This window comes from Physcomitrium patens, chromosome 1 (assembly GCF_059467195.1).
Source record: "Physcomitrium patens ecotype Gransden chromosome 1, ASM5946719v1, whole genome shotgun sequence".
Lineage (NCBI taxonomy): Eukaryota > Viridiplantae > Streptophyta > Bryopsida > Funariales > Funariaceae > Physcomitrium > Physcomitrium patens.
In genome coordinates, this window is record NC_143410.1 from 28,325,385 (window position 1) to 28,396,395 (window position 71,011).

General features: G+C 33.1%; 5 protein-coding genes and 4 long non-coding RNA genes across 23 annotated transcripts; 8 read left to right on the forward strand and 1 right to left on the reverse strand.

The window, feature by feature from the left end:
• The first annotated feature begins 15,989 nt into the window (after positions 1-15,989).
• On the forward strand, positions 15,990-17,122 carry LOC149989979 (uncharacterized). 2 transcript variants are annotated; one of them, XR_016506146.1, is made up of 2 exons: positions 15,990-16,123; positions 16,410-17,122. It is a non-coding gene; the product is annotated as an uncharacterized LOC149989979 (long non-coding RNA). The 2 variants fall into 2 exon arrangements; XR_016506147.1 differs by having other exon boundaries at positions 16,001-16,137.
• LOC112281052 (uncharacterized) lies at positions 16,015-21,116 on the forward strand. 3 transcript variants are annotated; one of them, XM_024517223.3, is made up of 9 exons: positions 16,021-16,643; positions 17,354-17,405; positions 17,753-17,827; positions 18,101-18,181; positions 18,328-18,408; positions 18,526-18,642; positions 18,932-20,035; positions 20,219-20,666; positions 20,769-21,116. In XM_024517223.3, exons 4-8 carry the CDS (start codon positions 18,122-18,124, stop codon positions 20,663-20,665), a joined length of 1,809 nt encoding a protein of 602 aa, XP_024372991.1. In that variant the 5' UTR covers positions 16,021-16,643; positions 17,354-17,405; positions 17,753-17,827; positions 18,101-18,121; the 3' UTR covers position 20,666; positions 20,769-21,116. The 3 variants fall into 3 exon arrangements, with proteins under 3 accessions (XP_073394599.1, XP_073394600.1, XP_024372991.1); XM_073538498.2 differs by having other exon boundaries at positions 16,015-17,405; positions 18,541-18,642; XM_073538499.2 differs by lacking the exon at positions 18,328-18,408 and having other exon boundaries at positions 16,015-17,405.
• A 1,336-nt stretch (positions 21,117-22,452) lies between these two features.
• On the forward strand, positions 22,453-24,782 carry LOC141046272 (uncharacterized). Of its 3 annotated transcripts, none has more exons than XR_016506144.1 (4): positions 22,453-22,932; positions 23,165-23,915; positions 24,044-24,121; positions 24,328-24,782. XR_016506144.1 is itself a non-coding variant. In XM_073539186.2 (4 exons), the coding sequence occupies exons 2-3, from the start codon at positions 23,217-23,219 to the stop codon at positions 24,111-24,113; spliced, it is 426 nt and encodes a 141-aa protein (XP_073395287.1). In that variant the 5' UTR covers positions 22,461-22,932; positions 23,165-23,216; the 3' UTR covers positions 24,114-24,121; positions 24,328-24,782. The 3 variants fall into 3 exon arrangements, 2 of the variants coding, with proteins under 2 accessions (XP_073395287.1, XP_073395289.1); XM_073539186.2 differs by having other exon boundaries at positions 22,461-22,932; positions 23,165-23,572; XM_073539188.2 differs by having other exon boundaries at positions 22,461-23,572.
• A 499-nt stretch (positions 24,783-25,281) lies between these two features.
• Positions 25,282-28,628, forward strand: LOC141046144 (uncharacterized). 2 transcript variants are annotated; one of them, XR_016506148.1, is made up of 3 exons: positions 25,783-27,343; positions 27,497-27,601; positions 27,829-28,628. It is a non-coding gene; the product is annotated as an uncharacterized LOC141046144 (long non-coding RNA). The 2 variants fall into 2 exon arrangements; XR_012218856.2 differs by having other exon boundaries at positions 25,282-27,343; positions 27,497-28,628.
• Positions 28,629-34,473: 5,845 nt separating this feature from the next.
• LOC112287203 (putative WRKY transcription factor 11) lies at positions 34,474-37,316 on the forward strand. Of its 2 annotated transcripts, none has more exons than XM_024529975.3 (5): positions 34,474-34,951; positions 35,406-35,990; positions 36,133-36,599; positions 36,758-36,883; positions 37,000-37,316. In XM_024529975.3, the coding sequence occupies exons 2-5, from the start codon at positions 35,550-35,552 to the stop codon at positions 37,154-37,156; spliced, it is 1,191 nt and encodes a 396-aa protein (XP_024385743.1). In that variant the 5' UTR covers positions 34,474-34,951; positions 35,406-35,549; the 3' UTR covers positions 37,157-37,316. The 2 variants fall into 2 exon arrangements, with proteins under 2 accessions (XP_024385743.1, XP_090111587.1); XM_090255461.1 differs by having other exon boundaries at positions 34,474-34,943.
• Positions 37,317-37,750: 434 nt separating this feature from the next.
• On the reverse strand, positions 37,751-39,283 carry LOC112287209 (uncharacterized). The gene has a single exon (XM_024529989.3). The coding sequence runs from the start codon at positions 39,028-39,030 to the stop codon at positions 38,002-38,004; it is 1,029 nt and encodes a 342-aa protein (XP_024385757.1). The 5' UTR covers positions 39,031-39,283; the 3' UTR covers positions 37,751-38,001.
• Positions 39,284-40,213: 930 nt separating this feature from the next.
• LOC149989980 (uncharacterized) lies at positions 40,214-42,006 on the forward strand. Its single transcript, XR_016506152.1, has 2 exons — positions 40,214-40,350; positions 40,729-42,006. It is a non-coding gene; the product is annotated as an uncharacterized LOC149989980 (long non-coding RNA).
• Positions 42,007-46,084: 4,078 nt separating this feature from the next.
• LOC112287218 (auxin response factor 6) lies at positions 46,085-54,333 on the forward strand. Of its 8 annotated transcripts, none has more exons than XM_073538517.2 (17): positions 46,085-46,156; positions 46,304-46,375; positions 46,547-46,638; positions 48,605-48,717; positions 48,842-48,940; positions 49,185-49,244; positions 49,495-49,647; positions 49,770-49,854; positions 50,025-50,115; positions 50,299-50,463; positions 50,601-50,723; positions 50,848-50,923; positions 51,170-51,305; positions 51,445-52,052; positions 52,196-52,681; positions 52,921-53,111; positions 53,335-54,333. In XM_073538517.2, the coding sequence occupies exons 2-17, from the start codon at positions 46,329-46,331 to the stop codon at positions 53,537-53,539; spliced, it is 2,730 nt and encodes a 909-aa protein (XP_073394618.1). In that variant the 5' UTR covers positions 46,085-46,156; positions 46,304-46,328; the 3' UTR covers positions 53,540-54,333. The 8 variants fall into 8 exon arrangements, with proteins under 8 accessions (XP_073394618.1, XP_090111596.1, XP_073394625.1 ...); XM_090255470.1 differs by adding an exon at positions 48,054-48,313 and having other exon boundaries at positions 46,141-46,156; positions 46,304-46,638; XM_073538524.2 differs by lacking the exon at positions 46,085-46,156 and having other exon boundaries at positions 46,264-46,375; positions 52,265-52,681.
• LOC149989981 (uncharacterized) lies at positions 54,303-55,730 on the forward strand. Its single transcript, XR_016506161.1, has 4 exons — positions 54,303-54,421; positions 54,740-54,756; positions 55,067-55,163; positions 55,501-55,730. It is a non-coding gene; the product is annotated as an uncharacterized LOC149989981 (long non-coding RNA).
• The last annotated feature ends 15,281 nt before the right edge of the window (positions 55,731-71,011 follow it).

Below are 71,011 nucleotides of genomic sequence, written 5' to 3' on the forward strand. Positions count from 1 at the left end.
ATCCTTTGCTTCTCTATAAGAACCTTGACTCTAAATCTTATAGTAAATCTTTTCCATTCCACATTATCTTATTCAATAATCCATCCAATTACTATGGAACTTGTATCCACTGTTATAGCCGTATGGTCTTCCACATTGATAATCTACTTGTCTAAGCACAAAAGGTGAACTCAACATCTTTTTTAGTTTTTCATAGTTATCTCTTATTTTTCTTTTCAAACAAATTTTTTATCATTTTTTAATAATTTATATAGTAGCTGTGAAATATGGACAAAGTGAAGCATCCAAATGTGATAGAATACATATTCTCCTAAAAACCTTCTAGCTTTTGTAACACTTTTACAAGCCTTCATTTTAGATATAGTATCAAGTTTTTCAAAATTTGATTTCTTGTCATATCTGCCACATATGTGTCCCACCATTAGAATCTCAACAATTTCAAAACTTAATTTCTCCAAAGATAATAGAAGATTAATTGACTTCAATTTCTTTAATATCCTAGTCACATCTTTAATATGCTTCTTGACAAATTTTCTACAATCTTCAACTTCCATAGTCTCATTTTTATCTTCTTTCCTATCTCTTTTAATAGATATGTCATCAAAAAATAGAATAATTTTTTCAAGTACAAATTCTTTTAATATTTGGTTCATAATATTTTATATGTGAACCACTGAGTTGATTGCACCTTGAAGTAAGGTACACATCTTCATTAAACTCAAAATAGTCTTCATGGTAATTAAATTCCTATTCTCTTTAGCCAATTGAAATTGTTCATATCTAGAATATAAGTCTCTAATAGAATAAATAGCATAACTTACAAATTATTCAGCTATTTCATTTATTATAAGACTTGATCTCATATTTCAAATATTTACTTTATTTGTTGGTTGGATATCTTAAATGAAACTTAATGCCTCTAATTTCTTAAATATTATGAATTATCTACTAAAATAGATAATAATTTAAGGTTCAAAAATATCAATCTTCACCTTTTCTTTTAATAATTCTATCAATTTTGGAAGCAAAGCTTTAGACATAGATACAGGCTTTAAATCCCATGGAATATGTAGTACTATAAAGATTATCATACATACTATAATACAAAGATCGATACATCCAATCTCATTAGGAGTTAAGGCAAATACCTTACTATATTTAATAAGCATTTTTTGAAATATATTTTCTTCCATAGATATCAAGAAATTACCTCCTTCAATTTTCAGCTTAGATAATGATTCTTAAATAAACTAATGTTCAATTTTGTATTTTTTCACTTAAACTTGGCTTTTTAATTACTTATTTGATATGTTCTATAGTATCAATTGGTAATTGGATAGCTATAAGTTTTATCTTTTTTGCCATAGTTTTATATTTAGTTTGAACTCTAGCCTCATGTTTCAATCCATAGCTTGTAGCAAATCTACCATTTTCTACCATCTCTTTTAACTCTTCATAAGTCTTTCTTGAGAGCATTTCTACTATTATATTTCTATCCTTGTTTATAGCTAAATTCTCTAGAATATTTATCAAATCGTCTTCTAAACTTACTTCTTCTAATATTCCAACTATAGCTTCATCATTTGAAACTAAACTCACTCTTTTTAAGTTTTTCTCTTATTTCTTCATCTTTCTTCTATTTATAGAAATTAAATCTTTGATTATACTAAGACCATTATAATATGTTAAAGAAAGTATATTGAAGAGATATTGAAATTATTCAAGATGAAAGATTTTAATTCCATTAGAATACCTCTAAAAGTGAATTTGAAGTTGATGAAGTCCATAGATGAAAAGTTTATTGAAGTTGAAGGTCAAATATAAAGTATTCTATATAAGACAATAATAAGCTTATTTATGTATGTAATAGTTAGTAGAAAAATAGATCTTGTATATGTGATGAGTCTTGTAAGCCGATATATATCAAAGGCTAGATCAATCTATTAGGCAACTATCAAAAAGATCATGAAGTACTTAAAAGATACTTTGCACTTCAAATTATATTTTGGAGGTGATAATATACTTTTATATGGTTATTGTGATGTAGATTGGAATAAAGATGTAAATGATAGAAGGTCAAGAACCATGTATGTATTCTTTATTGGAATGGAAACTTTTTCATGGAATTTCAAGAAACAAACAATAATTACAAGGTCCATAATAGAAGCAAAGTACATGGCAACAAGCCATGATATAATGGAAGTAATATGGCTAAAGAAATTTGTAGAAGACATTGAATTAGTACAATTGGAAGCAACTCCAATGAAATGTAATAATCAAGGATGTTTTGATTTTGCAAAGAATCCAAAGTATTATTCAATGGCCAAATACATTGACATTCAATATTACTTTATAAGAAAGAACATTAAAATGGAAGTAATTGATTTACCTAGTCTTTAGATATTTTCTAGTTGAACTTTTATCTTCTTGACTCTTAGTCCTTGACCATGTCACTTATTTATAAGATGCCTTTCTACAAATTGAGAATCAATTCTTTGACCATTAATAATTAATCTAATTTAAAGATTTATGCTATAAGATATCTTTAAAGTAGATGAATTGACAAAGAATCTTAAGAGCATAAAAGATATACCAAAGGCATATCTTTGTAAATAATAAGATGACAAAAAATATACTTGATATATCTTTAAATAGATGTAAAAGTCAAAAAATGAAAATTGTCATTAAAAACAACAACCACCACCTATAAATAATGGATGCTGGAAGTAAGAGTTATCTTACCCCATACTTTCTTTATATCCAACTTTGTTGATGTGATAAATTGTGTCTTTGAAGTTATCTTTTTTAATATATTTAATCAATTTTTATAAATAAATCATTAAACAAAAATTAAAAATATTCTTATAACAAAAAAAATCTATAAAATAGTTATAATTTTTTCCAATTCTATTATATTCACTATCAATCTTTTTTGGACTTTTTATTTTTAGACCATTTAATATAAATTGAATTAATTATAATATAAGCCAATAATTAAATTTTATTTTTAAGGATTTCTTTTTGAAAAAAAACTATATCTATATGTATATATATATATATATATATATATATATATATATATATATATATATATATTTAATAGTATATATGATAATTATTTTAAAATTTTAAAATTTTATTATTAAAAAAAATATTAATTATAATTCATAAAAAATATAAAAAGTTATAATAATTTAAGAAACATTAAGCAATCGTATTATTATTTTTATTTTATTTTTTATTATAAATATGCTCATTTTTAATATACATAAAAAAATTTCATTAAATAATCATATATTTCAGCAATCATCTTATTTGAATTAGTATACACTTATAAAAAAACATTAATATATATATATGTGTGTGTATGTGTGTGTGTGTGTGTGTGTGATTATTTTAAAAATATATTTTAAAATATTTAATATATATTTATTTATGAAAATTTTTAATATATTATTTAAATAAATATATATATTTATTTATTTGTCTATTTATTTTTATTATATAGTCATATATATAATTTAGTTTTATACTTTAGAAATAATTAAAATATAGTTATTATTTCTAAGCAATCTTCTTATTTAATTAAATGTATCTTAAGAATTAAATTTTAAATCAATTCTTTATTTCAAAAGTGTATTATCTAAAAATAATATTTTAGAATACATTGTTTTCATGTATGTTAAAATTGAATACAAAAAATTTAAGAATTAACTGAATATACATTAATTTAATCAAACTATGTCAATATATTATTATATACAAATACACTATATAAATATCACAGTATGCAATCAAGTGAGAGTTGAAAATTTGAAAATCAATAAAAAAAAAATCTTTATATGTACCATATCAATTTTCCTATCATTTGCATGGTTGAAAACAAGTAATAATGGATATATATATATATATATATATATATATCACATCAAGTAAATTGTAGTAATTATTGTATTACAATTACATCTTTGTGGCTTATGACAACAAGCTATAATAACTTTATATATTATATAGCTTAAGCAATATATCTCAACCACACATACTTACAACATGTAGTTAGAATCTACAACTAAAATATTAATATTTAATCACTAAATATATAAGATACTATTATTATACTAATATTAAAATAAAAAAGATATATTAAAAGAAATATAATATCCAAAACTTCAATTATATTCAAAATATAGAAAATAGGTTAAGAATTCTCCCTTTACTTGCTTCTTTTGCCTATATTGAAGCTCTTTTTTTACTTATAAAAATTTTGAATATTTAATTCACAAGATTAAAAGATAATTTAAAGAAAATCCATCACAAGTCTTTTGAAAGTTCACCATTCTTGAGACATTTTGAATATGACTAATATTTAATTAAAATTTCTTATAATGGTTGATATAAATATTTTATATGCCACCTTGTAGAACAAACATTATACAAAATCATTACAAGAGTGTTGTGAGTACTTCTATACAAAATACATTCCAACCTAGCTAAAATATATGTTAATTTAGTGTTGATTCTATCATTAATGTGTAATAAATGATATGGTCCATATTTATATATATAATTCTTTTAAGTCTTTTTATTAAGGCTATTTAATAATATTATTTCTAATTTTAGAATATTTCTCATAAAAATTCCTAATATAAGAAATTATTAAATAAAAATAACTAAATTATCTTTTTATAGCATAGACAATTTTTTTACCAAAGTTGGATTTAATTTAGAATTGGCTATTAGAGATTTTTTATTCATTAGTCAAAATATATTTTTTTAATTTATAAAAACTTTTATTTAATTGACAATCCTATATGTAAAGTTCTATGTCTTATTATTACATTCAAAATAATTGATGTAGTTTTCTACAAGTAAAAATAATCTCTTAAAGAGAATTATTGTTTTTGTGTCCTATAGCCTTCTCTTCAAATTATAGCATATTTCAAAGTATTTCTATATTATGCAATATTTTAGTTTCCTATAGCCATTGATATATTCCATTTCTATAAGTTTACTTGTTGATTATAAATTTTTACACATACTTTTAGATCATTCATATCAACTACAAGGGTCTTAGAATCTCTTTCTATAACCAAAAGTAATATTAGATTATTGCTATATAATAAGAAATAAGATAAAAATAAAACTAATGAGGCATAAGGCACATAATGTATCAAAATATAATTGATAATATTCCTATAAAGTCTAAATTCTATCTTTGATATAGATCTATAATTAATAGTAGTTGTAGTTGAAGCATTGAAGTATTAAATAAAATTCTTATTTAATCATATATTGCACATGTAGCTACTAACTTTTGGATTTATAATTTCATGCTCCTTAACCAATAATAATATTATAATTACTTATTTGTCTCAAATTCTAAAATGACAGTTCTTTATAGACATGCTTAATCAATTTTTATATATTTTATAGTCTTAATACCATTTTTTGTTGCTATCTAACCATATCTAAAATAAATGTGCTACTTCTTATACAAATCTTGTAGCTTGTTATAGGATCCAATTCTTTTCTTTTACAATAAAGATATTAATTAATTTTCATCTTTTAAATTATTCTAATACCAAATTATCCTTAAAAATATTTTTGACATTTCTAACTTCTTTACAAACTTCTTCATCTAGTGTTTCTTTAATAATTTATTTTTAAATAATTGATTTTTAAATAATTTCTCTGATTATTACCAATATACTAAGATATATAAAACAATACCATCATTGCAAATTCTCTTTATTTTTTTATATGTCATCTAGTCTCTATAGAGTTTTTTTTATTTGAATATAATTGTAACTTAAACCATTTTTATATATTTTAATTAAATCAGCTCTATGTAAGATGTTGTTGTATTATGTGAAGTCTTGCTTGAGAATGCACGAGACACTTGATTGTGGAAGATAGAATAGAAATTGCTACAACAAAATCTTAACTCTAATAGAATACTAAATAAACTCTAATTAAACCTTAATAATGCTAAATAAGCTTTAATCAAATTCAAAGGAAACCTTAAAGAAATTACAAGAAAAATAATAAAAAAATCTTTAAAGAGTTGAAAAAAAAGCCACAATAAATCTTAAAAGAATCCTTAAGAAATTCTAAAAAATATTAAAATAATCACAAATATATCTTGAATAAATCTCAATCAAGTTTTAATTTAATCTTCATTGAAATCCTAATGGATTTCAATCAAATCTTAGAAAAATTCTAAATCCTAAACCAAATCCTAGACAAATTTTAAATCCTAGACCAAATTCTAGACAAACCTCTAAATCTTAAACCAAATCTTAGATAAATCTTAAATCCTAAACCAAATCCTACACAAATTCTAAATCTTAAATCAAATCTTGGACAAATCCTAAATCCTAAATCAAATCCTAGACAAATCCTAAGCTCTAAATCAAACCCTAATCCTGAATCAAATCCTAATCAAATCTTAACCAAATCAATCTAATCCTAGTACTGTTTAGAACGTCAATATCTATCAATCAAACCATTGATCTTCTTTAAAATTTTATACTTTTTTCAAAAACTAAGTTAAGCAATAAGTACATAAAATTTGAAGATAATTACATTTACCAAATGAAAGAAAATCCCTAAAATCTGCTCATGTGTTGGCTAGCCTCTTACTACAATCTAAATATTGAACTTCTAGTGCCAATATTTCTTTTTCAAACTATTTAATTTTTCTCAAATTTCACATATGTGTAGAAAATCAAGTCTATTATCTTTAAATACAAATTTCACTTCAATCCAACAAGTATATTGCTGAAAATCTTAGAAATCCTGACTATCTCTCAAAGTCCAATTTTTGAGACCTCATCCTACTTGAATTTCAATAACCTTCAATTCAATTGTTTGATCAAGCTTAAACTTATAGCATACATTTTAAACAACTACTCTCATAAGTCCTCAAAATTTAAACTACAAATCTACTATCAAACTTTCAAAATTCTCCAAAACGTAATATCTTTTTTACTTTATAAATTCTAAAGTCACCCAAAACAACTGTGACTTTGTAAAGCTCTTGCAAAGTCGTTACATACTCAAATCACTTAAAATAAATACTTAAAAAAAATCTTTTAAATTTTGCTCTCTAATCCTACTCTCCAATTTGTAAAATAACCCATAAGTTTCTATACATGACTAGTTTTATATTTGAAGGTCTAATTTCGATCCAGGTTGATAACTAATCCTCTCTGGGTATCAAATTTTACCTTTTTGAATTAATTTTTGCTAAAATCAACTCCTAACTTCCTTCTACATATATTTATATTCTTTATTTTTCTAATCTATCTTGTTTTGTCTTATTTATGGCCTTACAAAGTAAAGGGAAGCCTATTTTGTAAAAAAGTAGCATTTATATCTTTAATTTTACCTTCTTTTGGACTATTTTCTATTTTTTAAGAAAAATTGCTATAATATTTGAAGTAAGATCTTATATAATATAATAATTTCTTCATTCTTTTCACCTATTAGTTGTCTTATATCATGGCAATATTAAAGTCATATTCTTCTCACCTCAAAATCAACCTTGCAAGCTTTCTAGTAAGCTTATCTAACTCCATAAGTCATTTGAATAGTTGGAAACTTATGACAAATAAAAATGCATTTCTATAGAAATAAAAAAAGAAGTGAAGAATTACCTATATTGTAACTAAACATTCTTTCTTATTAAAATTTTAATATACTTCAACTTTGTTATTTGATCTTTTAACATAGAAAATTATAAATTCTTTACCATCATTATTTACTTAAATTAATATTTTTTAATTTCAAAACTATTTCAATTAGTATGTAATTAATAAGATTATCTTATATAATATCTTTATGAAATATTTAATTCTATAAAAATAACTTTTTGCTCTTCATTTCATATCTAATATTAATTATTTTTTATTATTATGATTTGACCTTTTGTAATTGCACTAAAAGTCTTTACAAATTTTTATAGTAATTATAAAAGTTCTATAAATACATGCAACTAATTTATATCATATAGTCTTAGCATAAATATTATAACTTCTATCTTTTTATTCATTATATTTAATCTTCTTAGGTATATCATGTCTTTGAGATATTCCACTTTATTTTAGTAGAACTTACACTTTTAAGATATAACATCAATCATTATTTTTCAAGTTTCTTAAAAATTTCTTCGAAATATTTTTGATGTTCTTTTTAATCTTTTTTAAATATAATTTCATTATCTATTTAGCATTTTGCTAAGTCCAAACCAACAAAATCTTTATCTATCATAAATTAAAACTTTGAAAGAATATTTTTAAGTCAAATTAGTAAAAACTTCTATTAATATTATACTTTTTTATGCTCATCTATGCCTCAAAATAAATTTGGTAGTACCTTGATTAAAGATCTAAAGTGCTAAATACTTTAGCTTAATAAGTAACCTTAAAGATCTCTTTAAAGATAGAGCATGGCTTATCTATTTGATTTAATGTGCCTACTCATCTTTCTATAGTCTTCAAAAAAAAAATTTCAATCTAATTGCCATAAATATTCTTTTTAGTTAGTATAATTGTAACAAATACATACTTACAACTAATTAGTAAAAATTCTACTAATTTCGTTCTAAAAAATTTAAGTATGTGATATTGAATCATCTTTTTTTTTATTATGTTATTATTATAAGGATTTGTAATAGATAGGAGCTCCATTTGTCAATAAATTTTTATTATTTTATCTTTAAGTATATCCAAATTATATAAATCAAATTCAAAATAATTTGTATATCTTTTAAAAAACTTTTGCCCTTCAAATATTTTTGCTTCATTTTTTAGGCTTCCATTGAACACACATGTCTTTCAAGTCAATGCTACCTTTATTTTATCCTTGAAGAAAATTATTTTATTATTTTATTATTAAATTTGGCTTAAATTAATATTTTCTTATTCATAATTAATTATATTATACTTCTTTTCTACATAAAAAAAATCTTATAATTATTCTAAGTGATAGGCGACTTCTATTTTATAAAATAATTTATCTACTTTATTCTTCAAATTCTAAATTTACTGTACTTAATTCATAAGATATTCATGTATTTTTATATTTTATTTCTATATAATATTAATCTTGTAAATAATTAAATTATTTTTTAATACCTCAATTTTATTATATTATTCCATAATTCCTTTAGATGAGTAAACATTGCTATTTTGCTTCTAACTACTATATAAAATAATCTAATTATAAGTAGTTTTATTTTTGGAATGCTTATCTTGTGTATATCAATATATTTGACAAAACTAGAAGCCAACATCTTTTGCTCTATTATAACCAATATATTATCTATGTGAGACAATTTAGATCCATAGCTTGATTAATCAATGTTCTTTTTTGAGGCTCAAAAATATCTCGCAAATATGTAGTGCATGTTTAAAAATCCATATGTCTTTTTTTTCTTATTAGCATCAGATCCACCATTTATTCAAAGTTTTAATTCCATACTAAGCTTGGTCCATTTTTCTTGGAATACAAAAGACTTAGTATAGCTCATATGTATAGATAAATACTCTATGTGAGTCATTCTTATAGTTGACTACTATCAAATGTAATTGATCATTATAATATATCTTTCTTGGTGACCTATGTGAATCTAAAATATCCTTTATATAGCAATCATCATGTCTTTGAATATTACTATAAGTTGTATTAACTAATTTTATTAGTATTAAATCAATCTACTATAATCTTAGACAATAAGCTCTTAATCCTATTATAGTTCTATCTAATAATACATATATGTTTAACATAGTGTGAATGTAATGTAGACTCTCCAAATTTCTATATCCTTAGTTATATCAATGTCTTTTTCTTCTTTATTTTGTAATAGCATAGCTTATTTTTACACTTCTTTAATTGCTTTTACATCAAGAAGTTATAAATCTTTAATAGTTTTATTTATAATTTATTTTTATTAATAAAAATTTCTATTAATATCATTATTTTTTAATTCTTCATCTTCTTCTAATGTGCTAGATAAAAAATATTATGTCAATAATAAATCATATTCATGAAAAAAATTCTTAAATCAAAGGTTTTTATTATTTATAAGCCATGCAAAGAAATAAAAAAAAAAAAAAAAAAAAAAAAAAAAAAAAAAAAAAACTATTTGATTGTTATCAATAAAAAAAACTTTTTAAAAAATAAGTTGCTAAACTAGTCTTTTTTCTATCTCTTATTTGCTATCTTTGCATATAAAAGCTTATTTCTATTCAAATTTTTAAGGTGAAATCCATTGGATAAAATACCATAGTTCTTATTTAGATATCATATGATTTGGTCTTTGTATCTATTGCTTTTGCTTTCATGAAATTAGTATGTTTTTACAAAATCAAGTATATTTTACTACATTTACATACTTATATGAAGTAGGATTCTTTTTCAAGTAAATAATTGAAAAAGGCATGTATTTTTATAAATACAAAAATTTTCTAAAATATCATAATTTAGTCAAACTTAATACAACTCTTAAAAATTAAATTTATTTTACAATAAAATTAGAAGTATTCTATTTCTAACAATTCTATATTGAAAATATTAATTTAAAAAAATAAGCTTTCAATACTCACAAAGACATTAAGATACAAAAAAAATACCAACTTGAAGTATCAAAAGACACTACTATGTCCAAAACCATGACACTTGATTTTAATCATTGATATCTTATTAACATGCCTAATCTTCTACTAATAAATATTTGACAACCTACTTAATGACATTGTTGTGTTGTAACATGGCTATTAAGTGAAAGTAAAAAAGAAAAATTCTATTATAAAAGAGATTAATTTAAAATGTTTTAGCAAATAATTCTAAAAATATAGATAATATTCAAGGAGGTAATAAAATTAATAAGTTTTAATATTTTCTTTTTGTAAAAAATACTTCTACTAATCTTGTAAGATTATAAAAAAATTAAAAAATGTGAATTAAAAAAATAATACTATAGACATATTTAGGTGATAATAAAGAATATTTTTTGTCAAATATCTCTTAAAAAAACCTTGGATTGATTCTCAATAAAGCCTAGTTGCAAATCAAAGTCAAACCCAAACTCTAGGACACAAAATTCCACACATATGGCAAATGAAGTATTTTTTTTATTGATTGAAGAATATAATTTGAAAGTAAGAAAGAAAAAAATTCTTTAGACATTAGATAGGAATTATTTGAATTTATAATAACTTTACAAGAGCTTTGCAAAGTCATGCTTGTTTTGAAGCGACTCTAGTTTTTGAGAAATAAAAAAGGTATATACTTTGGAAAATTTTGTAAGATTTACAGTGGATCTATGATTAAATGTTTGTAGGTTTGTGATCATAATTGTATTAAATGTGTGTTATAAATTTGAGTTCAATCAGACAATTAATTTTAGGATTATTAAAACTCAAGTTGGTTGAAACCTTAGAAATTTGACTTTAGAAGACCAATGAGGATTTCTAAGATTTTTAATAATATATAATTTGGATTAAGAAATAATTTTTTAAACTAGTAGAAAATTTTTTTTTTTAAATTATAAATTTTTTGAGTGCAATTGAACATTACAATTAAGTGATATTGGCATTGGGAGATTTACATCAAGGTTAGAAATTGAGGCCAACCAATATCCAAGTAGATTATGAGGTTTATCTCCTATTTTTTTAGTTTGATCCTCTTCAAATTGTTTGTACGTATTTTTAACTAAGTAATTGAGAGATGTAAATAATTTGAATAAAAATCAATTATAAAATTATTAATTAATGAGGCTTTAATCTACTGTAGAATTTGGTTAAGATTTGATTAGGATTTGGTTAAGATTAATGTTTAGATTTAAGGATTTGACTATAATTTAGAATTTAGAATTTAAGGTTCATCTAAGATTTAAGATTTTGATTTTGATAAGGATTATATTAAATTTTGATTAGAACTTGATTGATAATTTTTTAGTATTTAAATATAGTTTGATTAAGATTTATTTAGGATTTGATTGGAGTTTGATTGGAATTTAATTAATATTTATTAAAGATTATTCATGGATTATTTTGAAATCAATTAGAATGTGATAAGATTTATTTAAGATTTTTGTAAGTTTGATATGATGTATTTAAGATAATTTCGAGCTTATTTAGATTTTTTAAGGAGGCCAAAGGGTGTTTCTAAATACCTTATGCATGGATTGTAAATCAAACTTCAAGATAAATTTAAACTTTTCCATAGCCAAATGCCTAGTACATTTCCAAATTAGCTTTCACTCAACATGAAAATACCAAAATATTCTTCCAACTACCATTTAAGCCTGATAATATTTTATTATTAAATATGAAAATTTAAGTTTTAAATTGTGATTTCAATGTAAATTAATTTTATTCTTAAATCATTGTACTCCAAAACTATTTTCTTATATATACTCACACACATACATACACACACATACACACACACACACACATATATATATATATATATATACATTTTATTCTAATTTTTTAATCAATATTTTTTTGTTACAAAAAATAAAAATAAATATCATCAAAATTATAGGTTTTTTACCTAAAAAATTTAAATATTTATAATACATATTTCTAAGTTTTGACTTGATTATATATTAGCCATGTATTTCAGTACAACTAATTTTCTGTTATTATTTTAATATTTCAAGATTTTAAAAATTGCAAATTTTTAAAACAAATATGTGTAAAAACATTTAAACAAGATACTGTTTGTTTTTTTCTTTTTCTTCTTCTTGTAATATTTAAATTTATAAAATTTGTATTTTTCATTGATGTAAAACAAAAACTTGATAGAAGTTCAAATATAGGATCTTACCTTTGTCAAAGTATAATTTGTATTGAACAATGAGTTAAATTATATTAACATGTATTATAGCCATGCAAACTTCTTTTAAAATTTGCATATATATGAAAAATTTATGTAAAAGTGTCCTAAAACTTAGATACTTGTTTTGTGAATCTTGAGGTTTTTAAAAAGGTTTTGCATGGCATTTTTGTTACTTTGTATGTATTGAGATAAGTCCAAAATCATCTTTTTATCATGTCAATAACTTTCTTGTATTCCATTCTTAATTCTAGACTCTCTTGTCTTTTTGAATGTGACAATACACATTCTATTACCTTATTATTTTAAAAAATATACTTTTCAAAAAAGTCATATATATAAATATATACATAAATATATTAATTATTATTATGTTTTTTTTATTATCTTAGTGGTGACAATTGATAACAATAAATAATAATAAAAATCATAAATACTTCACACATTCTAATTGATTCAATGCACACTATAGGTAGATCCCTAACTAAAACTAACTTCTCATATTAAATTTATTTATGTAAGAATCTAAATATCCTTGGTAGCATTTTTTTATCATTTAAAAAAAAACATGGAATTTCAAATATGAATTAATAATACTATAAAATAAAATGAATAAGTCACAAAAAAGAGTAATTCATATTATTATACAACATATTAAAAAAAAATATTGGCAAAGTATAAAATTAAAAATAGCTTATAAAGATGACAAACTTATGCGTGTATACAATTTATTGTTATAGTTATTTATGAATTTATTTGCTAATTTTTTATTTTATTTATAAGCTAGAAAAATCAATATATATATATATATATATATATATATGATGATCTTAAAGTTGCTCCTACATATAATGTCTACATGGCTAAAATGTTTGCCATCCAAGTTTTCAGCATATTTCTGTTAATTTATCTGTATAATCTAACGATATTTGAGAAACAAATAACACACATTTGTCTTCTTTTACAAATTTATAATTATCAAACATGAACCAAAGATGGCAAATTCTTATTTACAGAACAAAGTCACTATGATTTGAAAACCAAAATACTCACATGACTCATTATCATTTGAAAACCAAAATACACACATGACTCATACTCAATCTTCTTAAGCTATTTTAAATTTTAAATATATTTGAAAACCAAAATGATTAAATTTTATAAGCTATTTTTAATTTTAAATATATTAAATTTTAAGCATATTTGAAAACAAAAATACACTTATGACTCAATATGGTTTTTTGTACAAGAATAGAATAATCCTAAAATCTTGCACAAGGGTTTGAATAGTGAATATGACCTCATGTGCTACAAAGGGCATTTTGGCTTGTGTCCCATGGCATTGTCTCAGGGATCCCATGAATGAGAACACAAGGCACATGATATTTTGTCCCTAATCATAACTAGTGCGGTAAATTATGTAATGGCTACAAATAATAATAATAATAATAATAATAAAACTTTACCCTTGGTAGATAATACAGCTTATGCAACATGTGAGAGAGGGGAGGGGTTATGGCTAATGCCAGCTAAGGTGAGATTGTGCGGGCAAGGGCAGGCACAATAAAATAAAATAAAATCATAATTATTATAAGTTAGTTACAACAGTATGCATGTTGCAGTACTGTATGGACTTCTTCTGCATTAAGAGCCAAAGCTGGGCCATATTTATTTACTTTTTTTTGCCATTTATTTTTGTTGGGTTTTATTAGTTGGCCCTTTGAAAGTTCATGGTTGAATGGAACATGTTTTTGTGGTTATATTTCTTCTTTTTTTTTTTTTTTTTATTATTGTTGTTGTTGTACCCTATTTGTTTCCTCTTGCTCCTCTGAGTCTGTTTATGAGTTCAATGAATAGATCATACAGCAAGTATAAGGTTGGTATGTAGACATTCTTATCACTATCAAAAGCACATGTGGTGCACTAAGGGAAAAAAGCTTAACTCTTTGTTCATGCCATTCCTGTGAACCAATCAACCAAATCATTCATCACACCATGTTGATAGCTACATGTATATATTTAGGGGTAAGACCAAAGCAATTTCACACTGCTAATCCTAATTTAAAACTTAAATTTAAGGGTTCTTTATTAAAATAGAAGATATCACCCCTAACTGTGGAATTTATATCTATCAGTATTTATGATTATATATATATATATATGTACATATTTATGTCAGTGTTTTTCTTTTCTTATCTTATCATTTTTTTTGTTTGTTTTGTTTTTTCTCTCTAACACAAGTGACAGCCAAAAGTCATGGCCAACTGGAGAGAAAAAATTTAAATGAATTAAGAAAATAAGAAGAAAAAAAATACATTTCCACATAATACTCTGCCCACCTTCATGCCCCTCACATTGGTACCATGCCATTTTCAAGCAGTAACAGTACCATTGCCCTCAAGTCAGCCATGTTCTAGGCAGTTAAAAGTAAGAATTCACTTCCTATTACCCTAAAGCCCAACTACTTATTTTGACCCTAAAATTTAGATAAGGTCCCTAAAAACCAACCTCAATATTCCTATGAGAACACCTGGAAATAGTGAGGCTACACACACAGGGGCATGATGATACAAGTGCATTAAATGGTGATAAAAAAGTACTCTCCCCTTTTTCACCCTTCATTCACCTTCAAGAACAAAGTACCCCAGCAGTCTTCTTCCCAATTCAATGATAACATGTGCCCACATTTGGTTGTAGATACATGTTGGTTTAGAAGGTGGGATCGAGCCTCTGGCAGGTTTCTTGATATCACGAATCCTACACATCCCTTGGGACCAAAGGATGCTCAAATGAATAAGTTGGATGGATAATAGTGATAAATGAACAAGGGAGACCCTATACCACAATAACTTGGGCATGAGCACATCAAGGTGCATCTCTAAGTACCTTATGCATATTTATGCTATTTATTCATTTTTTATTTTTTTTATTTTTTCTTACTCCCTCTCTAGTTTCCTCTTTAGAAGGGCCCAAGCTACCAAATATTTGTAGGATTCAAGACCAATGCAAGGGTGACAATAAAATCTTTAGAGTTGCATTCTACCATGGTTTGTGTTGCTATGGGATAGAGGTTATTGAAGGGGGGGGGGGGGCGACAGCGGGAGCGGGTGACGGAGGCAGGCGCCCGGCCAGAAGGGCTGCAGCCCGCGCTGGTTTGCCATCAATCCAGACGTTGTCATGGAGAGTTGGTTTCGCGTCCTCGTCAAGCTTGATCGGTGGAAGCAATGCCCCGCAGTTTTTGCGACCTTTCCAGGACGACGGAAGGAGCAGCTCCGTATGTAGCTAGAGGTGGCCTGGAGGCTGTGGTTATTTGCGCGATCATTTAGAGGCGATTTGTTCTTTTCTTAGCTTCAATTCAAGCTCGAGTTCATCTTTGATGGTTCTGTGAGCCTGCGGAGGGGCATCTGTGTGTGTTGATTGATTGTTTCGGGAGAGGTGCATTTGAGAATACGGCATTACCAGTGCGTGCAGCGGAGGAGTGATATGGCGCTTTTGTGACGCGTTCTGTTTTTTTTTCTTTCGCCCTTTCGCTGATGCAAGTTTGTTCGATTGGCATGAAGGAGAACTACCGGGATTCCGTGAAACCTATTTCGTCGAGGAGTCGTGTGCTGGTCTCCTTTGCATTGTGATTTGCGTTATAGAATTGCTGCCCTGGCCTGAGGGCTCTAATGCGTGCACGTCCATGGCAGAAGCTGTCTTGCGGGGCTCAGGTAGTATCTGTTGATTTCCTTGATCATTCATTGAAAAGGCTTCCATGATTGATGAGACTCCAGCTGCTGAATTGTGACGACAAGGTGCAGTAGACATTGACGTTGTTGTCTCTTGAGTTGGATTTCTTGGAGTCGAGTAGGTGACATTTCAAGTTGTTTGCATATACTCTTTTTATTTTTGTAAATAATTCCTTTCTGGAAGCAGGTACATGGCTCCAGATAGCCTCATTTCTGGTGACCACTTTCCTGTATAATTGTGTAAACAGATGCGATCCGAAGGGATCGTCTCGGTTTAATGTAGCTTCTTTTCTCGAAATTTAGAGATTGGTGCAGACTTAAATTCGATGAGATGGAAAACGTCAGCTCTAGACTCAGAACTCTATGACATTATTTAGCTGAGTGTGCGTCATTGATTTCACTGCTGCTGCGCAAAGTCATAGCCACAGATCAAATTCAATTCATACCATTGCCGAACAAAGGCTTCCCCTGCAAATCAATGCTATGAATGTGGAGTAAATCCAGAATATGTTGATGAACCAGCTCAAAGGCTCTTTTAATCGGTTTCCCTGTGTCCAACGCCTCAGTTGTTGACGACGTTTAGTTTAGTGTCAAAAACAATATTTTCCTTTGATGTATCAGGAGAAGCCAGTCTTGAGCGGCATGAATTGAATGCTTGCTAGATAGGATGGGCCGGAAAAGGCGTGTGCAAGCAGAAAAGACGCATCAAGTGGTAGACAACTTAACAGTCGAACCTAGTTCTGATCTTCTGTCATTTGGTTGCTTTCGCCCCGCAGATTAGCGTGGCTTGGTGATCTTTGCTGTATAATTTGAAGCAAAACACAAGAGGTGTTGCTCCATCCCAATCTCATAGCTGCTCAAGCTGCTGAATTAATTAAGATTAATTCACCAAACATAACAGTAAAGTAAAATGCAATACATTTCCAAGTGCGGATCCGCACATATTAACTAGTCATCCAACGTTATTTTTGTGGGAGAATATGTTCATTTACGCAGAGACGAGCTTGTGCTCAATAAGTAAGACTGTAAGCTCCAGTCACCGTGTAGGTTGATAGAGCGGTATAAACTTTTGAATGTTCAGAAATCCTATGAAAGAGGATAGAAAATATTAACACAGAAGTTACACTATAGATTTTCCACTCAGAATTACTAACAAGCTTCCATTCATGTAGCAGTTGGATTGGAGGACAGGATTACTCGTGATTCGGGTCGCCTGTTCCTTGAAGTGAAGTCATACTGCCTGATACCGGGTACTAAGTCTGAATAATCTCAATCTATTTCTTCTTTAGGGATATGATTCACGTGATGAAAGACTTTCAAGTGATGCAATTTTTTTTATCTCTGATTCTTTGAGTTGATGATTGCTGATGCAACATCTAAGATGTAAGGAATCTTTACGCTATTCTATACTTAACGCATCACAATGTCTAAAGACGCAACATGAAACTTATGAAGCAGGACAAATAAGAGTTTGTGGTGCAAGTATGCTGATTAACAGTTCTTGAGTGTTTGAAATTTTGCAGGATCTATGCGAGGAGAGCTCAATGCAGGAAATACCTTATGATGTATCACATACTCCTATTGACTATGACGGTCCTGTCATCGTAAGCTTGTCAATTCCTTCCTGCACCGAACTTTTGCGCAGTGAGATATTGAACGATTTAGAATGGATCTCTAGTTTGATTGTGGATCAGAGTTTTTACATGGAGCTATATCATCTTACTCATGCTCAGGTATCTCATGAGCACAGGTCAATGAATCAAGGGCTAAGATTTCAGAAAAAGATCGTAGGGGGGAGAGAAGAGAACAACGGGTTGCTCTAGAGAAGGATGTGAGTGTCTACTTCAAGCTTGAATTTAAGAAGTGTCTTTTAATGGTATGTTTAGAAATTGTCTGAAACTTACACATAACTTTTTTGATGTTTTCCTCGGCTGTTCATAATGAACAGATCGTCCGGCTGCAGAAAAAGCTGATGTTTGAGGTTAACATGCGCAATGCACTTAATCGTGGACTCAGCAGGCCCCTGGGCTCCCTCCCTCGAATATACGCCAGCTTGCCTTTGGAGGTGTGTTAATCATAATACTGTTCTTAGGACTTGACGTCAAGATGCAGTTTGTCAGATTATGTTGCAATTCAGCTAGAAATCTGCTACCAACCTTGAAAATGCTACTTAGCACTGGCCTTAGGCTCGTACCCGACGTGATTCAGGTTCAAATGCACCTAAGTTGAGGTTCACATCCCGACCACAAGATTAGGACCTGGTGAAAGGGGTAGTATTCAAATTCGAATCAAAACATATTGTCTGCAAGATATTTAATTGTGAAGTGAAATATCAGACGTGTTGGTATCTGCAGACAAGAGAATTGCTGCTTGAAGTGGCGGTACTTGAGGAAGAAATCATGTCTCTTGAGAAGCAGGCTGTCTACCTTGAAAAGGAAATTTTAAGCGACGCTTCAATAATGGAGAAGGAGCTAATCTACCAGGATCCGCATCAAATGCTATCTCCGGAGAAATTAGAGATTCTGGTCTCCACTTTGGTGTCTTCGAAAGACTCTGCTAGGATATTCTCAAAACCTTCACTGTCTCCACGGAAGTCGATCGACCAGGAGAATAACATCTCAAAGCCTTTGCTTTGTGTTGGTAGAAGTGCAGAAAACAAAAGTAGTCCCAAGTCGATGTCAATCCATTCTAGAAACTCTGTTAACAATGGAAGCCCCATTAAGTCCCCAGCATCTCCTTGTAACTCCTCTGACCCAAGGCGAATCACCACTACGAAACATCAAAGTCAGAGGAATAGCCTATTTGAAAAGACACCGCCAGGGGACTCGAGGGACCTCAAAAGCAGAAAGATCTCTCCCATTAGAAAGGAGCACCATGATAGCTCTTTGTTTGACAGGCATACAGCCCCGTTAATCCCAATGAAGCCGAGCGCTCCTAAAGTTGAGTGCACTTCACTTATGTCACCTCTTCCTGTAAGCCCCTGCGGTGTTGGAAAATGTTTTACAAGGCCATCGAGGGTCGAGACTGGGGATAGAAAGCCACCTGTGAGAGCACATGCTCAATCTAGAAGAAATTGCATGATCAGCAATATAGTTTCAACTGCAGATCGCACTCTGCAAGCACCGACCACTCCTAGACCTATGGGAGACGACAAGGGCCGAGGTGGCCCTGCTAAGCGCTCCCCACGTCAATCTCGTCAACCACTGAGTCATGGCACCCCTAGGACGATAAAAGCTTCGGCAATCACCATAGAGCAAAAGATGGATCATACTCACAAAACCTCTTCAGTACGAAAGATAGGCACACCACTGAACTGTGAATCAAGACCTAAAATCGTCTATCAGAATGATGTCAGTGGTGGGGCTTGCAAATACAATCTGAACCACGTCGTCATTCCTAACACTAAAGGGCTTGACGAAGATGACAAATCTATCAGCCTTCCTCTAGACCTTGAGAAGGTAATTGTGATTTCAGAACTCTTGGCATATCTGTAAAGTGATTGTTTTTGACAATTATTAGAATAGTTTATTACCGTGGTGGGTTCTCGAAGATGACGGGATATAATTCGTCGTGACTAAACATGCATTTAGGAATGTTATCCCGCTCAACGGCTTATGCATTTCATGCTTGTGTTTTTGTAGCCTGCTGGCTTGCGACTAATTGGTCGTATGGGACAGACAAGTCAACTGACGTGTTCACTCGAAAGAAACTCCAAACTTGGATTGGAGCATGTAGCCAACTCAATATTGCTGTCAGAGCAAGTGGTTAAGTTGCTTAAAACAATCTATACAAAAATTCAAGAGAATCAGCCGCCCTTGGCGTCTGACTTTAACTCTTCATCACAAGCTTCAGTGTCAACAAACCTTTCCAGTGCAAGCCTTGACGATTGTGTGATGAGAGGTAGCGGTCATATCAAATTAAGGCTGGATGACTGTCACACTGAAACTCTTAGCACAAAGACTAGCGCCACCATGAACTTTATGCGTTATTATTATTCAGGTGAAGTTGGGAAGGTACTCGACCCATACTCTCACCTGAGCGGGGGCAATATGAGCAATCGAGTGACAGGTTTTGCATCAAAAGGCTGATGTAAGTTTTCATTAATCAGACTTCTTGTAATTCGTGATTCTTGATCTTTTGAAAGGAATGCATCAATCGTGTTCATAATCTAGTATGATTCTGTACGTTCAGGAGCTGGAACTCGGAAAATTCTGTCAGAAGACACGGCCAATCCTTCATCAAGCATTCAAAAGCTGTGCAGTTTTGTTTTGCAAGTGGAGCTTACTGATAAACTAAATCAGTTACATTCGGAAAGTTCTGAGAGGAGCGAAATCCGGATAACTTGCGCAGCCATTTGTTTAACGTTTTCTTGCACTAGATCTCCTTTTCACAATCAGTATAAATGCTGTGCACATAGAGATAAGCTGCATTTCATCTCACCGTAAATACAATAGGTAGATTGGTAACAGTAGCATGTACGGAGAGAGGAATTGCAAAGGTTTGCGAATATTAATGATATTTTCAAGTTGTTAACAAGCATTCATAGGGTAAAAAAGAGGGCATAGGGCCGATGTGCCTTCTGAGTGACATATACAAACACACAAGCAAAGCAGAGGGCAAGTCAAAAATAGTTCATAACGATAAAGAAATCCGTGCTGTCGACTGAAATGCTTTCGCTGGCGGTGAGTTTTCGAATCATATCCTCGGTTTCATATTTCTATGCTCAACAGGTAATGCAGAGTCGGAATCATTCAGCCGTTCTAGTACTATTTCTTATGGACATCATCACCTCAGGTCTCAGTTATATCCATTTTCACTGCTGCAAATGCTGTCAGTTCTGAGTAAGGCCAACTTTCTTTCAGACTGCAATACGGTCGCCATAGCATTAAAATAAAAACTGGTGCAATTCATCTGTGTAGCGGTACCAACTTGGAAGGCATTTTACAAGCTTCAGCTAAAGCACGGCACGACAAACTGTTTCATATACTTTCCCTCCAGAGAAATTATCAGCTCACGCTGATTATCATGAAAAATTCAGGTACCAGCTCTTCTTCGAAGTTCAACTCGTATTATTACTTTGTAGTTTATGCTCCTGAAAATTTAATGAGATTGGGTTTAACCCAACTGTAAAATGTAAAAGATTTACAAGTTGAGTTGTTCTTAACTTGGTTTCTTCCAATTCAGAAAGCCTTCTACCTACATCATTTTTGTTGTTACACTTATCACATTGTCAACTCTCATTTGTAATTTTTATTTTATATCAATTTATTTTGCTTTGAGTTAAGCTCATCTGTGTGTTTAAAAGTCTATCTTAAAAATAATTACAAATCCTTTTATCTGACATTGGGTTTTAGATAGGATTGTTATGAAAATCACCTTTACATAGATTGAATACTGTTTGTTCATATTGTATTTCCAGATTATAACTATGTATATGTGTTAATAGATAGCCAAGCTAATTATGTACAAAAATGTAAGGATGACTCCAAATCATTGTGAAAAAGAGCAAAAAGTAAATGAAATTGGTTATATTGCATTGTAATAATGTGCATTCTCAACCATCATATCACCTCAATATCAATAAGACTTTATTTTTTACAATTTTAATTATGGATCATAAAAAAAATTGCCAAAAATTTAAAATCCTGTTGAGTTCCGTGATTGTTGTAATCCACGTATAATCAAAAGACTAATACAGTCTAACTTTTTTAATTAGTATTAAAAAGAAATGTAGATCGTACATAAACATGCATCATTTAATATTTTGTGTTCAGAAAAATAAATAAATAAATAAAAAGAAAAAGAAAAAACCCACGGTTTAGGACAAGAAACCTACACATAAATGGATGAATTTTATACATTCGATTGAATACTGTTTGTGGGAGAATTGGACGTTTCAATTGTTGCTCGCAAATTCACTCTAAAATCGGGCGAGTTGGAGGTTGTGGTGCGACTCATCTTCTGCACCTTTTTTTGGAGCCCGACGTGTATAGCTGAGGCAGATTGGCTGCACACTCGGATGAGACTCGATTTCGGCAGTGAAGCATTCTCTAATTGCACCTTGTGATCTACAATCAGTGAAGAGAAAACAGTATTCGATGTCTAATTTGTAGTTTGGAGAGAGAAAGAGAGAGAGAGCCAGTTTGTATTCTGCCTTCCGTCGCAATGCGCACTTTGCGCGTCGTCGTGTGACACGTCCCGGAGGGTTACAGGTAACATGAAGTGAAGAGTAGATTGGGGGATTCGCAATAACTATTCTGAAGCGAGAATGTTTGTATCATGATCAGTTCCGGGAATACCTCTAAGAACAGAAAAGGCAGGCATGTTTCTCGCACCAGTGCAGACTCTTATCACGGTCAGAGCCTGGCTGCTAAATTGGTGACAAGTTCTTTCTGCTGTTGTCATTGAAAGAGGTCTTTGATCTACAGAATTTTTATTTTTATAACCGGGGCATAACTTTGCGGCACAGGTGGAGAACAGCCTGCCAGCGACATATATGTGTGTGTGTGTGTATATATATATATATATATATATATATATATGTTTTTCATTGTTTTCCTGACATGTTTCGTGCATTCATTTAGCAGAATGGCGGGATTTCTGTAATTATAATACCCTCACGCCGTCTTCTGATCTACCATGTGTGAGGAGAAAATAGTAATCAACGCCTTCGCTTGTAGGATCGGATGTGAAGGGCTCCAGTGTATAAATGCTACAACTAGAGCAGGAGCCGTGCCCTACAGCGTTGATTCTGGTTCAGTTGAACAGTCAGTGGTCAATCTTAGCAGTCAAAGTTGTAGGAGTCTGTTCAACTTCGACTTCTTGATAGATTGTAATCAGGATCCTTCCGGCTATGGTTTTCGTCGTAGCTTGCCAGAGTCGTACAGATCCTTGAAAGAGAGATTAGCAGGAAAATATACCATTCACACCTGCGCAGGCTACGGCGTCGAAGAGGAGAGAACATCCGGCTCGCTTGATATCAAACTGCCCAAAGGGTACAGCGAGCTCTCACTGAATGTCGGGATTGAGCTTTTGACACATTTGGCCTGTGAATGAGCTGTTAGAATGCCATTGAGGAAGAAGATTTGCATGCGCACAATCCTCTTTCTTGCACTGATGCCCCTCGAAATAAAGATTTCACATCTCAATTTATTTTGTTCTTGTCTCTGCAACAAACTCTTCAATCATGGCCATATCAATCAATTTCTCACATAACGAAAGGAATATATTTTCAGTATATTAAACACACATGCTTTCCATTAGACTTAATCATCGACCCCTCATGACCTACATTTCATGTAATGAGATTCTGTCATTGCTAAAGCTTGTGAGTTGCAGGTAAAATAAAGCAGTTAACAACAAACTTCTCGTTAATTGAAAACTAAACAGCAACTTCTGCTCTCATCACCTGAATGTCTAATTTTCATTCATGCTCCTACACCTCTGACGATGTTACTTCCTGCCAGGTGGCTGAACACGAAGTCAAAGACAAGCGGGAGACAAATTAGCGATGAGTCGCAATTTCGATTTTTCTGAGATGCCAGGTGAATGAACCAAACATCTGTCTCTCAATAGCATTTTTTTTTTTTTTTTTTTTTTTTTTTTTTTGCTTTGATTTTACTTTCCTTTCGTTTTTTTTGTTGAGTTTATTGTTTAATCTCTAACAATATCAGGTAGAACTTCCTACTGTCCCCCAAAAATAATTTCACATTCTTATCCATTGAAGCGATTCCTATGTCATCCTGTGCAGGATTGTTCTCTGCGAGACGACGACTATGATGACCTAACTTGTAACTCCAGATACAGACAGAGTGCTTTGGCTGGAGTGCAATGAAGTAGCCAGCGGTAAGCATTGTCAGGATTTGTCTGTTGCTTGAAATGCGTTTCAGGCAGGCTTTTGAAACGGCGAATGGGATTTTGCTGAATTACGCAAATCAACTTGTGCCTCCACAAGCTTGGAACCTTCTCCTTCAAGCTTTCCGTGAAGAGCTCCACACAAAATCAGCAAAATGTTTCAGAGATAAATAGGCAGATGTTATCAAAAGCTTTGTATAATACTATTAGTATGTATCAAAGAGAACATTTAAATTCACCCTTGTGTTATAAAAGATTTTACTTGTAAGTCTGTAAACTTACTAAAATTGTTTTAAGTAGCCAATTGCAACCCAACTTTATTTCAAATAAATCATCAATTTTGGAAGTATAAATTATGAAAAAACAAAAAAATGTAAAAATATAAATGTGTGTATATATATATATATATATATATATATATATAATGGATGAATCCAAAATCTAATATTTTTTTAGAAATTATTTTGTGTATTTTTCATGCTTAGAGAAAAAGAAGAATATCCAACTTTTAGATGAGTATTTTTTCATTTTTATAAATCAAATATAAGATACAAAGTTCAAAATTGCATTGAAAATACTTATTAAAAAATGATTTCACTATTATATATTAGACCGCCTTAGACTTATTTTAATATACTATGGACCAAACTTATTTGATAGAATAACCACTACCTCCTAATTAGCACTCTCATTTTTTCATCCAAAGTATTTGTTTTTCAATACAGAATACAAGAAATCCATAACATCTATAAATATTAGGGAGTTGATTTTTACTTATTTTTAAGAAAATAATGCATAATTTTAACTAAAGACAAAAACAAGGATTTATAATTAAAAAAAATCATTTATTTATTTTTCTATAAATTGGCATAGAATTCTAAAAGCTTTTCTACAAACTTAAAAAACTTGATAATTGAATATACTTTATTTACATATATAAAGTACATATACGGAAGTTTTTCTTTCAACTTTCAATCACAATGTTCAAAACTCAATAGGTAATAAACATGAAGTAAAAAACATATCCTAAAACTTTCAACTTAATTGGTCAAATATATTGTTCCAAATAAGAACCAAAAAGAAATAAAAATAAAACAAATTGAGCTACTTTAAGTCATTTAGTAGAAAAATAAGTAGTAAACGCTTCAAAATTCTAAGTAAAAATATTTATATTATTTTTTTGACATCTTTAACATCCTAAAACTATTTAAACAATTTTGCATAGGCTTTGGAATTATGTACAAGCCAAGAGAATCTTAAATGAAGCAACATTATTATCAAACAAACTTTCTCTAAACTTGTGGTGTGAAGATCTCTAGAAAAGAAAAGTATGGCAAGTTTTTAAATAATTTTTAGCTAAAAAATTTTAAAACCCACATTACAAAATTTTCAACTTTGTAAGGTTTTGTTTTAAATAATTATTTAGGAATTACTTATAAATTCTATGAATTTAATAAAATGAAAAGGTTGTTGATGATGGCATATGAATGGATGCACACACTAAAATAATTCTATGGATAGAAATCATAGACAATAGTAGACATATGTACCAATATAATCAAGAAAAATTTAAAAACAATAAATTCTTTGTCTTATTTTTTTATGATGAAAAGACAAGTTCTAAATAATAAATTGTAAACTATGGATATGACTATATAATCAAATATAAAACCAAAATTTCTTATAATTGGATAACTATCTACACACCACCAAATCCACAATAGTTGCAAAAAAGACTAACATCAAGTCTATCTTATTCTCATCTTTGTACAAAAATAATAACTAAACCTCAAGTATAATATTCTCTATTACTCTCAATCTATAAAAAAATGAACTTTCTTTTTGGTATTAGAAAAATAATAATAATAATAAAATCCTCAAATAAAAGAAAATCTTATGCATGAACTTTAATTCTTAAAACGAAATCTCCAACCTCCACATAACAACACTAGTCGATACAAACCAAAAATAAGAAGAAGAAAGAACACCTCCTTATGTTTACATAAACAAGTAAACAAAAAAACAAACACAACACCTTCACACTCCCAGAGTTTCCGAGCCCCGAATTGAAACCCTAATTTCCTAATTTCTTCTGCTTCCCTTCTGTTTTTGTTTTCATTTCTTTCTTTCTTTCTTTCTTTCTGTTGGGACTCCCATGTCAACGACTACACCAGCGTAGTTGACTCTCGGAGCTGCTGTCGTTTGGTGATTTATTGTGGGTGTGTGTGAATGTGTGTGTGAGAGAGAGAGTGTACATTAATGCTACTTCGAATCTCCCCCTTCAATCATCTGTCTGGCACCCCACTCCCCGACTCGACACCCACCCACCAAACTCATTGACCTCTTGCGAAGACCACAGCGTGTTTCTGTCAGCCTTTTGAGTTTATGAGACACACGACATTGCGAATGTGAAAGAGAATGAGAAAGAGAGAGACCCAACCAGCCAGGCAGCCCACTCTTTGCCATACTTCGCCGACTGCTCCTTTGACAATGTGGTGGGGTAGTGGCGGAGCCGCTCATACGTTTCCTGTGTCGTGAAACCGCCACACGCTCCCTACGGTACGAATTCCGCCATCGCCCCCATCATCAATAACAGAAACCCTAAAAACAACATACACACACACACACACACACTCTATATCTCTCTCTCATTTACTCAAGGCCGACCAGACCTAAGTCAGAGCTACGCGGAATGAAAGCCCTAATTCCAGGTAGCTGAGATGTGTGAAGGAGGAGTTTTGTCTTATTATGAAACACTTATTATTGTGAAGAATAAATTCATTCGATGGATACATCGAGTATTGGCTAATATATGCAAACGTTATGTGCCATTTTCTGCTTGAAATCGATGCTTGAGCTCCATTCCTTTGGTTGCTAGCGCTGCCTTTCAGGATGATCTCATATTTTTATATGTGAGTGGATTTGGTGCTTTATTCATTTACTCATTTTTATGTTTGTAATGATGTTGTCATCTTCATTCATTCATACAACTCACGGATTGTACGTAATGGATTTAAATCAATCTTCATGCAATGCAACCTCAAAACTTTGAATGTTATTTGAAGGCAATTTTTTTACCCGGTGTCAAGATCCCAGAAGACTTGGGCTTTCAAAGTACATAATGGTTCAGTAGAACAATACATCCATATAATAAAGTTGCTAATTTTCTGGTAAGTTATGAGTTGTAATGATATTATTATTACTCTGATATAAGCTTAAAAATATAATTGGCTCTATCTCTCAAATTCTTCTCAAGTTATATCAACAATATATGATGAATAAATCTTAGAATTGCTTGTATATATATATATATATATATATATATTCAAATTTTACTACCTTTTGTACATATACATTTAAGACATTTTTTATTATACAATTTATTCTTTAATTAAAGTCATGGCATGTATTAAGAGGATATGGATCCAGCAAATATGAAAAGCTTATAAAGATGGTGTGTAAAATAATACATAAGTAAAATAAATAAATAAACAAATAGTCAACTTGTAAAGTAGAACACATTAAAAATTAAAAAAAATGAAAATGAAAATGAAAAACCCTTGAAAAATTACAGAATTATAGATTTTAAAAAAAAACTTGAGCTAAATGCCAATTTTCCTTGTTGATAACACAAAAACGCCAAAAATTAGGCTCCCAAAAACATGTTAGAAGTTAGCAACATATTGGTAGTTAAATAGGAATAACAGGGTTATATTTAAAAGGACAATAAATTCACAAACCTTCCAATTCAAAGTTTCAACACAATAAGATATTGTGCACACTAAACTTCACCCATATTAGCTTATGTATGAAGGTGTTAAGAACAATGGTAGCTTGTGTTCTACATATATATTAATCCAAGGACAACCAACTTGTTGGTACAACTAAAAAAAAAACCAAGGCCTCAAGGATGTTCATCTCCCTATTCTCATTCTAAACCGCTCAACATCACTCCACCAATTTTTTTGTTGAAACAAGCAAAAGGTGATTAGTTAAAAGCTGCATCAAATGGCCAAACCCTACTACTACAACAACAACAACAACAACAAACAAACAAATGAAAAAAAAAATGTGGGAATAATAACACCCCTCAACACAATAGTAGTTTTATCATTGTTTTGCAACTTTAGGATTGGTCCATTTTTCACGTGCTTGTGCACGGTTTGCTTGTACAATTGTTCAATCTTTGCACTCGAATTCCTGTTGTTTTTTTGGGTGCTCCATTGAGAGATTGAGAGACTGATTTTCTGACCGTGTCATTGCCTGAGGAAAGTCTGCACAAAGGCTTTGTCCTCTTTCCACACTCCCTTTGAAGGCTGTGCACATGCAAGAATGGAGCCAAATGAATTCATCATGCCTGAGTCCACATAAATAAATAAATAAATAAATAATGAGAAAGGTTAGTGCCTTGGACCCCTTCCCCTTTCACTTGACTCTATTGACTCACACAATTGACTACTCACCCCAGCCATTCGCTTCCCGTGCACCGCACGATTCTCCCCCCGGTCGCATCGAATCCTGACTGTCCCTTTTACGTTCATCCAAACTGGACGACGTTCGTCATCACGGCTTGACTTCGGGTGGGGACGGGCCTCCCTGGCCCTCGCCCGGCCCGTGCAAAAACCAAAATAAGGGGTCTTTGGGGACCCTCAAAGGGGCTCGTCACCCTTTTAAACTTGGCGACCTCGGAGCCTCCGCCAAAATTTGAACATATACGTTCCACGTGAAGGGTTGACATTTGCGTTTGGAGGGCGTATTCAATTTGGGTGTGGGAGTTGACATTGTGAAAGTCAACGATGTTTTTTTGTTTTTTGTTTTTTATTTTATTATTTTTTCTCCCCTAGAAACAGGGTTTGAGAGTATATTTAGTAATGGGATCTATTATTGGGGATTCTATTTGTGGCTTCCATGTAGCGACTCCCTTTGGTTTCTCATGTTGAGAGTCAATTTCTCGATGCCCATTTTCCCTTTTATTGTTTTCTTCTCTTTACAATAATAGCAACTCTTCAATCATGTGGAAGTTGATACATAAAAAATATTTAAAATTTTCCGTTGTTGAAGATTCTTCGACATGTGAGTCCTTTTGGAATAGAATTCAAATATCCTCTGACTTTTGAGTTTTATGTTTCGGACTTGTGTTTGGTCAATCTTCAAAGTCAACATTATGATTAAATTTCTATTTTTAAAAAATTGGAATTTCGTTTTTTTCTTTATTGAGAAAATCAGTCAGGTATTCAAAGAACAATATATATATATATATATATATATGGAGAGAAATAAATAAACAGAAGAAAATGCATCTGTTTTCTTCATGTTCAAAAATATCTCCTATGAGAGTCTGGAGGAAATGTGTACAAAACCACCACATGTGTTGAGAAATCTCATGTGATTTTTTATTTATTTATTTTTATTTATTTTTTTAATACATGTCAAGGTCATCCTTTTATGAAGTTCAAAAAAAAATTCAATGAGATTTCAATGAGAAACTTACTGACCTGGTTTGATTTCTCAACAAATAAATGAAATCCCAACAAACAGCAAAGAACATTTGAAGAAAAAGACTCTGGCTTTTTCGGTGTGTCAAAAGCTATCACAAGATCGATCTCGAGTCAGCTTTGGTGACCTTCATTCGAAGTCTGGGTCTTCTTTTTCCATTTGCATCCCACATGCATCTTTGGCGTTCATCAAATTTAATAGACAATTTTCTTTTTTCTTATGTCTAAAAGGGAGGTTCCAGAAGGTCCTTGAAGCTTCCAGGCACAGAAAATGTACTCCAAATAGAGTGGTCCAGACCAGATTTTTCATACAAAATTTCAAGAGGGGTGAAGAGGATTGTGGGTGTCAATCTGATGGAACCCATTACCAAACAGTAGAGACAGAGTGAGAAAATCCAAAACAAATATATTGTATTTATATTGATCTAAATGTAATATATATATATATATATATATTTGTACTCACTGACTTTCTAACTGGTCCATGGGAGTAGACTTTGACATGACAAAGTGAAAAAAATAGACCTGTGGCTCAGGGTGCCGTAATGTTCTAGTTATTCCCCACCTTTTTCTAAAGTAACAAGGGTTCCCATACAAATAAATAAACAAACAAACAAAGCACCTTTTTTATGAAATTTTAATTTTTTAAAAAAAAGTGAATTTAATAGGTAATTGAAAATGAAAAATTTGTGGAAAAGGTAGTTCGGTTAACACTGGAAGAAACAGCAGTGAGAAGCTTTTTGTGTTGACTATTGGAAGGCAAGAGGGAATCCTTTACAAAAATAAAGCCTACAAAAAAACAAATCAATGAAGATGAGTAGTCCATGTAAGTTAGTGCAACCACAAAAAGGAACAATAATAGGGTGCATCACAGAACTCAATACAACAATGTTCATCATGACCATCCTTACAATTGACATGCTTTTGTGAGCCAACGTCAATTGCACTACTTATGTCAAAGAATAAAATAAAAGTAAAGTAAATAAAAATTGGCATTCACTTCATATTGTTGAATGCTTTTCTACCTGATAGCACGGTTTTCCTCCTCATTTATTATTTTTTATTTCAAAGACAATACTATATCAAAGTCATTTGCTCCTTGCTCCTTTATTTGGTTATTTATTTATTTATTTATTCATTCTCTTTTAATGCTTTTTTTTTTACAATGTTTATCATAAAAGGATACTTCCATTTCAAGTTCTCAGTTTTCACATAAATCATCTAAGGTAATGAATGTTTATTATTTCAAAAAACATTACCTCTCAGTTGATTTTTTCATTCATTGTCAAATAGAGTTAGTATTTCATATTAAAGTATCAAAAAATATGTGTAAACACCATCTCATTTAGAATAAATATCTGTATTTTTTACATAATTTGTGAGGTTAAATATTAATTTATTCAATCCCAAATCCCAAATTCCATCTTCATTGGAATTACTTGGATACTTCTTGTGTGTCTTACTTGAATTAGTGAGGAGTAAAGGTTAGTTTCAACAATTTGATCCTTTGAAGAGGTCTTGCAGAGATTGCCAAGTATTATATGGTGAATGGATTATTAAGGATTATAAGTCATACTGCCAACTTTTAGTGGTGGACAACTATAAAAGAAGGTTGGTATTGTGCGGATATGTATAACATCATGGCAAGTCCCAAAAGCTAATAATCAATTTTTGCAAGAAGTAATTGCGTCAATATTATCAAGCCATTCCCTCATTTTTCAAAATATAGAGTAGAGAGAAATATTTTTTGAGGATGTTTGAACTCCGCTTGGTCAACTACTAGTGTAATCTGCACTATGATCAATCTCTATTGCAAGTTGAGATAAAATTCTTGATAAACTTGACGGAGGTATAGAATGTGTTTGTAATGTGGGTTCAAGAGTCATAACATCCTAAGTCGAAATATGAAATTAGAACTTGTCAATACATTATAAACGAAGGGATATAGAAGAATCAATGATAAATTATATTAATTTATTTTATTTGCCTAAGACGAACAATAGGGAATAAGAAACAAGGGACATAAACATACGAGGAGAGTGGAAATATGAGACTAAGAACAAGGATGAGAGACAAAGAATGAAGAAGCAAAATATAGTCATAGAAATAGGAATGATGATCAATGTCTAGGACCTATATATTTATCTAGATAAGAAGTGTTTGGTAGAAGATAAATGTAAGTAGATTTGATATTATCTTATGATGAAACTTCTTAGAAACTTCACAAATGAATATTTGACTTTATACATATTTATAATTGATTGGTAGGTTAGAAACTTGGCCAACAAGTTAGCCATAAGTTGTACATGTTGACAACTTGTGGTATAAGCTAACAATGTGGCATACATATAGGAAACATGACTTGCAAGTTAAGACATGTGTCTTGCAAATTCAACACATGTTAGAGGTCCTATAAAACATTGCTACATAATTCTTAATTAGATAGTATATATGGAAGCAAGAGTGAAGCCTTCTTCACTCTTCTCAATGCCTTTCTAGTTCTTAGTCTTATTTCAAGACTTTCTAGTCTTCCTATCTTGGGCAATAGTCATTTTAGTTTAATATTATACCATCTTTGAGTGATTTTATAGTTTCTTTGAGTGATCCAAGAATTTATTCATCTTTTAGTTCTTTAGAACTTATGTCCTTGATAATCAAAAACAAAGATAAGATTTGAGATGGGAGACATAGAAGAAGGAAAGAAAATGGAAATAAGGAACTGAAAATGAAGGATGAAGATGTAGATGGATGAAATTAATCATGAAATGAAAAAGAAAAGTATAGCTTTAACAACTTCATATATATATATCAACATTGATGATTTTATAAAGATGAATTATTTTTTATAAAATCATAATATGGAATTTAATATAACTTTGATTATTATAATTTATAATGAAACTTTTTTAAAACAATTATTGTTTTCTTGATTTTGATTTATTTTGATTAATCATATTACCAAAATCTAAGATTTAGTTAATCTATTTATCTTAATTTTTTTGGATGATCCATCTAATTTTATTCTTAATATTATTGATATTAATAGAAACATATTTTACAAATGAAATTGATGAATTGACTTTCATCTTACCTACAAATAAAAGAAGAAAGGATAATAAAAAGAATTATATACTTGCTCTTATATATACTACTGTAAACTCATATTATATAATATATTCTTGAGCTATTAGTTTTTAATTTTGCTTCATTTGGTGTAATTGAATACAACATCTTATTTTCCATCTTAATAAGCTTACTTAATCTTGGTTGGTGAATTATACATTTTTTAATACATATATTAAAAACAATTTTAAGTTTATCTTTAATTTTTTTTAGTTATTCTTAAATATAAATAATTTTAAAATTTTTTTTGTTAAATTTATTAATATAAATAAATAAAAATATTTATTTTTTTATTATTTCCATCATATATCATGTATTAGATAAGGAAAAGATTGAAGCAAGAAATGACTACACAAAAAAAAATTTAAAAATCAAATGTATACACTAAGATGAATAAAATATTGCAAGTTATTCTATAGAATAAATTCAAAAGAGTTGATGATATTCAATAAGTATATACATGAATATTTATACATAAAAATTCTAACCTTCTAAAATTTGATTAAAAAATACTAAAATTTAAACCTATTAACATAGTTACTTTTGGCATTTCTTTCTTTCTTTCTTTCTTTTATTAGTTGTGTGCTGGAACATATCAACCCTCAATTTTATTTTTAAATGTTCTACAATCTAAGTTATCGCATCACATTCTATAAAACTCGTAATGATTGAATCTTTTAATTCATTAAATGCTCAACCTTACAATATGTGATTAACAATTGCATAATTTAAAATGCATCTTTGTAACCTACTTGGTTTCTAACCAACATTACACTTAAACCTTTTTTACTCAAATCTACACACACATTACCTACAACATCTAGAATCCTAACATCCATATCAAAAAAAAAAAAAAAAAAAAAAAAAATTCTAAAATCCAAAAAAACCTCATACTACGAAATATACAGCTTTTCTATAAAAAAACAAAAAAACAAAAAGTCACACACCTACTCCAACTCGCTCTCTCTTTATATATATATACTCTTATATTTTTCAAACATTTGGTAACCTGTACACGAATACTATTTGCAACAAAGAAACAAAAGAATACACCTACCCGGGTGGGTCTTCCTTCCTTCCATACATACACCTTCCAGCCAACACACGTTCAACCCCCCCCCCCACCCCATTACTACTTGGAAGTCAACATGTGGAAGACTGACTTACTGACTCTCAGTCTGACCCACTGACTATCAGACTTACTATCTTTACAGAATGGCCCCGGCACTCACTCACTGAATGGCACCACCACCTTCCTTCCTTGCCTGGGCGAGGAGTTGGCCCACCCCACCCAGCTCGTCGTAGTAGGGGAGAGAGCGGTCAACCGGGCTGGCTGGCTGGGCTGCGGTACGGGAGAATAACCCCCCCCCCCCTCTCTCTCTCCCTGGAATGCCTTAAATGCCGGGTGGGCTTGTTGCTTTTTCCGATCCACGATCTGCCTGCCTTCATTCTCTTTGCGAGCATTCTCCTGCCTTGTTTCTATGCTGAAGAAGGGCTGTAGTGGGTACACTCTGCAGGTTCATGCAGTGGGGTTGTTGCATGTTTGTGTTTGTGTTTTTTTTTTTTTTTTTTTTTTTTCGGGTTGTAGTGTTAATTTGTAGGGTGAGAAGGTGGTGGAGGTCGTGGGTTGGAATTTGATCCCGGGGGGAGGACGTAGTAGTAGCCTCGAAGGTTCCTGGCACGGGTGCTTGTGAGAAGCAAGCACCGTGTTGAGATGCATTTTCTTGTTTCTATTTTAGAGAAAGTTGGCGTTGCATGATTAGGACCTGCGAGTGGGGCTGTGTGTAGTGGGTGGGTTGCGGGATTGCGAGTCGCTTTGATAAGCTCCCCGGGTGCGGTTCAAATTTTGGCTTTTCCTCCTGTGTGTGGACGAAGGCGTGGTGTGGCATTTAGGGTGAGCAGGTGAGAGTAGTGCCTTGAAGTGAAATTTCGTTGCAAGCGTGATCTGTAACGGTTTTTGTACATGATGTGCTGTTAGTCTTGAATCATTTGTAGGCCTCAGATACTCCTTTGCAAAATGGGTTTGAAAGCAACGGTCACCTTTTGCGCTTCAAGACTCTTTGCCGTTAAAGTTCTTTTATGTCGTGCTGCAAGTTTCGTTTTTGATTGATAGGGAGAGACACAGTGCGGTAGCTCAACTTTCATGCTTCGATGTTGCGGGTGCTAGAGATTGCAAATGAACATCGAACTTGAGAAGTAGAACTTAAAAAAAGGAATTTCTTCGTGCTCTGTTCAGCTTACTAGATTCTTGACTCAGAGGTTTTGTACACTCGTGCAATGTTTGCAGCTTTGAAGATTGTTGCTGTAATGACGCGCATGTTGTTCATGGATTTGGATTATTGGCTTGTATTTGCAGACCTCACATGTGCGACGACATGGCGTTCAGCTATTCAAGAGAGTAGGCCGACGATCGAAAACGAGGCTGGCCAATAACATTTGAAATTGGAACTGGGTTTGCTAGCTTTCCGGCAGATTTAGCCTGCCTCCTACTCTGGTGAAGATGGGTGCCATGGAGGTTTTAGATTATAGCATTACTTTGGGGAAGAGAGACAGAGATTATGAAGTTAAGGAAGCTGCAAGAATGGGAATAGAGAGCGCGCGGAGACTGCTTCAGTCCCTCACGCATGCGCAACCCGCAGTAGTAGATGAGGAATGTGACACAATCGCCACTGCTGCCATATCCAAATTTCAGAAGGTCGTGTCTTTACTGGGTCGCACTGGACACGCAAGGTTTCGTAGGAGAGCGCGTGACTCTACGGTGACGGGATGCGCAGGCGTATTTTTAGAAAGCTCAAATTTCTTTACGGATAATGCGCAGGTGCTGGAGCCAAGAGATAGACCCGTCTCTTCTGGCCATGCCAGCCCGTCCCCGTCCCCATTCACGCCGATAGCCTCATCAAAACCTCCGCAATCGCCTGAACTTCAGCGTATCCTATACCAGGTATGTCCCAGTCATCTGGATCCATGTAAGTTCGGAAGGCTCAAAGTTTCGCCTGCAACTGGGTCTTTGAAAGCATCTGATCATTTGAGATCATTTGCTGACGATTTGATTTCTGGTGGGATGTCGTTTTTCTATTGGTCAGGTATTTCCTCAAAGCTCCCCTACTTCAGCTGGCGAGGCATCCGTCCCGAGCGGTTCAACCCACAGTATACTCCACCCCACGCCGAAAGCTCACCACCTTCTGCATAGTGTCCAACAGGGGCCAATGCAACAAAGCCTTCCAGAGCATATATTACGTCCACTAGCTGCTGGGTATCGGCCAGTGCTTCCACCAAATCTTTTCAATAATAAGCATGATGTGAGCAACAAGGGCCCTAGCCCTGGCAACAGTTCGTTGAATTCGGGGCCTCCGGAATCGGCGACCACCGTGTCCTTCTCTAACATGAGCGTGGATAGGATCAGCCAGCAGACGGGCAAATCACTAGAACAGCCTTCGCCGTTGCCTCCGCGCCCCCAGGCGTCAAATTCCAGGAAAAGGTGTTCTGGCAAATCTGACGAAAATGGCGCAACATGTGCAATCCTTGGCCGCTGCCATTGCTCGAAACGCAGGTGCATATTTTATCCCTGCCATATCTTGCCCCCCAAACCATAACAAGTGCAACAATGAACATTTCACTGCTCTGTTACCTGCTTAGTGTTTGAGCAGCTATGGTGGACTTTGGAATGTTGGAGGTAACAAAGTTTCTGAAATTGAATATGCTCGACAGGAAATTGCGGTTGAAGAGGACAATCAAGGTGAGAGCAATCAGCAGCAAATTAGCTGACATACCTCCGGATGATTACTCGTGGCGCAAGTATGGCCAGAAGCCTATCAAGGGATCACCGCACCCAAGGTACTTAGTCCCTACTTCTTTCCGTGAATTACTGCTGATTTCGTGTGTTTTTCATCTACTGTAGTGTTGATTACGAGAAATGGGCACCGACTGTGTAACTGTCTTGTGCTTTGCAGAGGATACTACAAGTGCAGCAGCATACGCGGATGTCCAGCCAGAAAACACGTTGAGCGATCCATGGAAGATCCAACGATGTTAATTGTCACATATGAAGGCGAACACAACCACCCACAATTATCTGCGAATGGTGGCTTGACGGTGCAGTCACATTAGAGAAGCATGTATATTGCAGTAGGGTTACAGGCTCATTACCTACATAGAGAGTGCGCTGAATCCCCTCGTACTCACGTAGAAACTTTGAAATCGTGTCAAGTATGTACCCATTTTGTACTCCAATTTTTTTGTAAAGTATACTCTGATTTCCTTTTACAAATTCATCACACGTCAAGAAATAGCCACTTAAACATGAAATAAGTACGTCACAATGTAATAGAGAAACAATCTACTCTTCCTTGACAGCGTTTTGTTTTATTTTATTTTATTTCCTGTACTTGAAGCTAATATTATCAACCCTATTGATATGGGAATCATGCCATGCACTGAGACGCTCACAATCCGCATGCGTCACGGAGTACGCAATTTGTACACGAATCTTAATGAGTAAGCGGTGGAGCATTTACAGCTTTGAAATAAACCCAACTCGGCGACATTCAAGTCATTAAAACCACAACCCAAACGGCAGAGGTGAGTGGATCAAGCCCAGTTCTGAACAATATTCTGTGCAGCCTTTCACCTTAATAGGAGGCACTCTCTAGGGAACCAAAGTATCCATGCGTCATGTGAATTCGAAGTTCAACAACATGCACATAGTTCGCAATCTTGTCCAGTTCGTCGATTTTACATCGGTATGTATCACAGCATTAGAAATAGTCTACAGTGCGAATATGAAGCATGCAATTGCAACCTCATAGCAACCTAGAATTCTCGCAATTGTCTCCTAATTGCAATCTAGCGGATAAGTCGAAGCCATGCAATCACATAGAGCACATGGATGGAGATTGAGACGGAACAAGTATCCAATCAATTTGAACACATTCAAAAGAAAAATCCTCTGCAACCTAAGACTTGACGACTCCAATTTCTTTTAGCCACGCCGTATGCAAAGGACACGGATCAGACTTCCCACTTTCTAAAGCCCGCCTCGAAATCTCGTAGAACCAACCATTTCGCCACTCAAACTCTTTCACAGCCGTGGGAAAATGCGCAACTGAGCGCGCGTAAGCGCAGAGTCGATCTACAATGCCAGCATCGAATTTCAATTGCTTCTCTGCTTCTGCTGCGCCTGCGAGCTCATTGATAAGATCCTCTACTTCTTTCCGATGCTCCTTCTCAACAACACCAACCGTTGCACCTGGATGTCTTGCGCCCACCAACATAAACGCGCATATCCAGATTAATTTCTCAAGCATTGGCTTCTTGAATTCTTCCGCGTCCAGCACCTTGCACGAAAGCCCTGCAGAGTGGAGTCGCGCGGCCGTGGCCTTTGCCCATTTCCCCGTCGCCGCTGTCAACCCCTCAGGATTCGTGTCCGTCTTTCCGTCCAAAGGGGGATCGCCCAGTTTCGCCACGGCGAAGTACACCAATACCTGCGTTGCATCCCCCAATCCTTTGCTTTCAAGCCATGGCTCGAGCATACCATTCTGAATGAACACCAAATCTCCCCGCCGGGACGCTGGAGTGGCGTCCACAATAGTCCCAAGAACATCATTCCGAGTGCACACGAAAATGGGTCCCGCGCTGTCTTCTGGCACAGTCTCGCCCCGCCGAACAACGATGTCACGACCCCCGCCCATTTTCTCAAACGCTTGCCCCACGCGCCCAGCTCCCACTATCACTCCCGCTGCCACTTCCCCCGCTGTTGCAGTCGCCATTGCTCCCTCCCCCCACTGCTCCGAGCTCGCTCTCGCAATCCCTGAGATCCTCGACTCCGCCACCAATGTTGACGACCTCAAAATGCCACCCCGGCTTCGGCTCTTGCCCACAGACAACCTGCAAATGTCGACCTTCCTGGAATTGGGCACATTCGGCGCTTGTAGTGAGGAGAGCCGTAGCAATTGTGTACGAGAGAGCGAAACCATGACCGCCATGGCCAATGTCCTCTCGTGAATCCGAATTTGGGTTTACTTCTCGTCACAGGATTCCACTTCAATCTTCTTTCTACTTCGTCATCATCTTCTGGCTCTCCTGGCCCAAAAAGTTAATATGAACCACATAGCGCTGTTTATCCGGGTATTGAGGGAGACGATGCTGCATTGACCTAACCCGGGTAAGATCGTCACCATGAGCTACCGGTCCTCAATGTGAGCGGTGTCGCGGCCGATGCAGAAAGCGTCGTTCCATCCTTACAGGCCTTCCATTTTCAGCATTCACGTTGAGAGATACCATTGTCCAGGGTGTGTTCCGATTGCGTGATGGACCGCAGAGGCGCACGTTGGCACGCGTTTTCGTTGCAGCATCTCTCAGATCAGAATCCCATGCTCTGAAATTCGTCAAATTATATAATATGGCTTGTTTCGTGTGCTGCAAACGTTGAGAATTGGGGTAATTGGTGGTTTGTGTAGCTGGGATCTATCCAAGCTCTACCTGACAACTTCCCAACATCTTTACCGTCTTCTTTTCTTCTTGAGTGCCACTCCTCGAGGATTCAAAGTTTAGGGTATATTCGAATATAACTACAACATCGTAAAAATTAAATAGTCCGAGCGATGGAGCGAGAGATCAAGATTTTCCTCTTGCTACTCGAGGTCTTCCTACGGGAAAAGTGGAAAAAGAAAACTTAAATAAGTCTTCTTCTAGCAGGATCAGTCGCATCCGATGCCTCCTTGGAATTAACAAAGAGCACAGAAGCAGCAGATTCTACGTTCGATCAGTGATGTGAAGAGATCAAATCTAGCCACCTTTTTGCGCTCCTTTTTACCCACAGGAATCGCAAGAAATGGTTCTGTTAGAGTCTTCGACATGAAAACAAATTTTTCTAATGTCTTTGAATAAAGTATCCCAGGTATCCTCAATGCCCAAGGACTCGGATATCCTTGAAGCATATATGAACGACTCAGTCTGGGCGGTGCAGCAACGTCCATTGGTATTCCGGTGTGGTATTCGGTATTTTATCTTCTTGGTTGATCGCAAGTAGCAAAATGTCATCTCAAAATTCAGATAGATCCATGTGAGTACGATTTAGTTGCCGTTCGTCCTATCTCGATGATGAAGAGGAACCATGGGGAAGAGAAGTTATGGATAGTTACGCAGTTATCATGGACCTTCCGTTTGTGCTGCGCCCGTTTTAGACAGAAGTGAAGCGCCCTTCCTCATTTAGAAGAGGATAATCAGAGATGATGGAGTGGGAGAGCATGATGTGGAAGCCTTGGCCTCGGATGTGCTTCGATGAGATTGCTCCCATGTCACAGGTAGACACAGCCAGTCATTCATTCGAGTTTATGAGAGTTCATTTATTTGTCTGTTGACCTAGTTACTTACACAATGCCATCGTGTTTCTGTTCATATGCACCGTTGCATTCACCATGTCTTCGTGGAATCGAAAACATCTGTTTTTTTTATTATTATTATTGTTACTATCATTTTGACAATTAAAGTGACATTTCATTTTGTGAACGATTCGCAGTAAGTAAGTTGGAGCCAGACAGACTTCTCTCTTTTAAAGATTTCAACCTCTATTTCGTTGCTGCATTTCCTACAATTCGTGCATTAATTACATCTGTGTTTATAATTTCGTCAATGCATGAATCAACTAGTGACAAATTATGCGTTAATGATATCTTTTGTAGACTCGCTGTCAACTGGCTACAACTGCGTCGACCTCGGACGGTTCTCTCATCGGAATACTTGGACCCTGCGACGAAATCTTCTAATTGCTACTTTAGGAGGAAACTAGCAACCATTGATGAGCGATCGTGTCTCGCACACTCATGTGTGGCGCGCATACCTACGCATGTACACGAACAGCTGCAGGTGGAGTCCAGACGACCACGTTCTCCTTAGGTACCATCTTCATTCTCTTGCTTGCACATATACTTATCTGTCTTTAAAAACCACCACTGCCTTTCAAATTCATCTAGAGCCTAAGCTACAACTCACCAGCAGTATTGCCGACACGCCTCTTCTCTTTGGTATTATGAGGCACAACTCAATCTTCAAATCCCTAGACAGGGATCGCGGATATGATTTTCACCCGCCCACAGGTATGTCTTCTGTTCCAATGGTTCAGTACCTAGTAATCGCCGATTTTGTGACTCCCCATGGCGAGGGTCTCGTCCTGTCATCACAGCTCAGTGGGAGTTTCAGAGCTGCCACCGATGTCAACACCTCCTGTAGTTCCCTAAATCATTCTCTCAGTTTCTCTTCGCACGTTGCAGAGGAATAAAAGGTGTTATTTAAGTTGCTGATCCGCTGATGTTAAGGCCGAGGACGTCCCCCAGACAGGGCAAAGGAAAGGACAGTACTAAAACCCATCAGGCATTGAACGTGATTAGTACCCTCTCGAAGCTGGTGACTGTGATCTTATCGCTGCTGCCGTGTGGCATGCACTGGCAACATCGGTCCTCTTGCAGGCAACACACATTCAATAATTCCAGCACTTCTATGCAAAGTGTGAACTGTGACCGAGGCTCATCTCTCTGGTTTCTTCCTTTTCCTTTACTTGTACGTTAGCGCCTGTTGACGTGACATCTGTAACCCGATCTCAACAAATTAAGCTGACAGGATATGCTCAGAGCACATTCTTCAACTGCTGCTATGATCTGGTACATAATAAAAACTAACCCTCCCCCATCCATTAGTATCACAAGTTCTATCTTTTAATCCTTTCATTGGTAACAAAATATAATAATAATAATAACAATAATAATAACAATAATAATAAAGGGTCCTGTGTGTCTGTGACCCTCCCTCCAGACAGTACTCACTGATTTACGCAACGATCTTGTGAGGTGTAGAAATGTTGTGCAAATTTCGAGTATGACAGACAAACTGTTGAGAACTGTTACAATGTTTCATGCAACAAAAGATCGTTCCACGAAAGCCACACATATCTGTGTGTTTTAATACATGTAAACTAATCATACATGACTATATTTGGTGATCGAGGTGATGCTTCTCGTATCGAATGAGAATAAATCAATGTTTTGATTCACGGTTATAATCTCATCAATAAGATAATTTAGAGTACACTACATTTGCTTACATATATAGCATATATTTATAACCATGCATAAAAAAAATGCGTTGATTAGGCGTACTGTAGCAGCACCATTAATGACAGCCCAAATGTACGTTCCCTATTATTTTTTCCCATGAATAGAAGTATTACCCACCATCAGATATATGCATGATTCCTCGATATCCCTCAGACGCAGGCTTCTTGATGTGGAAGTTGTTAGAAGGCCCTCATTGATGCGGGAGTTTTGAACATTGACGTCATCGTCAGTAACAACCCACTTGAATTGACTCCACAGTGAAAAGGGTTGGTTTGTTGGGAGATTCTTAAAAAGAAAAGTGGCCGACGATGGCCTACACTTCTTCCTGGTTAAGAAAGACAGACAGAGAGAGAGTACAGAAACCAGCAACCATCAGAAAGACCCAACCCCTTCCTATGCTGTCATTCTTTTGGATTATCCACTCATTTTTTTTTTTTTTCCTTCCCTGAGCTGAAACCAAGCATGGGTCACAAAACGGCTTCGAGGCTTTAAAGGCTGTCTATCTATCATTCCCCGGCACAGCAAAAACAATCCCTTCATCCACTCGGTCCACACGCTGCACACAAGCACGGAACGGACAAGTTGGACTCCAACAATCGCATTAACCTCTGAGCATGGGATCTGGGGGGGAGAATCATCTGACGACATTTGCAGAACCAGGATTCTCAAATGTAAGTGAGCAGAAGAAGAAGACGAGAGTTGGGTCCAAAGGCGAGAAACGCGCATAGGAAGAGATAGGAATGGGCGTGAGATCGTACACGGGAATGGGCATGGGGGAACCGATAGAGGAGGAGGTGCGGTGATCCGTAACACCGCGGGTGGAGGAGGGGGTGGGTGACCGCGGGACGGGGGAGGACCAAGTCTGGGAGGGGGGCCAGGCTGTCGGGCTTTCAGGGAGCAGGCAGACCGGACACAGTGCGCCATGGGGGAGCACGTTCTGACATACATTCTCCCTGTCTCCCGCCCCCACTCGGCAGCCCTTCCATCCATCTATCCCTCTCGTCTTCATTCATCCAAACGTATCATTATTCATCGATAGTCACTGTTCCCTGCCTGCCTACGTCTCTTCTGTACCCCTAACTCCACCCACTCACTCACCCACCCTCCCACCCACAACACATACATACATATGTACATACGTACATACGTACATATGGACAATCCAAGCAATGTAAAGGAAAACACACGGAAAGTGAGCAAGACCTGTTCATTGTAAGAGTCTCAGCTGGTAAAAAGCTAACCTTCATCAGAAGTTAATTTCTTGTTTTCTTTAGAAATTTTTTTTTGAAAAAAATAAATAAATTGGGACATGCTGAAGAAGAGAATAACACTGAGGTAGGTTTGTTTGTTTTCTGTGACATAGGTAGGAAAAATCTTTGTCCAAGTGTCGCAGTGGTGATTTTACAGTTGGAATTAAAATTGCTGGACTTTTTTTTAGAATTGTTTTGCAAATTTGGGTACCACCTGCCATTTGTTACAATTTTAGGATCGTTCAGAAATTCATCAAGTACATTGTGGCCCCACTTCTATTCAAACAATTTAAAGTAAAGTTGCTTCAATATGCATCTCTTGAAACATAAAGAATAAATAATTTCAATATTATAAAGAGTATTTTATGTGAATTTTGGAGGTGTGCACAAAAGTCACATCTTATTAATCTTATGTGAATCTAAGACAACCTATCATCCATATTAGTATGTGTGTTATTCACTTCAGTAAATAATCTACTATATAAGATATTTTAGGATACATATATATTTTTTCCATTAAAAAATGTGTTATTACTATTTAAAATTTCAATGTCTTGAATGTTTTAAGTTTAAAATTTTGTACATCTTATTTAAGAGCAAATCAAATTTTAAATTCTAAGAATAGAAGTTTCATTGTGTGCAGATTAAATATTTTTTTCAAAAAATATTACTAAAAAACATTTATATATTCTTAAATCTTATATGTCAATATAAATATAGAAATTTATAATATTTATTTTAAAAATTTACTAGTTTAAAAATTAAAGAAATTCAATATTGTTACTTCAATTTCCTTCTCTAACAACAATTTTAGTATCTTTTTAGTAACACAAAACTTTTATTGACTACAAATTTTTAAAAAATTAAAATTATTTATTTATTTATAATTTTTTTCACATATAATAACTTTAAAATTTAAATGTTAAGATTTTAAAATATTTATAAAACATTATATACATTTTTTTTCAAACTATTCAAAACATTTATCTTAAATGCAAATGTAGATACATATATTAAATATATATTTTAGTTAGTGATATATATATATATATATATATATATATATATGTATAGTATAATGATTTATAGACACATATGCTATATTAAACATTAGATATAAGGAGAAAAAAAATGAAGAAATACAAAATGAAAAAAAAAATAGATTTGATATAAGACTAGAAACAAGACTATGACCATGAAAATACTTAAATTGTTTTAAAACTTGTATTAGAAAAAGTGATGTATAAGACTTATAGACAATATTCTAAGAACTATGAAATATCCTAGATATTTTAAGACTATCCTAGAGATATATATAAAGTGATATATTTATATATAGAATGATTTAAAAAGTTTTAAAAGGTGTTAGATGCTATAATATGTTGTATGTCTATAATAGGTATTTCTAAATTTAGTTATTTATTTGTACTAAATAAAATATTTGTAATTCTATCAGTAACATGCAATAAATTTTCACCATTGTCTAGTGTTTTTGTAATTGTTTATGAAACAATAATCATAATTAAAGAAAACAATTCTCCAAAATATATTACATTATCTAAAGTTTAGTAAATGTTTTATATCTAAGTAGCTTACAAATATGTACGTTTTCTAAAATTAACTATACTACTTTATAACAATGTTCAAATCTCATTCTTCTTAAATATTTTCTACACTTCAAAAATATTTAATATAATAAAAGATTATTTGGAATGTATATAGGAGTCTTATTTTTAGTCACTTATAGATTTTATAAAACTATATCTAATTTGATACAATTTTTAATGGTATAAATAATTATATCTTATTTATAAAATAAAATAGCTTATAAACTACCAAACTATTTACTTAAAAATATGTATATGTATATATATATATATATATATATATATATATATAAAGAAATATCAAAAACATAATATATTCAATAAGATTAAAAACCATTATTCAAAAAAATTAAAAATTAAAAATATTACTTTTTTATAAATCAGTTTGCTAAAATGTTATATGTTCCTTAATATCATAAATTTTTAATAGATTTATATACTTGACTTGGAAATACTAAAGTTATTATGGTTATATTTAAGCAATATTTATTTATTTATTTATTTTATATAAATTTAAATAAAAATATATGGAATAGATTTTAAATATAGAGAGATTTTGTAAAACAAGTTAATATTTGTTTTTCACTTTTTAACACCCATAAAATTAGAATAGAATAAAACAAAATATTGTAGATAAGAGTTGTATGAAGAACTTCTCCAGCAGAATAATAATTAAACTTGTTAATGTATGTTTGTTTAAATGTGTGCACCATTATGGGGCTTAAGAAACCCACTGAACAAGCCATGAATCGGGAATGCTGACATGGCAGGGGCAAAGGCTTGATGAAACCCCCGAGGACAACAATCTCACAGCCCTTACGACACCCCCCCGTACACGACCGCGAACACATACCGGTGCCATACGAACATACCCGACTCGACTTCCTTACATACACACATACGAACCAATCGACACAATGATATAATACTCTACTATACGATACGAAAATATATACGCGAGCGGTATACAGCGGAAAAGGGGACAAGCAAGAAAGAAAGGAAGGGCTCGGAAAGGGCCAGGGCCAGGGCGAGGGGGAGGCCAATTCTAGGAGGGGGGAGGGGATGGGGGCTCTGAGTTACAAGAGGGAGCCTCGCCTCCGAATCTGCGCTTCTGCGGAGGTTCCAATCATCCCACACACGCCGGTCAAGTCCACCTCTGACAGCTGCCTTTTTTTTTTTTTTTTTTTTTTTTAATTGGCTTTCCCAACCAGATTGGCACTCTCGCGATAGACGCACTGCGACTCACTTTGGTGGGTAGGTTCTGATTCTTGCGCTTCGGATTGATTGCAGTGGACTTGACTGCGCTGCGAGGCGGATGCGTGAGGATGTGTTTGAGAAGACTGCGTGTGCGCGTGTGTGTGAGTGAGTGAATGAGAGAGAGAGAGAGAGAGAGAGAGAGAAAGAGATAGAGATAGCGTGGATTTTGGGTGTTTGGTGGGGTTGCGAGGTGGCGGACGAGTTGGGGTGTGAGTGAGATAGAGAGGGAGAGATGACGAGGTGCAAAGCTGATGTGGGCCTTGGGGGATGGTGAAGAGAGGAGGAGTGGAGGAGCCGTCCAATGGAGGTTGTGGCGGAGGAGGAGTCTCGACCGTGTGGGGCGACGGTGTGGAGTGGTTTCTTGAGGGGTGAGTTTAATTCCGAGTCCTCGTTCTGTTGCTCTTCCGCCCCTGGGATGGGGTTTCTGGCGGCTATGCCGTTGGGTGTGGGTGGTGGTGGGGAGTGTTGCAGGTGCGATCTCAAGGATGCGCTTTCGTTGCCCTCTCTACTGTGTGTGTGTATGTGTGCCTGTTGGGTTTATGGGTGAAAGAGTGGTCTTCTTGAGAGGATCTAGTAAATGGTGGGTGTTAGGAGTGGTGTGTTCTTTGCTTCATTTTGGGGTTGCTGTTTTGGTGAGAAGATACTTTACGTGAGCCATTTCACTGCTTTGTAATTGTGGTGGTTCGTGATGTACGCAATCTAGTTCGGGTTGAAATTTTAAGCCTTAATACTGCTGAACAGTTTACAGCAGACGAGGAGCGTTGGAAGTGCGTTAATTGCTCCCAAAGCTGGCTCCTATCTCCACATTTCAAGTTCACTCCTTTCCTGTAGTTCGTGTTTCTTTCTAGTCGATATCCATTCCCCCTCTCATTGCTCTAAACTTGCATTGAAAGTATAATTCGAATAACAGGTAGTCAACCATGGCCTGTATCTAATTATGCCGACTCTTCTGCTCGAAAGAGGCCTAACTACAGAGTTAGATGGTGGACTACGAGACCTGCATCTGTCTACAAGGGTTACAGCGTAGCTCTAGGTTTATAAAGATTAGAGATGTAGTCGAGATAAGAGTGTTGCTTTTCAACTGAAACTCTAGGGTAGCCACTTACTGCTTCTCCAAATTTTGATGATCTTTATGTATGGTTTATCTTTGTGCTTGTGCATCTCTCTTTTTTTGGAATGGCTCGTCGGGTAGAGCTGCAATACTTGTCAACAACAGCTCTAGCATTTCATATTTTACCTTCGTCTGTCAGCTGCAAAACTCTTTACCTTGACAGTTGCGCGGAGACAAAAGAATAAAAATAAAGAAGTAAAAAAGAAGTCCTGTCGAGTAAGCTTTTCAATCAGAATTTTTGTGAAAGGACAGCTGTGCGTCTCTTCCATTTTCTTCAGTACCTCATTTGATCAGCCTGCCGTCAAACCCTTCCACGATGTGCCCAATAATGGTTAAGTCGTTCGTTCATATTTTCAACCTTTTGGTGATCGCAGTCATGAGAGGGTTAGCAATTGGCTGAACACAGTTAAGCTTTTAAACTAAGCAGTAGTTGCACACAATGAAATGGACACCAGTGAGTAATGATAACTTTTATGTGAAGGAAGGCTGGACCGTTATAAGAGGTCAAAGTTTTGTGAGTTTTATCCCTTTTTCATCGCTAGCTCAGCAGGAATCACCAGGCTCAGCTTGGACAGTCTGGCTGAAGGTATGTTGTGCAGAATTTTCTTTTTCAAGTGGCCGTTTAGGTACCTAGAGTTTAATAACACGCATGACGTTCTGGTCGTTTTGCAGCTCATAAGCAACATGGAGATGGAAGTGTTGTTGGAAGTGTCGGCTCTTAGGCTACAAGGTTAAAACAGAGAAGTACTCCTCTTGAAGGCATTGTAGCGAGCAAATTTGTGTACCCATCGTTCAATCATTGTTGGCAAAGTTTAAGAGTCAGTACTCAGGCGGCCCCTGTCATCATAGAAGGTTACTTATGTACCAGTGCAGCGAGAGGCCGCCAAATCTAGTATCTGGATCGGGTTCAAAGGCTCAACTCATGGAGCATAGTACGCTCTTCAAACCTTAATGCCGTGTTCAGTGTCTTGTTCATACAGCCAAGGCATTGTAGGTTTCCTGCACTTCAAACAAATTGAAATACTTTGGAAAATTCCGCGTTCCCTTGCGGGAGTTGATTTCAACGTTTTGAAATTAAGTTGTTCAGGTTGCGAAAGGCATGGATTTGTCAGTGTTGTGATGCAGCCTCTGCCAATGACGAGCCACGTGTAAGTACGGGGTTGTCATTTTCGACAATTCTGAAATGAAGACTGTAACTCACTCTTGATCGTCCTTTTCTGCAGTGGAAAGGAGGAGTCCCACTTCAGAGCTATGGCATGCTTGTGCCGGACCCTTGGTCTCACTTCCTCCTATTGGCAGCCGGGTGGTGTACTTTCCTCAAGGTCATACGGAACAGGTAGTGCGTTGTTTGTGTACTCATGTCAGAAATGGTTTTCTTCTAGGCAAACGTTCTTCGAACCTGGATGCATGCGCTATTCTTGATGGAATACTGTATTCAGCTCTTCGTTTCGTTTTTACAGGTAGCAGCATCAACTCAAAGAGAGGCTGAGACTCATATTCCTAATTATCCCAGTCTTCCATCACGACTGGTCTGCCTACTTGACAATGTTACGCTTCATGTATGGTTACGCTCTTGGGACTCCTCATTTTATTCAATATATATATATATATATATATATGGTGCTTGCTTTGAATAGGAATTTGAGGCAATTTGATGTGAGCTAATGTTGATCTGGATAAACAACCTGGGAAATGTTCTATAAACTTCAAACACTACAAATATCGCTCTTTTTCTCAGTTCTAAAATTGGATTGTCAGGTTTCTGATCGTTATTCGATGTCTTTAATCGATGTTGTCATACAGGCTGACCTTGAGACGGATGAAGTCTATGCTCAAATGACATTAATACCTGTACCTCCTGCTGTAAGTATCTAGCTCCTCTTACTACCACACTTATCGTAGCGACGCGCGTCAAATTGATGCTTGCAATATGTTAGCAGTCCTTCTGAAGATGGAAGTCTTCTGCGCGATGTGCACTAAGGTGGTATCCATTTTTTCTTTTTAATTTTAGCTTTTTAGTCCTCTGAGATGCATGTGATTATTATTTTGAAATTATGCAACTGACGAAAGAGTTGGTCTAATGGCGCATGGATTTTTTCTGGTTGGTGTTCAGAATGAGAAGGAAGCTCTTATGTCTCCTGATATTGGGATAAGAAGTAGACAGCCAACAGATTACTTTTGCAAAACCTTGACGGCCAGTGACACAAGCACTCATGGTGGCTTTTCTATTCCTCGACGAGCTGCGGAGAAAGTCTTTCCTCCATTGGTATTTCACCATAATGAGCTCTTCATCATTTGTTATGTTATCGCATGGCTGCTTAAAATTTATAATTTATTTAGCAATTTTTTGGTGTGAAATATCTTACAGGGAAAGATATGTTCATGCAGGACTACTCTCAAACACCACCAGCTCAAGAACTGAAAGCAAGAGACCTGCACGATCAGGAGTGGCACTTCAGACACATATATCGTGGTGCGTGAAAATCTGAATTCAGATTTTGTGAATCTGTTTGTTACGTTGTCTATCACTATAGCCTTCATTCTCTCTCTTACCCACTTGCGTGTAAAGCTTGTATACCTCGGTTCTTTAGTGGAAACTAGTCCTGGAACTTACCTTTTATTTTGTTTTTACCTTCTCTGTAGGTCAACCGCGAAGACACCTGCTGACGACAGGGTGGAGTGTCTTTGTGAGCGCAAAGAGGCTTCAAGCAGGTGATGCTGTTTTATTCATCAGGTAGGCGACTGAGGAGAGATCGTTGTTACGTGATTTATATGTAGTTGTCTTAGGTCGTGCAAACCGTAATCTAGATAGGACTTCATCTAAATGTGAAGGTCGCATCTTATGTATAGCCTGCGTGGTCTTTGACACCGCGTGCATTCTTAGAAGTTCATAGCCAATGACGACATTGGTGTGCAGAGACGATAAAGGCCAATTGCAGCTGGGCATCCGTCGACAAAATCGGCAACAGACGGTGATGCCGTCATCAGTCTTGTCCAGCGACAGCATGCACATTGGAGTGCTAGCGGCTGCAAATCATGCAGCTGCTACTAGTAGTCGTTTCACCATCTTCTATAACCCGAGGTATTTCTACACCATCCAATGTAAGAATATACCAATAGAGTTTTATAATCCTGTATTGTATATTTATGTCTTTTGGATGGTCAAATCACGGATTTTCCCGCTCTAATTCTAATCGTCTTTGTCGATTATGAATGCAGGCAAAGCCCATCGGAGTTTGTCATCCCTGTAGCAAAGTATCAAAAAGCCATTTGCAATCTACAGGTCTCAGTTGGCATGCGGTTTCGGATGGTGTTCGAGACTGAGGAATCCAGCGTTCGAAGGTGAGGTTAGCTTATATTAGCAATGAGGTTGTAGTTTTTACATGTTCAATCCTGGAAGCTCAGCGTGAGCTTCGATGACATATAGAGATGGTTACGATTTAATTTACTGACATCGGTACTGCAGGTATATGGGCACGATCACTGGCATGGGAGATTTAGACCCAATACGTTGGCCCAATTCGCACTGGCGCTCTTTGAAGGTATCAGATTCTGGAATTATTGTTGATTTATGTCCATACTTTGCTGCTAGTCTGAGATGTGTCGAAGTTGCCACTCTTTTTCCATTGGTGCGATTGATTTAGTGGAGCCTTGATACGATAATCGTGATTATTTATTTCTTCCTAACGTCTGTCATGAACTATGGTGGAGTTCAAACATTTGAGGGCGAGCTTACATTTATTGGTGTCGTCTTATGTAGCTGTGTGTTGATGATGCAAACTATGCAGGTGGGCTGGGACGAATCAACTGCAGGTGAGAGGCAACGGCGAGTATCATTGTGGGAGATAGAACCGTTGACAACACCATTTCTGTTATGCCCACCGCCTCTCACTTTTCGAGCTAAGCGTCCTTGGGGAGGAAGAGGTAATGCTTTCTGTTGCATTCATTAAAACGTTACGTCTGAGCGCACATTTAACCCTTTTTTTTTGGCCTGGATCTATGGTTCTGGTGGTTATGGTGACTGTTCCGGGTTGCTGACTGATGGAATTGTACTGGTTTCCAGTAGACGAGGAGATGGATTCCATGCTGAAGAAGGCTTCCTTTTGGTCAGGAGATAGTGGAAGTCATATGGATGCGCTAGGAGCATTGAATTTACGGAACTTCGGTATGAGCTCGTGGATGCGCACTCCCCAGCAAAGGGTTGAACCTGGTTTACCAGCGCAGCAAAACGAGTATTACCGAGCATTCGCAGCTGCAGCTCTTCAAGAGATTCGGTGTTCAGATGCTTCAAAACACGCAATGTCGCATGCTCAGCCATCTTTATCAACCTCTCAGATTGAATTTCGTTCACAGTCACCACAATCGAATCAACATACTGCGCAACATATACCCAATACTGCTGGACCTGTGCTCCAACTTTCGTCAAGTCGTCCTGAGTCTCCGCTTGACGTCGGGATGAATATGGCACAATGTTCAGGATACAGTGAAAGTGATACACACATGACTTCATCAGCTTATACTCCAGGGTCATATCCTTTGCACTCAATGTTAGGCCGAACTCATCTCGGGTGCGAAAATGGTCAAATGACGTACATGATGCGTCCGACTCAAAGTGCTCAACAAAGCCAACCTGAGTCCATCATTCATGGTGGCAGTGTTCGTGAGCCCCAGGTAATTCCTTGCAGTTGGAGGCTGTTGTGTTCGATTAGTTCGTTTTTCTAGCTGGAATACCATGCTTTGAAATTGCCTTTTGTGTAGCTTTTCCTTAAGAATCATGCGCTTGTGTATGATAAATCCTTATCTTCATGATACAGTTTTCTTCGTCTTGGTACCCATCTAATCGAGACACGAGTGAACACGATGTGTCTGCTCGTATGAATCAGTTGGATACGTCACCAACCTCGAGAGTGTCCAGCTGTTTCCCTTTCCCTCAAGAGAGCCAGGTAAATGGCCAATCTGGTTTGACAGGGCTGCCAGTGCCAACCTCTTCATTTGTGTACCGGGAGAATGGCCAGGAGCAGGATTCAGTACAGTCCGATCGTCATCTTCTGTTTGGTGTGTCTATTGAGCAGCCGTTGGTGGGATCAAATTCCGTTACTTCCCTCCAACCTCATGCATTTGCCAAGAGCAAAGATCCCCAGAGCCGGTTCTCTGGCAACACCGTGCTTCAGGGTTCGTATTATCCCTCTGGTAATGCAGACATTCCTACCATGAATGGTGTGGGTCTTGATGAAAATGGAATATTTATGAGGAATGCGTCATGGTCAGCTATGGCACCTACTTCCCGTACATTCACCAAGGTAAGATTAGTTAAAGGTGAAAAATTCGATTTGTGCCTTTTCTGCATGATGCTGTCTACTAGTTCAGGCGTTGAGGTATACTTGTAGTGGTCATCTTGTTCTTTGAATGGAAAGATTCACCTGAACTTCTGAAATGCTTCCACATTTATTGTCATGAGGTATTTTGATGCAGTGAGTCTTATCGTGTGAGAGCGACATGTATTGATGGGAGTTTGTTTTTGATATTGTTTGCGATCCAGGTGCACAAGCTTGGAAGTGTAGGGAGGTCAATAGACGTGCAGAAATTCCAAAACTATTCAGAACTTCGAGTAGAACTGGCTCGGTTGTTTAACCTGGAGGGCTTGTTAGACGATCCTCAGAGATCTGGTTGGCAGCTTGTATTTGTGGACAATGAGAATGACACTCTTCTTGTTGGCGATGATCCGTGGGAGTAAGCAACGGAACCGTGCTCACTGGCAGTTGTATTCTACGTATTGTGTAAAAAGATTATAGAGCTCATTTAAGATTAGGACATATTTAGCGTACTTGTGGCAAGCTGCTATTCGGCAACAAGCAGTTCGTACTTGTTTTGTACACTTCTAATGATCAGACAAGAAGCTTGAAATCATCTGTATGTAGGACACTAATCTTATCACACGCTATTTTGTTTGCAGGGAATTTGTCAATTGTGTGCGATCCATCAAGATTTTGTCCCCAAATGAGATTTTACAGATGAGTCAGGAGCAACTTGAGATTTTGAACTCAGTCCCGATGCAGCAGCGGCCGACGTGCAGCAATTCTGAGGACGCGCGTACTCAAACGTCTCCTGTGAACACGTCGAATTTATCAATGGAGCATGGACACTCTGGCGGTCGATGAGTTGTATTGGTCGAAGTTAGCTATCTCTTACATTTCAGTTTTCTCGATTGTGTGGCTGAGTTCTGGTGGTTCGAGACTCCCGCATTAGGGCTCCAACGGTGGAATTGAGCTGCTTATGAAGCTCTGCTGTAGAAAATTCGTGCAAGACTCCTATTTTTGTTCTTTATGACTTACCACATTGTAAAGGATCGTAAACAGGTGTTGGCGTGTGGTCTATTGCTCAAACATGTAATCAGAGAAAATGAGATTGAGAAGCTTCTACTAAAGCTGGCGTGCCCAATATTGTTTTGTAAAGCCACTCCATTGAGCCAAGTGCTGATTGCTGCCGATAGTGTAGCAAGGAGGAGCTTTGGGCTAGCTGCCAATTTGAAGAGATCTTTACATGAAAGCTGGGCTATGGTTATCTCTTTGAAGCCTGGAGTTCACATTGGCTCTCTTCCGAAGTATTATGTTTGGGAATCCTATAGCATTTCAGAATTAGTGCATAGAGTTGTAGATTTGCATCCTTTCTGGTCAGTTGCAGAAAGGTTGAGCGGGACTAGGAGCAGCGAGTGAGCTTGTTAGGTCAAACTAGTGTGAATTCTGCGAGTTTTCTACAGCGAAATTGGTGCATAGTTTCTGCTAGTTTAGACTCTTGTGGATTTTTATGCTGTGAGCAATAGGTATGTGAAAGGTGTTGGACATGAAGTCGATTGTTGAGTGGCTTGGTATTTAGGGATTCAGATGGAGTGATTTTGTAGAATACACCAGGTATTGCATTCATCTTGTCAGGTTGCCAGTGTGCAACTCCATGATTCTTGAGTGATGCATGTGCATGCACGTTGTTTTATGCTTCTGCCATAGTTTTGTTTATCTTTTGTTGCTGATCGTTCGCTTCTCCAGGTTGATGGAATTAAACTTGTGTTTCCTGTTTATGTTAATAGCTATGAAACAGTTGTGCCAATGAGCACGGGCTTGGTGTGAAATATTCCTTGTCATTGAATTGAGCGTCCTATATTGCATTGAACTTGTTTATCTCTTATTAATACTATGTTAAATTTCAATACTATTTGATAACCGAAAGAACAAAACAAAACTACCGTTATGATGTTTCACCTTTGCAATTTTCTAGTTGGAGACATGTTGCAAAATTTTAATCAGCATATAATCCATTCGCACACCCTCATTCCAGTCCCTTTGCGTTGTTTTGTGTGCTACCAGGTCGGAGGAAAGCATATGTGAGGAAATGATTCTAGGAACTACCTGCCTTTAGCGCTTATGATTTCTCTAAGTCACATGTTTGTAGTTTGTGTTTGTAGTTTGTAGTTTGTCACATGTGCACATGACCTAATTAATTGTCAATGTTTTCGTGTCCTTTTCTTGGCCCCTTTATCCCCTGATCGTTTCGAAAAACAAAGACGGCAGTGAACGAAGCTGAGTTCAATAGTTTAATTGTTTCCTTTTATTTTTATTTTTATTTTTTTCACGCGTCTCAAACCTACTCCACCACACATTGTGCAATATTCTGAATGTTACATGTCTGTGTAGGTCAAGCTCACGGTGCAAATAGCGCCGGGTGCCTGCGCTCAATCGGTGGTTGTGCAAGAGTTAGCAGCTCCAAAGCGACATACGCAGTATTTGACAGGTTCGTTTGCTGCCTTCACATTTTACTCCAAAAAAGTAAAATGAAAATAATATAGACTTAAATCAGGATTCCATCCATCTCGAGTGCTCTGCTGCGAATCAGTTTTGTTGTGACATGCATTAATATTACGCTTCATAACAATCACTTCCATCTATTTACAATGCTAACACAAAACACGCAAGATTGAAAATGATTCTGTAATCAGAGCCTCAACAACAAGGTGCATGTTCTCCTATATATATATATATATATATATAAATATATGCAAAAAATATAAATGCAACGACTTTTGAAAAGTTTCCTATGTTGCTGATTATTCAGTTATGTGAACATGCAGCTGGTCTTCTGTTTCAAACACAGAGAGTGGTGGTATGATGAATCAATGACAATCATGCAACGGTAAGAGCTGTTATAGTTTTAAATAGAAATAAAAGAACTTTAGATGTTAATTTTTTTTTATAAGTGATTAATAAAAAGTTAAAAATATATTTTGAAACCATTTATAGAATCAATTTATTAGTAACATTTTCCCATTTGCATTGAAATAAAATATTGAGATTAATACAAGTTAAGAAGTTGGTGAATGAAATAATCTTTGATGAACATGAGTTTAAATCTGAAAGTTAATTTTTTTTTGTGGCACTTCTTATATAAGAATAATCCCATTTCTAAAATATTTATACTTGGAGAACTATATAATATAATTTCCATCTTAAAAATCCTAGGTTAAATAAATATTTCTACATTAAATTAAGTATTTGTACTCTTTGTAAGATAAATAATTAATAGAATAAAGCTATTTGGATTTAATAATTTATTTAATTGCTAATTTTAAGTGATTTTACATTTCTCATATAAATTGATTGTTCAAATTCTAAGTAATTGGGTTGTCTTTATAATGAATTTTTTCTTTTCTTTCATTTTATCAATATTACTATGATTAATTGACTCATTATTATAAAAATTTGTCTTTAATACTTGCTATTATTAGAGTCTTTATACTTAATAAAGAAGATAAAAAGATAACTTTTAAATCCTTTGTTCATTGAAATTAAAGTGTCTTATTTATTTTGTTTTGTATTTAGCATTTTTTAAAGATTCTAAGATTTTAGTATAACATACTATGGACATTTAACTTATATGGCATGAAAAATATTGTCTCCAATGTTAATATCATTCTTAGTAGCATTTTTCTCTATTATAAAATTTCACTTTATTAATTTTTTCTTGTTATTAATATATATATGTGTATTAGAAAAACCATTAACTTAAAAAAATCTAAAATATATTTTATTTTTTAAAAATAAATATCATTAATTTTAATTATTTAATTATTTAAAATTTAAAAATCATGTATATATTTTAAATAGAAGAAAATTGGCTTCTTTGTTGATTCAAGAGTCAACCTATATTTTATGGCCTAAGTGAGATAGCTAGCTACACAAGATGGTCTGAACTTACCTTTGGACGTGGTATATAGTTCTATTTCAAAGAAGATAGGCTTGATTTTTATTTGTTTAAGTAATACAAGATAATAACATGCTATTTCTAAATGATCTTGACAATCTTACATTTTAAAATCTATGCAATATTTTTAAAGATAAAAAAGAAACACAAGGGTCAAAAGTCATTCATAGTGTTGAATTTTTTTCCTTCAAGAATTCACATTAATACCTTTGTAAAAAATTAATTAGATCAAAGTATATTTTTTAATATATATATATCTTAACGTATTTTTTTTCTAAAGATTTTTTTTGATTAAATTCAAATTTTGTAGCAATCACCTTAATAATTTTTTTGATTTGTAAAGGAATTAGAAAGGTATATTTTTTGAAAACTTTTCTTGAATTTTTTTCATTATGTTTTTTTAACCTACAAAGTCTATTTTAAGTAAAATTATTTGGATAAAAGTCTAATTTATTATCTATTCAAAAATAGAAATGAGAATTATATTGTTGTAATTGAAAATCTTGCTAAGTAATGATTATATATATATACAAGAAGTGAGATCAATTATAATTAGGCCTAAGCTCTTATATAGTTTGTTTAACAAAAAAAACTAAAGATCTTTTCTTAAACTAGTTTGATAGAAAGTAAATATATTTTTCTTTATTGTCTTTTAAAAATAGCTATTTGTTAGTTTTTTTAGAACATAGGTCCTTGATATAATGTATGTATCTCAACTTTGTATAATTTGGTTGACATTTCTTTATTAATTGTGGTTTTAAAGATATAAATGCATATTTTGTTCCAAAGGTGGTAGTTGAATATTAAGCAAAATATATTTGGATGAACATTCTTGATGTCCTTGCTCATTATTTGTGATACTTTACATACTCTCCTCCACATTTTTAATCTTGTATAGAATTTTGATGATAGTTTTGTTATCTAATTTTAATTGTGAGCTCATTTCTTGATAATTTTAAATGATTATTTAATTTGGATTCTATATTGCACAAGCTTTTAAAAAGAAGAGCTTGCTGACTTAAATGATTTTATAATCCATCTTATAATTAAATCATATAAAGAAATTTTTGGATTACTTAAATTAAGACCTCTATTTTATATGCATAAGCTAGCCATTTGCCATGAGACTTATGCTTGTGTATTTGTATCTTTTTGTGACCTACAAAGAATATTTTATCATAATTTTACTAAATTTTATAGCTTGAATTTTGTTATAATAAGCCATAATGAAATAAATACTAAAAGCCAAAATAATATTGATGAGAATCATAATATTGCCATCAAGATTAAGCTTTGTGTAGCACTAATACTTTAATTTCTTTTTTTCATGGTTTATTAGAAAGTTGCCAAAAATAAAAGAAGGAAGTTAAGACTAAAATCAATTTTAAAAATAAGTTGAATTTTCTTAGGAGTCCTTAGATTGATAAGTGGTTGCTATCCATTATAGTTTGATTGTATTAGTATATTATAATGCTACTAGTTTTTTGCTAGATTATATGTTGTTCTAATAAATTGTTAATTTTTTTATGATAGTAATATCCTTACTTATATTAAATTATTTATTATCTATAAATAATAACTTATTTTCTTGTAGATAATTTAAATCTTTAAATTCAAATATATATCATAATAGCCTTGAGGCTAAAGTTTATTACTTCACAATTAAGAATATTTAGTGAATTAATGAATAGTTTTGTCCAAATTCTTAATGAATTGAAAAGTTGGTGGATTTCCATCTATTTATATTAATATGTATTTTGATCTATATAAAGAGAAATTTAGATATCTTCATAAAATTATATCTAAATATAAAAAATTCTATTTATTTTGAAAATATAATTAATTTAATTTATAATTTTTATAAATCTTAATTTAAAAATAGAGGATTTTTTTATAAATAATTTGGTTAAAAAATTGGCTTTGTGGACTAAAATTATATTATTTAATATGTACCTAATAGGAAGAAAAGATGTTTAGTGATAATTTTTAAATATTAAGAAGATAGGCTAAATTCTCATTTAAAAGACTTTTACAAATAAATTATGAATATAAATAAAAAAATATAAATTGATAATTTAAAAATATATATATATATATATATATATATAGTTTTAATATTTAATCTGTAATTATTGCTATGGTAGATTATAAAAAATTCTTCTACATAAAAAGTTTTTTAAAAATTAAATTTTTTAATTTTTAATAATATATCAAAATATCTTTCAAGAACTTGGATTCCTATTGTGTGGACCTAGAGCCTTTTTATTTGCAAACACTTTGATAGCATCATAAAATTCTTTTTGTATATGATTTGATGATGATCTATTTTAGCAACTATTTTTTCTTTTTATTTGTATGATTATTAGTTTTGACAAATATTTTTAGTCAATAATAAATTCTAGAACTTTAGTTAAGTTACAAAAATACTTCGCTATTAGATCTTTAATTTAAGGTTATTGAAGTAGATTATTGAATAATTATTTAGACTATAAATATTAATCAAATATAAGCAAAATATTTAGATCTATATTAAACTTTGAAGTCTATATTAGTAATGTTATTTTAGAAATAATTTTCTTTTGCTATTAGACATTACATAAAGTGTTAGTCATTTAGTTTAGACAATAATTGATGTAAAATTACTTGAAGATTTGAAGCTTTATTTATACTACTTATGCTATAATTCTATTCTTTAATAGAAAAATATATTTTATTGAAGATCTTTCTAGTTCTATAGGCACCACATTAATAGTATTATCTTTTGCAAGTCAAGGTATCGATTGGAGTATCAAATACAAGCTATGTAATCCTAAAGCTTGGATGGTGGAAAGCCTTTGAATTTTGTTATAGGTATGGTATCAAACAATTGTTTTATTGTGGCCTATTATTAAAGACATGAATCTCAAAGAAAAAAATCCTCAATACACTCTTGTGACATTGAAAAGAACTAAAAAGTCACTCAAAGATGTTATATTATTGAACTAAAATGGCAATTGCCAAAAACAAGAAGATTAGAAAGTCTAGAAACAAGACTAAGGACTAAAAAGGCATTGTTAAGAGTGAAGAAGGCTTTATTCTTATCTCTATATATTCTCTTAACTAAGAGCTACATAGAGATGTCTTATAGGACTTCCAAAATGTGTTGACTTTACAAGATACATATTTCAAGTTGCAAGGCAAATTTTCTATGTGTGTGCCACATAATTAATTTGTTCTGCAAGCTATCAATATGTGGTTGATTTTTTGACCAAGTTTCTAGCCTATTAATCAACTAAAAATATATATGAAATCAAAAAAATATTTATGAAGCTTCTAGAAAGCTTTTTTAGAAGGTATTATAAAATTAATCTATTTTTATTTATTTTTACATACTTCTATCTAATCATATAGGTATTTATTAAAATACCTATGTATATCCATGATATTACCTTCTTTTCTAGAGGCAAGTTCTATAAGGAGCGATCATCATGTGTTGATGAAATCTAAGATGCAATGAATTATATTTGCCACATACTCTAATCTTTGTTCTCTTCCAAGATGGTTAATAGATTGTCTCAGCCAACAATAGTGTCTTATATCAGGACAAAAAGACCACCCTATTATTTCATCGTTGTTGAGGCCTTTGTAACTTTCTGTGAATAAAATATTTGAAACACTATCAAGAATTAATTCTACGTCTAATAAAATTACCAAATATTGAGACTCTCTTCCAAGGTTGTGATACCAAATATGTTGTATCTTACCATCTATTTGAGAAAGGACATGTCATTCCTAAGGATCTTTATCTCAATTATGTTGTCTTGAAGGTTGTGACAATTACAATATCTCTTTTGATAAGTCAACAAATGAAAGCTCTTGACTTGAATCTATTGGCTGTTGGTTCTCTATCTCTTTAGCATTACAAATACATAGAAGCTATAAAGAAAGATAGAAGGTAGAATGTTATCTTCCTTTGATCTTGTTTCTTTTATTGCAAAGATTTGCTTTTCTTTATCTTGATTTTGATGGATGTTGTCAATAAAAAGCTTCAATTCTATTTGTTGCATTTGCAAGATTCATTGTTAGCTCTCGAGTGCATTTACCAATATCATATTGTTAAGGACATGAATTAAAAGATGATGCATAAACCAATGAAATTCTTATCAAAGAAAAAGTAAAAAAATAGAAATAAGGAAGTAAGTATATTAAAAAGAAACTGAAATGGCTTATTACTAAAAGACAAAAAAACTTGAGACTCTTGAAACTAGATTAGAAGCAAGAAAGGAATTGATAGGAGTGAAGAGGGCTTCATTTTTGTCTCTATATATACTATCTAACTAAGGGTTATGTGGCGTTGTTCTATAGGACCTCTAATATGTATTGACTTTGTAGGACATATGCCTTAATTTACAAGGCAAGTATTTTTTATATGTTTACAACATATTTAGCTTGTTCTTTAAGCTACCAATGTGAGTGGTACATGATTAACTTCTTGACCAAGTTTTTAACCTAAAAATAAATAATAGATACCTATAAAGTCAAAGTAATATTTATAAAGCTTTTAAGAAGCTTTCTTAGAAGATATTATAGAATCAACTTATTTTTATCTACATCTATCTACTTCTACTTATTTATATAAATAATTATTAGCTTATATGTGTATGTTTGTGACATTACCTCTCCCTCTCGGGATGAATTCCATGAGGAGCAATCATCATATGTTGAAAAAATCTATAATCCAAAAAATTATATTTGATACATACGTAGATCTTTGTTCTCTTCAAAGATTGTTGATAGGACCTCTCAATTATTGATAGTGTCTCATACCATGGTGGTAAGATCACCCTATTATTTGGTCATTGTTGAAGTCTTCATAACTTCCTTGAAATAAAACATTTGGAACACCATGAAGAGTTGTTCCTACGTCTAATAAAATTACCAAATATTGAAAGTCTCTTCTAAGGTCGTGATAACAAAGGCATTGTATCTCGCCATCTATTTGAAGAAAAATATGTTGTTCTTGAGAATCTTCATCTTGATTGCATTGTCTTGAAGGTTGTGACAATCACAATGTTTCATTTGCCAAGTCAGCAAACGAAGGTTTTTCAGTCAAAACCATTGATTATTGATTCTCCATCTCTTCAATGTTACAAATATAAAGAAGCTATAAACAAAGATTTAAAGTAGAATATTATCTTTCTTAGATCTTATTTTTTTTTATAAAAAAAGTCTTCATCTTGATTTTGATCGATGTCATAGATGAAAAGCCTCTACCTTCTTTGCTACATTTGCAAGATACTTTGTTGGCTTCCATGTGCATTCACTAATATCATATCCATGCCAATGGACAAGATATTCCAATTTATTTTGGCGTTGCCTAGAATCTAGGACTTCTTCTACTTCAAACTCTTCATTATTGTCTACTTCTATAAAAAGAAGTAGAACTTATCTTCTTCTTAGTATGTCTACTATCTTGTATGATTTAAAAAGAGATGCATGGAATACTAGATGGATTTTCATTGATTTTGATAGGTGTAAACGATATGTAATTAGATTGATTTGTACAAAAATAGAAAATGGTCTAAGTATTATCGTATGGCATGATTTGCTATCTGGGAATACACTGGGTATCTAGCTGTAGAGAGTGTAGCTTAAACCTTTATATGAATCTTTTTTTAGCCTCCCAAAACTCTTTTATTTTGCATAAAACTCAAAATATAACAAAATCCCTTCAAAACATATTTTTTCCATGAAGGATTTTCTTGTCCCAAATTTTAGAAAATCATAACTCTTGATCTAATCATTCAGTTTGTTTCAAATTTACAGGATAGGTAGAATTTATCCTTAACTTTTATCACAAAAAACCAACCACAAATGCACTCCTGATCTTCTGGCATCTAAGAAATCATAGCAGATGTTCTAAATCTTAATTTACAAGCACCCGAACACTATTTTCTTAATATCTCAAGAACCTAATACTAAAATGTCATAAAAATTATGCAAAAAGTTTACTAACATAAAATTACATATTTCCTGAAATTTTGAGCCAAAACCTTGTCAAATTGCTCAAGATATAGCTCAAGAAACAACCACTGGTAAATCGGGTTACTTACTACCCTTAGATTGCATGTGCTGACTTCAAAATCCAATAACTCCTTTATTTCAACTTAGAATCCAGTAAGAAGTATATGAAAAGTGTAGCCGCAAAAGTGTTCTCTCTAGTCGCAGTTGCCAATCCTCAATTGCTATGTGTACGCGTGTGTTATGCCAAAAAGAGTGATAGTAGCTCCCAAATCAACACCTTAACTTTGAGCGCTTGTATCTCCTTCATATAAACTCCAAACCATACAAAACTTGCACCAAAACCATAGCCAAAAACCTAAACCTTTTGACCCTAGCCTTCAAAACTCGAATGGCTCCGAAAAACTAACCCTAATCTCTAATATGGCCTCGGACAGCCTCCTCAAAGCCCATTGGTAATGATTTTTGACCAATAAGAATGGAGATTTTCATCATTCATCTCCATTCATCTATATTGGTGCCCTAATTACTCTTTTTGCTACCAAAACCCTTCTTCAATCTTTTTTCTTATAAGATTTTCATAATTTATGCTCTAAATACCAAATAAAAGAACCAAAAGAAGTTTTCAAAGGTCACTAATGTCTAACAAAGGTGATTCTAAATATTTAGAAGTTATTATCAATCAAAACCAATCTTAAAAGCCATTGTCAAAAGAAAATTAAAGTTACACAAATTCTATAGTAATCTTTTTAAACAACCTCTTCTCAAGGTAATAATCAAATTATATTTTACAACCAACTAAAATCTACTAACATGGCTCTCACCATATTACTTAATAAATTATATATTAAGTACATAATTACATTATTTTCATATAATAGCCGTATATTAGTCCAATTTGTTACAAAGACGAGTAGTCTTGATATTGTAATGAAGTAACCATACTTTATCACTCACATGGAATGATGGTTGTTCCTTTTGATAGACATCCACATTGATCTTTTGTTGTTCTTGAGCTTCTTTTAACTATGCTTTTATTGTTGCATGTAGCTTTGACAAATGATTTTTCAAATCTTCTATTGCAAGATTATTAGCCTCTGAAAAGACAAAAGTATTAAATCATGGATAATAACCATAATTGACAAAAAAATATTTTTTTTGTAGAAGAATGTACCATGTCATTATAAGTAAACTTTGCCAATAGCAAAAGAGTTTTCTAATCATCTTATTGGTAGTTGATGGTACATCTTAAATACTATTCCAAAACTTGATTAAGATGCTTCATTTATCCATCAATTTGGGGATGGAATGCCAAAGATAATTTTATATCCACTTTTAGAATCTTAAAAAGAATTAACAAAAATCTTGATACAAATTGTGTTCTCCTATATGATATGATAGCCTTGGATAATCCATGATAGTGATAGATGTTGTCAAGAAAGAGTTTAGCTGTTTCTTTACTTGTGATAGATTTTGTACATGGTACAAAATATGCCATCTTGGTAAAACGATCTACTATTATGAATATAGAGTCATAAAAATGTGAGATTAGAAGATCTGTGATGAAATCCATAGAAACAAAAGACTATGGTTGTTTTGGAATAAGTAATGGTTGAAGAAGTCCATAAGGTCGATGTTAGGAAGTTTTTGATTTTGAACAAATGTTGCATGACTAAACAAAGTCTTTCAGATCCTTCCACATTTGTGGCCACCAAAAATCTTTGGATATAAGCTCCAAAGTCTTGTTGTATCCAAAATGCCATGTTGTTGGAAAGTCGTGATGTGCTTGAAAAACACGTAATCATATTTTTTCTTTTGGAACATATAATTGATCTATAAAATAAAACAGGTTGTTTTTGAATTCAAACTTAGAAATATCTTTTGGACTTAGAAGAAAGATTCTTGATATTATAAATAAAAAGATCAGAAGACATACTTGATTGGATTTGTTTCACAAGAGTTGAATCAAGAATCAATGTTGATTTCATTACTTAAAGATGAAAATACTTTGGCTTCAAGAAAATCATTCTTTGTTGATCAAAAAATACATCTTTTTCTTTTGGTGTAAGATAAGAATGTCTAGAAAGGGCGTCTGACAAACCTTGTTATTTTTTGGGTTGATATGTGATTTTAAAATCAAATATTGATAAAGACATGCTCCAATGGGCTTGGCAACGATTCAAAATACTTCTTGACATAAAGTACTCAAGATTCTTATGGTCCATATATATGGTGATTGAATTGGAAGTACTTTCTAGATGACGACACTATTCTTGAAATAAATCCATGATTGCAAGAAGCTCTTTGTCGTGGATTTCATAATTAATTTTGGATGTTGAAATTTTTTTGGAATGAAAAGCTAATAGGTGAAGTTTATTATCTATTTCTATTTATGATAATACGACACTCAAAACAAAATTTGATTCATCTGTTTCCATAAAAAATACCTTAGAAAAATCAATGTAATATAAGATTGATATAGAAATAAAAACTCACTTCAAAGCTTCAAAAGATGCTTTAATTTCTCTGCTCTACTCAAGTTTGTCTTTGTATGTCAAATGTATAAGTGGGGCTGTAATTTGAAAAAAGTCTTTGATAAAGATTTAATAATAGTTGGCAAAGCCCAAAAAGCATTGAACATCTCTTATCATTTTTGGAATCTTCCAATCTATAATAGTTTAAATTTTTTTAAGATCACTTATAAATCCATCATTTATAATGATGTATTCTAAGAAGTAGACTTGAGTAGTGTGGAATATATACTTTTTTTTTTATCTTAGCATAGAATCCCACATCTCTTAATTTTTGTAATATACAATGAACATGAAATTTATGTTCATTTATGTTTTTAAAATAGATCAAGATGTAGCTCAAATAAGAGACAATAAAATCATCCAAATATTCTCAAAAAACATCATTTATTAGATGTTGAAAAGTTGATGGTGCATTTATAAGTCCAAAAGGCATGATGTTGTATTCAAAATGTCCATATTTAGTTCAAAATATAGTCTTCCATTCATCTCTTTTTTTAATATGTACTAAATTATGTGCTTCTTTTAGATCTATTTTTATATAGATCTTAGCTTGATTCAGTTGATCAAGAAGTCTAGATATCAAAGGTTGAGGATACCTATTTTTGATGGTGATCTTATTGAGTCTTTGATAATCAACAGACATTCGTAATAATCCATCTTTCTTCTTTACGAATAAGATTGGAGCTCTTACTAGAAATTTGGAATGGCGTATAAAATTCTTGGCCATATTTTCTTCAATATATTCCTTGAGTTCAGCCAATTAATTTTGTAATAAACTATATATTGGTCTAAATGGCAGTTGTGCTCCTTCTTAAAGTTCAATTGAGCAATCATAGGAGTGATGTTTTGAAAAAGTATTTACATTCTTGTTCTTAAATATATCTTGAAACTCTTGATATTGGCTTGGAATGCCACTTGAAGTCTTTGTATCATTAGAAATAGGTGTGCTTAAATGATACAAAGTGATCTTTCTTTTGCAGTATACAAAAAAGCTCTTGTACCTACAAACACAGATTTTATTGTGCTAAACTTATAACTTTCTACTAGATTAATTTTTCTTTATTATATTTTTAGAAAATTCAAGAGTACAAAAAATCCTATCTATACAAGGATTATCTAACCATGATAAACCTAAAATGATTGGATTAGAAGGAGATCTAATTATATTAAAGATTATGCAATTACTATGATCATTTATTACTACATCTATAGGAAGTGTTTCATGAGTAACATCTTCAAAATATAATAGATAACCATCTATGACTTCTACATGAAGAGGTTAAGTTTTTTGTATTAATAGTATTTTATGACTTTTAAAAAATTTTATATCTAAGAAACAAGTTGAGGCTCTTGAATCTATTAAGATGAAGGCTTTATAATTATTAGGTCTTAAATGTATATCTATTATAAAACAAGGAAAAGGTTTTGAAGAGAGGATAGGACCTTCATTAAAAATTATACAAGATTCTAGTCAAATGATTCTTATTATAGTTGGACAAATTCATTTTTTGACACATTGTCTTCTTTGACAATTGTGCTCCTTATTTTGTGGTTTTGTCGCTTCTTTGGACAATATTGAGTAGTGTGTTTAGATTCTCCATAATATAAGCATAATATCTTTTTGCTTAGTAAGAGGTTTAAAATACATTGTATCAATTTACATATCATCTACTTTTGAATGTATGTGTTAAAGAAATGTTGGTATTGCCATCAAATTGTAGTAACGTTGAGGCCTACTTATGCGACACTTAGATCAAAATTCAAAAAGTTGATTGTCGTACTTTATATCAAAGTCAATTGCTTGGCTCAATGTTTGAAGATCACATAAGTTGAATATCAATTTCTTTACTTCATATTATAATCCATAAAAAAATTGGCTAATAAGTGCAATATCATCCCATTTGCTATCAGTTACAAGTTATCAAAACTGTGAAATATATAATATTATAGATCAATTGCCTTGTTGCAAAATACAAATCTTATTGGTTGCAAAATGAGTTGTACCATATTCTCCGAACATGGATCAAAATTTTGCCAAAAATGCCTCTAGATTATCCAGTATTAGATCTTATTGTTCAAGAAAAGATAAAAATTATGATAGTGCTAAAAGAAGTGTACCAATAAATCTAACTTGTGTATCACGGACATATACATTTATCCCAATAGTTACTTATATGATTAAGTAGAAGTAGGTAAATATAGACTAATTTCATAAAATCTTCTAAAGAAGCTTCTTTAAAGCTTCATAGACGTGGTTTTGACTTTAGATATATTTGTAGGTTAGAAACTTGGCCAACAAGCTAACCATGTGTTGGTAGCTTCTGGAATAAGTAATCTCCATATAATAGCTTATAAAACAAGCTAACTACGTAGTGCATACATAAATAACTTGCCTTGCAAGATAAGAAATGTGGCTAATAAAGTCAATACATCTAGGAGGTCCTATAGGACAACGCCACTTAACTCTTAGTTAGATAGTATATATGGAGGCAAGAGTGAAGCCTTCTTCACTCTTGTCAATACTTTTCTAGTCTTAGTCTTGTTTTAAGTCTTTCTTGTCTTCTTGTTTTTGGCAATAGCCATTCTAGTTAATATTACATCACCTTTGAGTGACTTTCTAGTTCTCTTCACTAATAGAAGAGTGTATTGAGGATTTTCTTTCTTTGAGATTCATGTCCTTGATAGTTTGACAAAAGTGCTAACATATTATTTCTGTCTTGTTTTAGAAGTAAGTAGATTATCCCACTTCTATTGTTGTATTTTAAAGGTTATAGACTATCCACTTTTAAACAAAAAATCTTGTTTTCTAATACTGATCTTTTTCTTAAAGAGAGTGAATTATCTCTCTTTGTAGATTTTTTTTAAAAGTTATAGATTACCTTCTTTTAATTTAACTTTTGAATTCGTTTGAATTATCTATAGAAAGAAAGATTGTCGATGCTACTTTCAACAGAAGTGAGAATAGATTTACAACTATGGCAAATCTTCATGACCTCGTCAATACTCTATAGGTAGAAATCTCACATATTTCTAATGTAAATCATGGAATTACTATGCCTATGCCTAAAGAAGAAGTTCAAAGTCTGCGGCAAAAAATTATGCAATTGAAAGAAGCAAGTAGATTGACATCTCAACAGAATCTAGGGAGTTTTTCTTCTATAAGTAAGATAGGGACAAGGATTAGTATTCTTGAAAAGTTTGATGGAACAAGATCAAAGTTTTGAGGATTTTTGCAACAAGTCAAGTTCTATCTAAAGTTGCACCCTTTCCAATATCTTGATGGATTTATTGAAGTCAGATTCATAGGCACACTACTATCAGGAAGTGCTCTCTCTTGGTTTGCACCTTTAATGGAAGAAGCTTCACGACTCTTTTATGATTTGAATTCATTCCTAAAAATATTTAGGATCATATTTGGAGAAAGTAATCGAGAATGAGTAGCAAAGATCAAGCTTTCATCCTTAAGGTGTCATGATGTAACACAACTAATAGGTGAAAGAATATAGAGATTATTGTAATTTAAGAGATCTTAGTTCAAAGTATAAGAACAAATTATCTTAGAAATATAGTTAATAGTCAAAGGGATAGAAAAATTAAAAGGTACCAATGCTACCTTTTAGAAAGGTGACTTCTATTTACTTTGTAGGACCATAAATAAGGCAAAATAAAGTAGGTTGGAAAAATAAATGATATAGATATCTTTAAAAAGAAGCTAAGAGTAAATTCTAACAAAATTTACTTAAAAAAACTAGATATTGATACCCAGAGAGGGCCGGTTATGAACCAGGCTCGAAATCAGACCCTGAGGCACAAAATCAAGTCTCAACGACGATTCCGGAGTTCTTTTGTAAATTAGAGAATAAAGTTTGATAACAGACTAGATAGGCTTTCTATGAGCATTGGTTTTGGGCGATTTGGAGTTATTATGACTTTGTAAGAGCCTTGCAAAGCCAAGGTTTATTTTGGATGACTTGGATTTTATGAAATAAAATAGGGTTTATATTTTGCAAGGTTTCAAGAGTTTTGTAATTGATCTATGAGTGAAATTTTTTGGATTTATGGTTATAGTTGTATTTAATACATGTTATAAATTTGAGCTCAATCTAATGATTGAATTGAGGAATATTGAGGTTTAAATGGATTAAGGTCTCAGAAAGTAGAATTTTAGGTCCAATGAGGATTTTCAAGATTTCTTACAATCTACTAGTTGGATTGGAATAAAATTTATTTGAGAGGATATTAGACTTGTTTTTTTTATGTATATGAGAATTTTTAGATCGATCAAATAGTACAAAAGAGAGATATTGGCTCTAGAAGATTGACATTAAGGTTGGAGAAGGAGGTTGACCAATATCCGAGCATGTTTTTGAGGTTATCGTCTATTTGGTAATTTCGATCCTTTTCAAAATTTTTGTAATTTTTTTTAACTTAGTTTTTAAAAAGTGAGAAAAATTTGAATTAAGATCGATGGTTTATTCATTAGTTATTGAGGTTTAAATCTATTATAGAAATTAATAGGATTTAATTAAGATTTGATTTAGGATTTAGAGTTAGGTTAGGATTTAGCTTGGATTTGATTTAGGATTTAGGATTTGATTTAGGATTTAAGATTTAATTTAGGATTTAAGGTTTGGATTAGGATTTTGTTACGGTTTAAGATTTGGATTAGAGTTTGGTTAGGATTTGATTAGAGTTTGGTTTAGGATTTAGGATTTGATTTAGGATTTGGATAGAAATTGATTTAAGGTTTAGGATTTGATTAAGGTTTGATTAGGATTTGATTTAGGATTTGGTTGGGATTTGGTTTAAAGTTTGTTTATGGTTTGGTTTAAGGTTTAGGATTTGATGTAGGATTCAAGATTTTATTCGGATTTAAGATTTAATTAGTTTTGGCCTAAAATTTGAATGAAGTTCAATAGGATTTTGATTAGAATTAAATTAAGACTGAATTGAGATGTATTTGAGTGATATTTGTGATCATTCTAATATTTCTTTAAGAATTCTTATTATTGGTTTGAAATTTCTTTGAGGTTTTTTTGAATTTGATTAATCTTACTTAGCATTATTATAGTCTAATTAGAGCATTATTAGTATTCTATTAGAATTAGGATTTTATTATTATAATTTCTATTCTTCTTTCCATAGCCAGGTGCTCGGAGCATTCTCAAGCAAGACTTCATGTATTACGACAATGGTAAGGATCATGATTAGCTACTATATATACTACCGAATTCCAAATCCTTACTTGTGATATAGATAAGAATGACAAAGAACTTATGAACCAATTTTGATATGTATTGAAAGATAGTATCAAAGACTTGTTATTAACAATGTCAAAAGTAGAATCTTTGGAATAATTTATTGCTCAAGCCATTGCATATAAAAATTATTTATTTAAAAGGCATCAAAAACAAAGATTTGGTTGAAGAAGAATAAGTCAAGTAATGGCGATAGCTCCCAAGTTTTCTAAAATATATTTGTCAAAGCTAGAATCAATGCAAATTGATATGATACATTTTAAACCTCTCATGAAGGAGGAAAAGACTTGACGTTGCCAAAAAGGTTTGTGTTTATATTATAGAGAAGCTAAACAAACTACTCAACATTGTCAAAAGAAGCAATGTAATTACAAACTGAAGAACACAATTACCAAAGAAGATAACGTATCGAAAAATAAGTTTCTCCAATTACAATAGGGACCGTACAGCTGGAATCATATGCAATACCTAATAAAGGTCCTATTCTCTCCTCAGACCCATCACCTTGTTTTATAATAGAAGTATATTTAAGACCTAATAATCACAAAGTCTTTATCTTGTTAGATTCAAGAGCCTCAACTTGTTTTAT

What these genes read in the sequence shown, in the direction of transcription:
- LOC112281052 (XM_024517223.3), top strand. Translation starts at nt 18,122, where the DNA reads ATGCAGGAAATACCTTATGATGTATCACATACTCCTATTGACTATGAC. An exon ending in GGGTTGCTCTAGAGAAGGAT is followed by an intron (nt 18,409 to 18,525) that starts GTGAGTGTCTAC and finishes CATAATGAACAG; the next exon opens with ATCGTCCGGCTGCAGAAAAA. An exon ending in TTCCTCTAGACCTTGAGAAG is followed by an intron (nt 20,036 to 20,218) that starts GTAATTGTGATT and finishes GTGTTTTTGTAG; the next exon opens with CCTGCTGGCTTGCGACTAAT.
- LOC141046272 (XM_073539188.2), top strand. Translation starts at nt 23,217, where the DNA reads ATGTGTGAGGAGAAAATAGTAATCAACGCCTTCGCTTGTAGGATCGGA. An exon ending in GATATCAAACTGCCCAAAGG is followed by an intron (nt 23,573 to 24,043) that starts GTACAGCGAGCT and finishes ACTTCCTGCCAG; the next exon opens with GTGGCTGAACACGAAGTCAA.
- LOC112287203 (XM_024529975.3), top strand. Translation starts at nt 35,550, where the DNA reads ATGGGTGCCATGGAGGTTTTAGATTATAGCATTACTTTGGGGAAGAGA. An exon ending in TTCAGCGTATCCTATACCAG is followed by an intron (nt 35,991 to 36,132) that starts GTATGTCCCAGT and finishes TCTATTGGTCAG; the next exon opens with GTATTTCCTCAAAGCTCCCC. An exon ending in AAGGGATCACCGCACCCAAG is followed by an intron (nt 36,884 to 36,999) that starts GTACTTAGTCCC and finishes TGTGCTTTGCAG; the next exon opens with AGGATACTACAAGTGCAGCA.
- LOC112287209 (XM_024529989.3), bottom strand. Translation starts at nt 39,030, where the DNA reads ATGGCGGTCATGGTTTCGCTCTCTCGTACACAATTGCTACGGCTCTCC.
- LOC112287218 (XM_073538517.2), top strand. Translation starts at nt 46,329, where the DNA reads ATGCGTGAGGATGTGTTTGAGAAGACTGCGTGTGCGCGTGTGTGTGA. An exon ending in GATGCTGTTTTATTCATCAG is followed by an intron (nt 50,116 to 50,298) that starts GTAGGCGACTGA and finishes ATTGGTGTGCAG; the next exon opens with AGACGATAAAGGCCAATTGC. An exon ending in GCAGTGTTCGTGAGCCCCAG is followed by an intron (nt 52,053 to 52,195) that starts GTAATTCCTTGC and finishes TTCATGATACAG; the next exon opens with TTTTCTTCGTCTTGGTACCC.